This window comes from Mytilus galloprovincialis, chromosome 5, assembly GCF_965363235.1.
Source record: "Mytilus galloprovincialis chromosome 5, xbMytGall1.hap1.1, whole genome shotgun sequence".
NCBI lineage: Eukaryota > Metazoa > Mollusca > Bivalvia > Mytilida > Mytilidae > Mytilus > Mytilus galloprovincialis.
Window position 1 is genome coordinate 2229461 of NC_134842.1, and position 62288 is coordinate 2291748.

General features: G+C 31.6%; 2 protein-coding genes and 2 long non-coding RNA genes across 4 annotated transcripts; 3 read left to right on the top strand and 1 right to left on the bottom strand.

Moving 5' to 3' along the window:
- Positions 1 to 12756: 12756 nt before the first annotated feature.
- Positions 12757 to 14234, top strand: LOC143074251 (uncharacterized). The gene is made up of 3 exons (XR_012977754.1): positions 12757 to 13071; positions 13498 to 13590; positions 14143 to 14234. It is a non-coding gene; the product is annotated as an uncharacterized LOC143074251 (long non-coding RNA).
- A 1574-nt stretch (positions 14235 to 15808) lies between these two features.
- LOC143074252 (uncharacterized) lies at positions 15809 to 17331 on the top strand. Its single transcript, XR_012977755.1, has 2 exons — positions 15809 to 16476; positions 17000 to 17331. It is a non-coding gene; the product is annotated as an uncharacterized LOC143074252 (long non-coding RNA).
- An 8277-nt stretch (positions 17332 to 25608) lies between these two features.
- LOC143074946 (zinc finger CCHC domain-containing protein 8 homolog) lies at positions 25609 to 52042 on the bottom strand. Its single transcript, XM_076250147.1, has 15 exons — positions 51697 to 52042; positions 50599 to 50641; positions 49948 to 50010; positions 41389 to 41479; positions 39961 to 40041; positions 39266 to 39369; positions 37929 to 37997; positions 37091 to 37237; positions 36405 to 36464; positions 33206 to 33354; positions 31918 to 31980; positions 30563 to 30633; positions 29776 to 29853; positions 29049 to 29136; positions 25609 to 27924 (listed from the first exon to the last, which is right to left on the bottom strand). Exons 1-15 carry the CDS (start codon positions 52016 to 52018, stop codon positions 27074 to 27076), a joined length of 2280 nt encoding a protein of 759 aa, XP_076106262.1. The 5' UTR covers positions 52019 to 52042; the 3' UTR covers positions 25609 to 27073.
- A 1159-nt stretch (positions 52043 to 53201) lies between these two features.
- On the top strand, positions 53202 to 60454 carry LOC143074253 (uncharacterized). Its single transcript, XM_076249798.1, has 4 exons — positions 53202 to 53532; positions 57342 to 57468; positions 58359 to 58480; positions 58870 to 60454. The coding sequence occupies exons 1-4, from the start codon at positions 53380 to 53382 to the stop codon at positions 60148 to 60150; spliced, it is 1683 nt and encodes a 560-aa protein (XP_076105913.1). The 5' UTR covers positions 53202 to 53379; the 3' UTR covers positions 60151 to 60454.
- The last annotated feature ends 1834 nt before the right edge of the window (positions 60455 to 62288 follow it).

Consider the following 62288-nt stretch of genomic DNA (forward strand, 5'->3'; position numbering starts at 1 on the left):
GGTGTCTGAATGTCCCTTTCATATATTTCATATCTCTGTTAAGCAAAACGACGAGTGCCGCATGTGGAGCAGGATCTGCGTACCCTTCCGGAGCACCTGAGATCACCCCTAGTTTTTTGGTGGGGTTCGTGTTGTTTATTCTTTAGTTTTCTATGTTGTGTCGTGTGTGCTGTTGTTTGTTTGTCTTTTTCATTTTTAGGCATTGCGTTGTCAGTTTGTTTTAGATTTATGAGTTTGACTGTCCCTTTGGTATCTTTCGTCCCTCTTTTAAGTATGTAAGGATATTTTGTTCGTGTTGAATATATTCTATAAATACCTCAGTAGTTAAATTTTCATATTATGTTTATGTTACAGGTGTATAAAACGTTACGGATCGTTTGTGTCTGAATGGTTCTTTAATTGCATTCTTCTACATTCTTATTCGCTTAACGATAATGCACTCTCTTTGTTCGGGTACATTCTCAGTCCATATGATGGTATCAAATTAAAGGCTTTGATGAAAAGGTAATTTAAATTCTGGCTCTTCGTGACATTTGATATTTGTTAATATTAACTTAAGACATTGCCAAGATCATAAGATTTACATGACAACAGTATCAGGTGACAAAACAATAATTGTACTTGTAAATCTTGAGACAAAGTAATTAACTTGAATAAGAGGCAAAATGGAGAACTATCTTTACAATCATGGAACACCCATATTCTAGCACGTTTTCTTGCAACAAAAACACTTTCACTCCGCATGTGGCATACCACCATATAATATAAGTTTTCGTATCACCCCATTGTCTCTATTGTGGTATCGTTATCTATATCAACTGTTGATGTACATATTTAAAGCCTTACCCAAGAACGATTTGACAAAGCCTTCTGCAACTTTCTACAAGAGCATACAAACAATAGTACACATGACACAACATGTGCTCCGGAAGAAAAGCAGATCCTGCTCCACATGAGGCGCCCGTCGTGTTATTACAAAGCCGGAAATAGTCTAATTCGGTAGCTATGGGTCACATTCATGAAAAGATAAGGGGATAGTAGTTACGATGTAAAGAACATATTCGATACCATCTGTGAAAAAAAGTAGAATCACAAAAGTACTAAACTCTGAGGAAAATCAAATCGGAAAGTTCATTATCACATGACAAACTCAAATGACATGACACATTAAAAACGAATGGACAAGAACTGTCATATTCCTGACTTGGTACAGAACGGTTATTCCATAACGGTGCAACTCGTGATGGCGTCCGTAGAATTAAACTTCACCATTTGGAACTCTTGGTAAATTTGCTTCCTTAAATGAGCAACATGACAGGCGCCGATATAGAGCAGTATCTGGTTACCCTTCCGATGTACTTGTGACCATCAACCCCCCATCCCAATTTCTGGAGGGGTTCCATTTGCTCAGTCTTTACTTGTGTATTTTGTGTTTTGGATATTGTAGTTTGTATATTGCTCTTGTTACAGCTATTCCATGGCGTTGTCCGTTTTTTTGTGACTCAATTAAATAGACAATGAACATGTTTGAAAGTTTCGTTGGTATCTTAGCTTATGCATCTCTTTGAAATATGCAATAAAATCTTTGTTCGTGTCAAATATATTTTATAAATGAAATACGTCAGTAGTTAAATGTTAATGTTGGTTCCGTGTTACAGTTAAAAAAAAGGGTTACGGATCGTTTGTGTTTGAATGCAGCTTTCTATATGCTTATTAACTTTAAGATTATGCACTCTCTTTATTCGGATACATTTTCAGTTCATATGATAATATCAAATTTGTTTGGAGGAATATGTTGTCTAATTTTCTGCACTTCTTGACATTTGATATTTCTTAATAATAACTTAAGACATCGCCCACACAATAGATTTAACAAGACAACTTCATCAGGTGACAAACAATAATTGTACTTGTTAATCTTGTGGCAAAGTAATTAACCTGTATTTTGGTGCAAAGTGGAGAACGATCTTTACAATCATGGCATACATACTTTATCACGTTTTCCTTGCAACAAAAACAGTATCACTCGGCATGTGAGATACAACCATATAATACCAGTTTTCGCATCACTCCATTCGTTTAAACATATTTATTTAAAGTGGATTGGTAAACAAGATTTGCAACTTAAATTAATCCCTTTCCACTTTCGTATCACTCCATTGTCTCCATTATGGTATCGTTATCTAGTATCTGCTAACCCTTCCGAAGCACCTGTGATCCGTCTTTCTCAATCTTTAGTTTTGTATTTTGTGTTTAACATTTGCATTCTGTAATTGCGTTGTCAGTTTATTTGTGATGTTTGAATATCCCTTTTGTATCTTTCACATCTCTGATCAGTATGTTCAAAGATTGTGTTCGTGTTAAATATATTTTATAGATGAAATGCGTCAGTAGTTTAATGTTCATAATGATTCCGTGTTATAACTTACGTATCGTGTGGGTCTGAGTGGTTCGCTTTGGTACATCTTTCTACATTCTTATTCACTTGAAGATTATGCACTCTCTTTGTTCGGGTACATTTTCGTCCATATGATGATATCAAATTAAAGGTTACGATGAATAGGTTATTTATTTTTTTACTCTTTTTTGACATTTAATATTTGATAATATTAACTTAAGACTTTGCCCTTATAATAAGTATAACATGACAACAGCGGCAGATGACAAACAATAAGTGGACTTGTTAATCTTTTGGCAAAGTAATTAACTTGAATTAGGGGCAAAGTGGCGAACGATCTTAAGATTAATGATACACTCATACTCTAGCATGATTTCTTGCAACAAAAACAGTATCACTTGGCATGTGAAATATTGTAACGTTTTCCACGTTACGGCTGGAAATTATAATACGGTAAATTTATTAAGCCTGTTTTAGGCAACAAATGACAAGCTCTTTCTCACAACGTTAAATGCTCTGGGCAGGCAGCTATTGCAAATGATCAAGACAGAATAAATAAATGAAATATTTATTATCTCAGTATCAACATGATTAACACAATAACGATTCAATTCAATAATATATACACATAGTTTTTGGAAGTTTATTCTCCCGTCTATAAATAGTATAAATAGTAATTAAACGACTGAGTCATTTATTCTTTGTTTAAATAGCCGTGACTCTTTTAAAATGTAATAAGTCTTTCATTTATGCATTTATAGAGTCTTTTTATAGACCTAAAGTATGCTTGTATGATTTATTATAATCATCTTGAAACTTTGAGTGTAATATTTATTAAACACGCTGAGCGTCGAAAAGATTGTTGCAATATCACAAAGTGATAATATTGAGAGTACTTAGTACCTCAGGAGCCAATTCACGACTGAAGTTTACTTAACAAAATGTTCTCTATTTATACTAAATTCCAACGCACTTGATTATGACGTCACAATTATCGATTACGACAATTGATCTGTTTTACGGCAGTAAAACAACGTAAACAAAATGTCTAACGTCAAAAGTTGTGTTTGTGACTCAGTGAAAATATGGTGACAGCGATACATACATAGTATTTATGACAAGAACAATTAATACAGATAAAAATACCACATTGGAATATCATTTATACATGTACAATGGATAATTTAATCAACAGAATAATACAGAATGGTAAGTAATACACTGACTCAATTGAGGAAAATCCTCCAATATGTCCCTTTCTCTCTCATAATTTGAAGAAATCATGAAATAACGTTTTAACATGACTATAAATACAAAAGCAATAATTCACTCATAACATTTTGAGCCTACATTTATATGTTAACCCCATTTATAACCATATTTATGTAGTATAAACCTTGTGAAGAAAACACAGCTATAACATTTAAACACAAACATTAAACAATTGAGCACTTGACTATGTTGTCATGTATGTATCTTGAAATTCTCAGAATAGTGAAAAGATATTTAAAAAAATAAGTTAGTAATATTTGAGAGGTATGAAATTTATCTAATAAAGTCATAATTTGCCATGATGTACAAAAATAGTTTATTATTATTATTTCTGTCAAAAACGAAACGTACTCCACGGTAGGGACAGTCGGTGTTGATAAATCCGTTACATTGCCCCCTACCTGAAAGAACTGTTCGTCCCGGACAGGATTTAACTTCAAATCATAAGATATTAAATGTTATATATAAAACAACAGCACATAATTAATTTTATCTTAGTTTAAGTAAGCTTTTTGGAAAAGCTACTACTTTTCCTCAAGTCAGCTTTTTAGAAAAGCTAATTATTTGAATAAAATAAAATCACACACCTAATTTTGTCATACATTACATTCTGGCTACTTAGCACTCACACAAATTCAATTACTATAATAAACTAAGCATTTTCAACATCAAAAGAATTGTCTACCTCTATGTTAACATTTATTGTTTCAACAATGTCCGAGTTTGAAGAAGAACTGTCACTATCGCTATCACTGTTCTCGCTGCTAGATGATTCAGAGTCACTTATAACAATTAAAGATCCATCAATGACTGGTTTTATTTCGGTAATATCCTCCTCAGTATCTGAAATTACTTCATATGGTAATTCCACAGGCTTTTCATATGACTCCACAGTGCTTGTGGAAACATCAGTGGTGCATATATTTGTACTAGTGGCTGCATCAGCAATAGGCCATACTACAAACGGCATAGTATTTGTTGCACTTTCTTGACAAACACAGCTATCGGTCTGAATGTTGACGCTCTTCATTCCAGCTAACTTTGGGTCAGCTACCCAAGTAGCACTTAAGGCATAAATAGTCCCATCCGGGAAGACTACTTTTTCATCTTTTCTAACGCATCCATACCCATAGGGGATAACGGAACCAACATAGTTTTCATGATTTACAGCGGCTTTTCTGATTTGGAATACCTCAGTAGCCTTTTGTGATTTATTAAATTCGCTTGGGGGAGCCAAAAATCGCTGCCACTTCTTACCCTGCTCAGTAGCTGCCTTGTCCAGTAAGGCCAAGTGGCTACTGTCCTTCTTTTCGGAACGAGTTTCCACAGTTCTTTGCCTCTTCGGTGTTGGAGGGATTGGTGAAACAATTTTTTTAGGTAAGTCAAACAAGGATAGCAAGTTTTTCTTTATTGGTGTTACATTATGGTTTTCAATGCCCAGACTGATGGTGACCGGGGATGTTGTAGGGCTTGCAGCTTTCGTCAAATCTGCTGCTATCTCAATATTTTGTTGCTGTGTACTGAGTGGACTTCTAGTTTTGGTTTGAATGTCTAAAGATTTTACTTTTGATCTTGCTGATAAATCTGCATTGTATGGCCTTACTCGTTCTTTCCCAGCAAAGGGTATTGCAGGAATTGTAACTTCTGATACACTGAGTTTAGTTACTCCATGACAAACTCTTTGGTGGGTCCTCATTCTGTACTTTAAAGTTGAGGCCACTAGATGTGGGCACATGTTGCATCTTATCATCTTATTCGGATGACTTCTTCTGACATGTCTCATCAGAGTCTGTCTGTTCCTATATTGAGCCCCACACTTAAAACAATCAAACATCTGAAAATTAACAACAAAAAATAATTGTTTTGTTCTCCTAAGATATACATGCAAATAGTTATTCTTAGAAGTAATTTTGTTTGTCTTAAGTTAGACTTGAGATATACATACAGTGCTTTAGAACTTTGATATATATATATTTATTTTTTTTACATTTTAGTTGACAAACCCATTGTCGACTTTCCCGTAAAAACGTTTAAGTCTATTATGATGGACGATCTGAAATTTCGAATTAGGACTCTTCTGAATTCTATAAATAACATCAGAAATTACTTCTGTTATTATATAAGGACCATCCCATTGCTTTTGGAGCTTTGGGCTTATATGTTTTACCCTAGCTAGTATGTTTAACCACACAGAGTCACCGACTTTGTAAGAATTATGATTTGCCCTTAAATCATATTGACGTTTTTGTCTATTACTAGCCGTAATTATATTTTTACGCGCTTTCTGTTGTACATCCCACATTAGGGTTTGTACCTTTTGAACATAAGCATTTGCTGTTTCAGTTTCATTGGGAAATTCATCCCTTTGTGGATGAGGACCATAAATTAAGTCTATAGGGAGTTCGATTTCACGACCAAGCATGAGCATACATGGTGATAATTTAGTGGTTTCATGTTCAGATGAACGATATGCCATTAAGGCCCAATGCAGCTGTTCGTCCCAGTCTCTTTGATTTTTACAGACATATTTACTAATAATGTCTTCTAAAGAACGATTTAAACGTTCTACAAGTCCGTCACTTTGTGGACGAAAAGCAGTCGTCCTTGTTTTATGGATGCGTAGTTTTTCGCATAACTCCTTAAAAAGCTTTGATTCAAATTGCCCCCCTTGATCTGTATGTATTTGGCGTGGAATACCAAACCTACAGATAAAAATTTTAATAAAACTATCGGCTACTGTTTGAGCTTCCATATCAGGCAATGGGTACCCCTCAGCCCACTTAGTGAAATAATCGGAGACCACTAGAGCATATTTGTTCCCTCTATAAGAGAGTGGAAAAGGTCCAACTAAATCCATTGCAACCCTTTCTAATGGGGCGCCTACATTATATTGCTTCATTTTGCTTTTAGATCTTGAAGAAGATCGTTTGCGTGAATTGCAAACAATACAGTTTTGCAAGTGTTTTATCACATCTTGTTTGTATCCTAACCAATAAAACCGATTTTGAACCCTTCCAGTCGTTTTATGGATGCCAAGGTGTCCACTTTGTAAGTCATTATGTAACATCTTGAGGATGTCTTGTTTCCAGACATTTGGAACTATCAATTGCAAAATAGTTTGCTCAGTCGTGGCATGAATCCACTTTCTATATAAAACATCATTTATTATAACTATGCGTTCCCATTGAGACCAATATTTTTTTAGGTGGACATTCTCAACAGCTATATCAGACCAACTTGGTCTTGTTTTGAACCCCTTTTTTAATGAACGTAACTGAGAAAGAACCAAATCTTGGTCTTGGGACTCAGACATTTCTTTATCAGTTTTATGTTTAAACCAAATGTTCATGACTTCGTCTTCATTAGATAAGTCGTCTTGTCTAGACGTTTTCTTTGTTCTCCTGAAAAATTCACGAGGCTCATTTTGAGAGTTTTCAAGTTCTTTTTGATCTTGCTTAGAGCAATAATTGCAGTCGACACACGGACGACGTGACAAACCGTCAGCATTGCCATGCTGTTTGCCTGGGCGATGTTGCACCTTAAACCGATAAGTGTTTAAAATTTCCAGCCATCTGGCCATTTGACCTTCAGGATTTTTAAATCTAAGAAGCCAGGTAAGAGCACCATGATCTGTTCGTACCAAAAACTTGGTCCCATACAGATAATGGTGAAACTGCTTTACACTTAAAATGATAGCGAAAAGCTCTCTCCTAGTGACACAATATTGCCGTTGAGCTTGGCTTAGTGATTTGCTAAAATAAGCAACTACCATCTCTTTACCATCATGAATTTGGGATAACACTGCCCCTATGCCAAAACCACTGGCATCTGTGTCTAAAATAAACGTTTTTGACATGTCTGGATAACCTAATATAGGGGATGATATAAGAGCATTTTTCAGTTTCTGAAAAGCCATATTGCATTCATCAGTCCATTCAAATAAACAATTTTTCTCAGTCAGTTTATGTAAAGGTCGTGCTATATTAGCAAAATTTTGAATAAATTTACGATAATAAGAACAAGTGCCAAGAAAGCTACGAACATCTGTAATTGTTTTGGGTATAGGCCACATTTTAACACTTTCAATTTTCTCAGGATCAGCTGCAATTCCTTCATGCGAGACAATATGTCCAAGGAAAGAAACTTTATTTTGAAAAAAAGAACATTTTTTAGGGGCAACCTTGAGACCTTGGGCTGCAATACGATCTAGAACATCTCAAAGTCTAGTCAAATGAGATTCAAAGGAATCAGAAAATACAATGATATCATCAATGTATATTAAACAGGTCTCCCAATTTAGTCCTGCTAAAGTATATTCCATGAGTCTCTGAAAAGTAGCAACACCGTTACATAAACCCATCGGCATAACATTGAAATGAAACAACCCTTTGTTACTTGTAAATGCCGTTTTTTTCCTTATCTTTTTCGTCCATTTCTACCTGCCAATAGCCACTAGAGAGGTCCATGACACTCAGCCATTTGCAGCCTCTTAGAGCATCTAACGCATCATCAATGCGAATCAAAGGGTAGGAATCATGAATTGTTATATTATTCAAAGGACGAAAATCAATGCATATTCTTGTACTACCGTCACTTTTCTTTGTAACTGGTACAATGCATGATGCCCAAGGACTTTTCGAAGGCTCAATGACCCCACAGTCGAGAAGTCTTTGGATTTCATCATTTACCTCATCTCGCTTAGAGAGTGGTAGACGACGAGGTGCTTGTTTTATAGGCTTTGCATTTCCCGTGCTAATTGTGTGCTTGATAGCGCTAGCCCTCCCCAAATCACTTTTATTTTTAGAAAACGTTGTGTCGTACTTTATTAAAAGTTTATCTAATTGACTTATTTGGTCCTCATTCAAGAGTTCACTACTTCTTTCTCGTAAGTCTGTCAAATGACTGGGAATTTCTTTTGCTTTGTCAAAAGAAGTTACGTTCATCAATTTATTTATATCAGAATGAGCTGAGTCAAAATTAACCTCAACTGCTTCACATATAGCAACATGTGTGTCCGGTTGAATTATTTGCTCAAAGTCAGTAATGTTGGCCAATCTTATTGGTATTTGTCCGCAACTCGGATCTACCACTGCTTTGGCAATTAATAAATTATCAGTGTGCTTTGAAGGTAAAGATTGTGTCATGGCATTCATTATACTACTAGCATCTCCTTTTATAGCACACGAAGTAATTACTTCCGTATTTGGAGGAATAGTCAATTTTTCCGTTATAGAAACCTTGAACACAGACTCTATTTGACTCTCTTTAATACAATGTATATAATTTTGGCCGATAATGAGTACACCTTTTCCTAGTTCAAGAGTGCATTCGTATTGATGCAAAAAATCATATCCAATGACAGCTGGTACATCGATATTAGCTATTGTAAATTTATGGGTAACTTTGAAATTACCTATCTGAAGAGGTAAGTATACATAACCTAATGTATTTATAAAACTCCCGTCGGGTAAACAAAGTTTTGTATTATTTCTCTTTATTTCAGGTCTTAATTCATAAGGTATCATATTATATTTTCTAGGATGCAAGATACAAATAGTTGACCCAGTGTCAACTAAACAATTTATATTAATTTCCAAAAATAAACATTAAATGAACAAACTTTCTTGTTTATTTGTTTTAGTAATATGTATAGACCTTGACTCATTTAAATTAGTCGCTGGTGACCGGTCCCCATCTCCAGCACTTAAATGTTTCCCGAATTCATAGAATTAGTATCAGTTTGTGTCCCTTGAGTATATCTAGTACTTATGAAAGTCGGGTTTTGTTGTATTTCCCCAGATTTTACACAGTTGTGTTTCTTGTCCCATTCAAGTTTTCTACACTCCCTTTTCGTGTGACCCTTTTTTCCACAATAGAAACAAGTAATAACTTTGTCTGAATTCTGGGTGTTAAAACTGAGGGTTCCTATCTGATCACTTATTTTAGAAAGTCGAGTAACCAACTCATCATCAGATTCATCCGTTTCCTCTATCTTACGTAACCCTTGTTTTGGGTTATTGATTCGTTTTTGATCCAGAGTAAATGCTTCATATTCAACCCCGAAGCGTATGCAATCATCAATGGTCTTTGGTTCCCTTTGAAAATTGGAAAGCTGAATTTTGGAGTCATTTAATGCCCTTACAAAACAGTCTTTTCCCAATTGATTTCTTATGTCTACAGGTGCAGTGGGATAAGCCAAACGTGTTATTCTTCTAATATCTTGTGCCATTTCTGGCAAAGTTTGACCAGATTTTCTATAATATGAGTTCATTTGAACTTTATACATATTTTCTTGGTTCACTGGTTCGAACCGAGACGTCAAGGCAGAAACCAAGTAAGTATAGTCAAACCTTTTTAAAGGCTCTATTTCAGTAACGATCCCCTGAGCAACCCCCCTTAAATTAGTGGCAAGCTCATATGCTTTAGTATGATCATCCCAATTGTTAACAGCGGCAACCATTTCAAACTGTACAAGATAATCTTGCCAGCCAGTATTTCCGTCAAATGTTGGCGGTTTCTTTGCCTTAGATATATTATTCGAATGTGGAACTGGATGGCTAGACGTGTTACTATTAATTGGAAACATTGGGTAGGAGCTAACATTATTAGTGCCATTCCCCACTATTGTGTTCCTTCTATCTGGAGTAGTCATGGTGTCTACACACCTGTTTCTGTCCACCTGGACAGTTCCGCACCCCCCAACACGCTTGTTAGGATGCGCCTTCCATGGAGAGTTAATGCTAGGCCCATTGCATTGATCACTCTGACCGCGGAGATTATTTTGTCTATTTTCATTCATAAGACTATCTCCCCCTCCACAGGATAACCCAAAAGACAATTGACGATGACTTTCATCCGATTGACTCTCCAATAAACCCATTATCCTCCTCTCTGCCTCCCTATGTTTAACCAATTCCTGTTGCAATTTTTGCCTATTTAAACTTTCATCAGTGTGTGCCAATGAAGTGTCAGATGAAATACCTTGCTGACTTTCTGAATTAATTACCCGCATTTGGACCTCACCCGATGGCGTCATATCTATAATATGTGTGTTATTTATGTTAGAGTCTATGTCCCTTCTTAATGCGGGGAGTCGTGAAGACGCTCCCGATGTTGTAGCCATATCATCACTATGTGTACTTGATTGATCAAACATTACAAAGCTGGGCTGCCGAGAGCTATTTGTATTGAACATAACAAATTATCAACAAAAATATCAATTTTATTCCAGCCGATTTTTTGACCTTTTTTAATTTAAAAGGTTCCCCACATTGGCCACCAATGTAACGTTTTCCACGTTACGGCTGGAAATTATAATACGGTAAATTTATTAAGCCTGTTTTAGGCAACAAATGACAAGCTCTTTCTCACAACGTTAAATGCTCTGGGCAGGCAGCTATTGCAAATGATCAAGACAGAATAAATAAATGAAATATTTATTATCTCAGTATCAACATGATTAACACAATAACGATTCAATTCAATAATATATACACATAGTTTTTGGAAGTTTATTCTCCCGTCTATAAATATATCAGTATAAATTAAATGGCTTAACAATTTACGTGAGTCCAAAAAGACGTCATGTGACGGTGTGTGGCTTTAGTATAAATAGTAATTAAACGACTGAGTCATTTATTCTTTGTTTAAATAGCCGTGACTCTTTTAAAATGTAATAAGTCTTTCATTTATGCATTTATAGAGTCTTTTTATAGACCTAAAGTATGCTTGTATGATTTATTATAATCATCTTGAAACTTTGAGTGTAATATTTATTAAACACGCTGAGCGTCGAAAAGATTGTTGCAATATCACAAAGTGATAATATTTAGAGTACTTAGTACCTCAGGAGCCAATTCACGACTGAAGTTTACTTAACAAAATGTTCTCTATTTATACTAAATTCCAACGCACTTGATTATGACGTCACAATTATCGATTACGACAATTGATCTGTTTTAGTTACGGCAGTAAAACAACGTAAACAAAATGTCTAACGTCAAAAGTTGTGTTTGTGACTCAGTGAAAATATGGTGACAGCGATACATAAATATTATTTATGACAAGAACAATTAATACAGATAAAAATACCACATTGGAATATCATTTATACATGTACAATGGATAATTTAATCAACAGAATAATACAGAATGGTAAGTAATACACTGACTCAATTGAGGAAAATCCTCCAATATGTCCCTTTCTCTCTCATAATTTGAAGAAATCATGAAATAACGTTTTAACATGACTATAAATACAAAAGCAATAATTCACTCATAACATTTTGAGCCTACATTTATATGTTTACCCCATTTATAACCATATTTATGTAGTATAAACCTTGTGAAGAAAACACAGCTATAACATTTAAACACAAACATTAAACAATTGAGGACTTGACTATGTTGTCATGTATGTATCTTGAAATTCTCAGAATAGTGAAAAGATATTTAAAAAAATAAGTTAGTAATATTTGAGAGGTATGAAATTTATCTAATAAAGTCATAATTTGCCATGATGTACAAAAATAGTTTATTATTATTATTTCTGTCAAAAACGAAACGTACTCCACGGTAGGGACAGTCGGTGTTGATAAATCCGTTACAATATCACTATATAATACCAGTTTTCATATCACCCCATTGTCTCTATTATGGTATCGTTATCTATATCAACTGTTGATGTACATATCTAAAGCCATACCAAAAACACTATTTGACAAAGCTTTTTGCAACTTTCTAGAACAGCATACCTGTAATCTACAAAATGAACAAAGCTTTTAACTTTTTAGAAAAATGTGAAAACGTATCTGTTCAGACTTGTCTAGCATGATTAATGAGGATTCACTGGTTGGAGTCTGAAGCAAGAAAAGGAAGATTTAAAGGCTTAGAGATTGAATTGTCAAGAACCATACTCGACATCATGCGAACTGGTTAATGGCTTGCCGAGGACGTCAACCTTCAGTGAAGGGGGAAACAGACCGGAATGACGTGGAAGTCATTTTCCTACAGCGGGGAGAATGTAGTAGAGTGATTTTTATGATCATTTTATATATTGTAAAAATTATTTATTTAATTACTATATTTATTATAAAGCTTAATTACATATTTTGAATATTGTATATTCAGTTTAAATTATTACTTGCAAACCTTATTTTTATGTATAGTAATATTCACGTTATTTTCTATGAATATTCATTAGGGATTTACTTGCCAATGAATCATTGTATTTGATTGGCTGTTAATATTTTCGCGGTCAAGTTTAATTTCCTTTGTTTTGTACCTGTACATTTCCACGGGACGATAGCCATGACAGTCCATTGAATTTATGTCTGTTTATCTTGACCACATAGTTTACTTGTAAACCTTATATATTTTGGACAACATTATTATAGAATACTGTAAGTTACTTCTTTATTAACATTATTTATATTTTTCACGTAAATGATATTTTAGTAAAGTTTCTATTTTGCTTTGTAACGTTCTCCTCATATCGCATGTATGTAACACAAGAACACGAGATGTACATGATAGTATTTTATTAAGCTAGAAGTATATGATTTTATAATCTACGGTTTATTTGCCACGGTAGAATTGTATTGTTAATTTGCGTACATTACTATTTGATTATTGTCATGAATAGTCTATATTTTATAAAGGACGGCTTATTAAGTGAAAGACGGAAAAGTGTTTCCATTTATATAAAGTTATAGTTTTGTAGTAAATAGTTTTTATCAAGTACAAATATGAATGCGTAAAGAATATTTGTTACGTTGTATATTTTTATAATTAGAGTCCGAGTATTTATGTTCGTATTTTGATTTCAGGACTCCATGTAATGTAATTATGTAAAACACATGATTGTGTGATGTTTATATGATGTGCCGTTAACCGTATCAGTACAACTCACTCCACAAGTGGTAAGAGTATATTTATTTATAGTTTAACTTTGTTTATATTGTATTGTTAACATGAATTACCTCCCGTTAATTTGGAGCTTTTAATGAATCGATAATATTGACATCATAAGTCTTTATGATTATTATATTTGCAACTTTATGATTGTTGTATGATATTATGTAGTTAATTATTATACGTATTATATATTTTAATGAAGTCATTATTAATAAATGTAGATGTAACATTTATTATATACCGTTTGTAAGGTAAACCAGTATTTAATACAAATACACAGATACACGTAAATTACGTATCACAATCCGATTTAGTGTATATTCAAAGGTCAAGCATTTGTAAAAGTACACGTGACACCCGATGTCAATTTCATAGAATGTAAACATTGAACATTTTCTACTTGCAATACATTTTACTTGCTACTTAGTTAATAACTTTCAACTATACTATTTATTATATTTCTGTATTATATAACCTGTGATATTCGTAAACGTATATATATTTATGTTATATGAAATAGCTTGTTATTTATATATGTTGTATAATTGCTATTTCAGACTTGTTATTTACATACTGGTACAATAAAGCATCAGAACCCTTAGCTCTTGTTGGTGTTATTCATTAACGCATAGAAAACCACCTACTACAATAGTAATGCAACTTTAAAGGAAATGGCCATTGTTATATTATTGTTCGTTTCTATGTGTGTTACATTTTAATGTTGTGTTTCTGTTGTGTCGTAGTTCTCCTCTTATATTTGATGTGTTTCTCTAAGTTTTAGTTTATAACCCAGATTTGGTTTTTTTTTCTGAATCGATATATGAATTTCGAACAGCGGTACATATTACTGTTGCCTTTATTTATATCAAATATCAATAATCTATCACGAGTATTTCCTATATAACTAGCTTAGGCAGAAAACGTTTCAATTGTTGACGCTATCGCTGTCGCCATCGCTGGAAAAAAACAATTTCTATGCTTCGCTTTCCGCGTATATATTTTTGCATATTGTATTTTTAATTGTGTCGTATCCACTTTGCTCGAATACTAATAGAATGCCTATAATATCTTTTCTGTCTTAAATGAAATAGCATCATAAATGTGGTGCACACTGAATAAGCTGCATAATTTAAAAGTACGCACGACATTTTTTAGGCTACGAATAGACAGAAAAACTACCATTCCTTCTAATCTAATTTTTTTTTTAAACGTGAAAAACGTCACGGTCACATGACATGAATATGTGTATGGACTGAAAGACAAAAACTTTCAGCCTATCAGAAGATGTGGTCCAAATTAAATTAATAGCAATTTTTTTTTTAATAAAACAAACAAACTTCGGAATAAAAACAATCGGAACTACATTAATATAGTGTTTAGTGCAATACAAACGTGTTTATGCAATATCAATAATGTATGTTGTCAGTTTTCCATACCGGAACATCGGAGTTCACCCCAGATTTTAAGAAGGTCCGATACTGTCATTTTAAACTGTTGCAGTGCTAATATTGATTTTCATCCTGTTTTGATACATTTAAGCTGAATTTCAATTGTATTGTTGCTGATGAATACATTTCATACTTCACACAGCTAGTTGTACTGATTTAAAAAGGTGTACCTGTTCCAGTTCCATTTGTTTAGTGGTAACGTGTAAGTCACACTACATTGTATATTGTCGGTGTCCATGTGGGATTTTTATCTAAACTGTTTTCGGATCTGTAATTCAGCTAGCGTTTGTTAGTCTTGTATTATTTTTAATTCTAGTTTCTTGTGTACAATTTGGAGTTTAGTATGGCGTTCATTATCACTGAACAAGTATATATATATTTGTTTAGGGGCCAGCTGAAGGACGCCTCCGGGTGCGGGAATTTCTCGCTGCATTGAAGACCTGTTGGTGACCTTCTGCTGTTGTCTGTTCTCTGGTCGGGTAGTTGTAACTTTGACACATTCCCCATTTCCATTCTCAATTTTAAACTTTAGAACGGTCAATATAGCATATTAAACTTTAGTCGTTTGCAGTTTGTAATAAGTAATTATCATGATTGCGGTTCTTAAACCGCGTTACACATTTCATCCTCATAATAAAGTTCAATGTGGACAGAAAAAGTGCCAATGATCCGACTCTTTTGTATTTATCGGTGGTGTCAAAATGATAATGATATGCGTCTTAAAACATTATCATTTATATTTATGACAAAGCAATTATCACTTAATAATCTTGTAAACAGCTTGTAATTATATTAACGTATTACAAACTTGGCAGCATTACAATAACGATACCCGTTATAATCTTACAACTAATTACTCATTTCGGATAATAGAAATACATAAGGTCTATTAAATCTTATATTTAAAATAGAAACTATATCGTCATGGTTCATTTGAATTCAATAGATATGATCGGGTATCCAGAATATTAAATAGATTATGACAAAGGAAATTGGCAGGTTTAAATTTAGTTTATTATGACGGCGATTATAAGTAGCATGACCTTGTCAAGGTCATGTAACTTTTCAGATAAGTGTTCTATTTAATAACTTGATAATTTGGCTTTGTATATCAGTATACATTACGGAAGTCAATCTGAGAGGATCATAACTGCACTTTACTAAAAGAAAACAAACAAAATGGCGTCCAAAACAAAGTTAACCCAGTTCAGACGTCGGTATCTTTCTGAATCTGAAATATCTGTGATCCAGTCCCCAATACCATGTCGACTTGGAGAAGTGTACAGAAACATTGCAGACACATATTTCAATGAACCAACCAAGGAGCACTCACAGCACCATAAATCTTTGGAACTTGTGTTTAGTGGCAACGGACGAAACATACTGAAGATGTTATACATGTTCTATGTACTCAAGGAATACACGTGAAATCACACTGACATTGTAAGTATTGTAAGAATATATATATATATATATCAAATGTCCTTAAAGCAATGTACGAAACTGTGTAAAACTGGCAACGTATGATACTATTATAGCTAGTTCTGCTTACCTCTCAAATGTCTGAAAACAACATCACCCTGAAGTTTGAGAAGCCATAATACATTAAATTATTTATGACAGTACAACAACTCATTGCCCTTTACTTGTAATTATTTGAAAAACGCAATGTCGACGGTTATATTGGTATCTTTTGGGAATAAAAGTGATGTTGGTACACTTTATTTCGTTTGTTTCTTTCTTTAATCTTAAGCATAAAGTTTGGTCACAATATAACACTAAAAAGACACCATGCCTAATATATATCGTACAATGAGTCGGCTAGAATCAGCCCTTCTAGTAATTCTTTCATACTGAGGTCAAAGATCCTGTTCAAACTTTTCCTTTTTCATATATATATTACATGTTTTAAAAAGGTACACTTAACTACTACAACATGTACAACGCTATTTTCTTTTCTATTCAGAATTGTGCAATACTAAGCCTAAAAGAATATCTAGGACAGCCCTGAAAACGTTCCGAGAAAATGGATATATCGTGATAGAAACAAGATTTATTCAGCAGTGATCATGAAGAGCAATTATTTCAATTGAGAGAGATGTGTTAATTTACCTTGAAGTTCGGTATTGGTGATTATACGCTTCGTTCAAGTTTTCAAACTATGACGGAAACTGACTAAAATGATATGACATTGTTGAGACTCAGTTGGAATACTGTGTGAAGCAATTGACGAACTGATTATTCTTAATTAAGGAAAAACAAAATTGTGTAATCACAAATAAATTAGAATTAATATTGCATTGTGTATTTCCTTCGTTAATCCATATCTTTGATATAGCATTCAGATATGGCTGAGTGTTTTATATATTCATCTATTGGGTAAATACATGAAACTTATGCGTCAAACACAGCTGATATAATGTCCAGATGATGATGAAACTAGTTTTATTCCGAGCTTTATTTTAAACTCTGTTGGCAGGTAAGTATCCATTAATGGGTTCTGTTATTCTATTTTGTTTATTAAATTTCCCTCTTCGATTAAACTGTGAAAGGATTTTTTTTATACACAAACATAAGGTCCTTTACCAAGTCAGGAGTATGGCAGTTGTTATCTTACAATCCGTATATGTGTATGTTGGATTTGTGTTTGAGTGCTGTTGTTCCGTTCTTTCCTCTTATAGTTGATTTGTTTCCCTCATTTTTAGTTTGTAACCCGGATTTGTTTTCTCAGTATCGATTAAGACTTTTGAACAGCGGTATACTACTGTTGCTTTATTTGCTATCGCCCGCTTGTTAGTTGTACTAGACAATGATCTGACCTCACTGGCGTTAAATAGTTTAAGTAAAATTGATTCCCTGCTACTAGTTTTCCGTGGATTGAGAGTTAGTTTGTCATACATATGATAAGAATCTCAAAACACATATCAATGTCAGATTATTGGTCAGAAATATAATATTTGAATTAAATATCTCTGGCATTGATTGAACAGTCAAAACTGTCAACGGTGATCTCTACCCGAGTCATTTGCATCTTATTTGTACAAACATAATATAAGTGAGTCTACCAGGAACTGCACCTATTTTGGCATATGTATAATATCAATGTCATTGTGTTTGGCATGCAGTAAATAACTTTATCAGCAATGCACTATACACATGGATACAGTATTCAAAATATATAAAATGTTAAAGAATTCCAAAACAGATCTAACAACAGTACTATATACTGCTGTTCAAAAGTTATAAATTGATTGAACAAGAATAAATCCGGGTAGCAAACTAAACCCGAGGAAAACACATCAACTTTAAGAGAAAAACAACGGAACATCAGAAACTCTAAACTATAACAAAATCAAACACCAAGGTCTATAGAAACGAAGAGCCTGATAACAGCTGCCTTATTCCTGACATTGTACATGATATCTAAGTACAAATGAAGGATTGGTTTTATTGCTAGCCAAATCTCCAGCTTATATAGCAATGCTACAAATACCGCTAATATGACAACACCACGTGACTGGAACATAGTACAAACAAACCCAAGAACGCTATAGTTTTAATCAGACCTAATCTGTTGCACTTTTAAATGAGTGGATGGGTAAAATTGTCGTTTTAATTAAACCTAACCTGAGGCACTTTCTAAATGGTGGATTTGTAAAAATATTGTTTTTATTAACCTAATCCTAAAGCACTGTCTAGTGGTTGGATGGTTAAAATAATCGTTATGATTGAACCTTACCTGATGCACTTTCTAATACTTATTTCACAAAGACTGGGTGTTTGGTTACACATACATTTGTACTATGATCCGATTAAACTTATTGAAGTGCAAGTATTATTATATAAATGTGTGTTCTTTATCTAAATCTTATAATTATATTTCATGCACATTAGTTATGAAGTGATGCATGCTGCAGATATTATTACTATGCTATAATAGCTGGTAGTTTTTGCACCCTTATGAAGCGAATGAACCCACATTTGGTGCATTAAATACAAACAAACATTGGCACTTATTCAAACCCCATTTAACGGGAAGGATCAAGGCTTCGTATATTATATTTATAGGTAGCATTAGATTATTACTTCATCATATTAAAAGGACGGAACAACCAAACAAAATAAGAAAGACATTATAATATCAAGCGACTAAAAAGTAAAAAAGTAAAAACATGAGAGAAAATTATGAAAATGTTAATTCTACGTTTAACGATGTGTAATGCCACTGCTGGTGGACGTTTCGTCCCCGAGGGTATCACCAGCCCAGTAGTCAGTACTTCGGTGTTGACATGAATATCAATTATATGGTCATTTTTAGAAATTTTCTGTTTACAAAACATTGAATTTTTGCGAAAAACTCAGGATTTTCTTACCCTAGGAGTAGATTATCTTAGCCGTATTTGGCACAACTTTTGGGAATTTTGGGTCCTCAATGCTCTTCAACTTTGTATTTGTTTGGCTTTTTAACTTTTTTGATTTGAGCGTCACTGATGAGTCTTATGTAGACGAAACGAGCGTCTGGCGTATAAAATTATAATCCTGGTACTTTTGATAATTATTTAAAGGTTATCCCAGCACCTTTAACACGTTCAATGAATATTATTGTAATACTTCTCATGTCCTATAGTGGTGTCAAGCAGCTAGATTTTTTGCACTTTTGCCCTTAAAACCAAAAATATAAACATGGAGTGAATTTCAATAAGAAAGCAAAGAAAATCGACAAAAGACATCTAGATATTATGTCGAGCTCTAATTCGACACGAAACCAGAAACAAAGTGAATAAACTTAACAGAGACTAACAAAGATGTGTTATCACTTAACCTAAAAGTAAAGATTTAACTTCACTATCATGGAACACGAGCTTTGAAATTGGTTTTTTTTTCATTTAAAGGGGCACTAGCTTCGAAATATATAAACAATCTAAATTATAATTTGTTTTGACTGATCATTCATTAAAGTGAAATGGTGAAACAATAAATATTCCGCTTTTAACAGGCAGTAATGGTTCAATTTTGTCAAAATAAGCTAAGAAACATTAATGATGAATTATTAACTTACTCGACCCACACAATATCAGGCTTATACAGGTAAAAAAAGATGATTAACATGAAATAAACATAGAAAAATCCTATTGCACGAGTTCGCTATCTATCTATTTATATCTATATTTATTTATATATCGTTCATACGACCATCGGAGGTCTTCGAAGATCAACGCTATAGTAAATTAGATGAAGTATAGGCAAACCACACACGAAAAAAAGCTACATGATATCGAGAACATGCCCAGTAAATTGTTTATTTTAGACTTATTATAATTTAGATAAAGGTTTAACATATTGTTATAGATCAAATATGATAATTGGAGTCAAATCGGTGAACATGAATTTGACAGCTAGCGCCCCTTTAATAGCCGTATTCAAATATTAAAGTAGAACACTATATACTATTACTGATTTGCAGGTAGAAAACGGAGTCGAAATAATCGGAATTGCAATAACCCCTAACCGAAGAGAGAACCAAGACATATAAACCAATATAACTTGTACAATGTGCATAATGTATCCACAGACTATTCTAACGGATATGTTAATTGTATGGCTACTTAATAAAACGCTTAGAATCCCGATTTGCTATAATTTATTTTTGAAAATTCAAATAACAAGTTACATTACATTGAAAAAAAATAAGACGTATAGGAAAGTGGGCAGTAATCGTGGTTGACATAATATAAGTCAAATGAACGAAAGGTGCGTGTGTACAAAATTTCCGCTTGGTACCTATGATGATTTTATGACATAATTACGAGTAATGCATCCCTTTTCTAAGCTAGTTTGATTATTTCATGTAGTCATAAACTAAAAAAAAAGGTTTTTAATATATGAACCAAAATTTAAATGAAAAAAAACTTTCATCATATTTATATAAACATTACCTTAATTTATCTATAAATTTAAAGTTTATAAAGTGTCATTGAACTGTTCCACATACAGGCAATAATGGCATGATAAACTTGATAAGAAGTACATGTGTATTTAGGTCATGTTAATAAACAAACTCCATGTGACTATCTACTAACCTGGTGATATAGTGAACTACGCATTTGTTTACATGTTATGTTATTAAATATCACGTGATTACCAAGATGAACAGTTTTTTGTTATAAATTTAAATGTTGATTGACAAGAATGTTTTTAAGAGTTTAAGTAAATTTAGGTAGCTGAATTTAATAAACCTTTTAATGATAGAACATCCAAGGATAATTAAAATAATATATCAAATAAGTCATAATGATGTGGTGAAATCACAAAGGACCAAACAACTCAAAGACAAAAAGGCATCATTTGGTATATGTGTATGAATCAATTTTGATATTGTTATCAAAGAAATACTAATTAATCAATCAGGATGCCTAATATGATCACTAATAACTATACAACCGTTCGGTTTTGAAGTCAGGTTATCAAGTCACGTAATTTGTTGAAGGGGGCATCAACTACGATTTACAATAAAAAGAACTTAGTTTGGCACCAAATTGCCAAAAAAGATGCATGGAAAACGTCAATTGTCCAACAATACAAATGAAGACAAATAAATAAAGGCAACAGTAGTATACCGCTGTTCAAAATTCATTAATCGATAGAGAAAAAACAAATCCGGGTTACAAACTAAAACTGAGCGAAACATATCAAATACATAAGAGAACTACGACACAACAGAGACACAAAACCGAAATGTAACACACACAGAAACGAACTATAATGGAACAATGGTAATTTTCCTGACTGGTGGGTTGAACCTAGTTTTGTGGCATGCCAAACATCCCGCTTTAATGGCAGTGTTAACTATAACATCAAAATGACAACATTACACGACAGGGTTACAATAAAATAAATAAACAGATAAATGGGAGAAATAAAGGCAACAGTAGTATACCGCTGTCCAAAACTCATAAATCCATGGACAAAAAACATAATCGGGGTAACAAACTAAAACCGAGGGAAACGCATTAAATATAAGAGGAGAACAACGACACAACATCGAAACGCAACACACACAGAAACGGACCAAGCAACAGACAAAACACCACGAGAAAAACAAATATAACATCAAAACCAAATATGTGAATTTGGGATAGACAAGTACCGTGCCACGTCTTATCTCAATATCTCAATAATAAGAGAAAACACAAACGACTCAACGTTAAAATGCAACACACACAGAAACGAACAATATTATAACAATGGCCATCTTCCTGACTTGGTACAGGACACTTTTAAAGGGGAATAAAAGTGGTGGGTTGAACCTGGTTTTATGGCATGCCAAACCTCGCACTTTAATGGCAAAGTTAAATATAACATTGAAATGACAACATAATATTACAAGACTACAATACAATTAAATAGGAGAACACATTAGACAAAGAAAAACATGATCAATAGATAACAAAAGGCATCAGGTTTAAAATTCAATACGCCAAAAACGCGTCTTGTCCACACAACCCTCACCAGTGACGCCCAGATATAAAAGTTTGAAAGTGAAAAAAGTACAAAGTTGTACAGCACTGAAGATCAAAAGTTGAAAAGGTTTTGCCAAATACGGCATTGTTTGTATGCCCGGGATAAGAACATTCTTATTATATATGGTATGATTGTAGACAAAGACAAAAGGAATTCATATCCTGTAAATTCAGAATTATTGTGAGATTTGTTTTATTGCGAATAATACGACCGGTTGAGTACCGCAAAAAGGGAATTCGTATTCTATAATTATTTACATATGTCGGTATGCATATTTTCTAACAACCGCAATAATCAATCTAACATTTATTTCCATTCTTCAAAATTGAAAAACTAAAAGCATGCAATAATTTCTGATATATTACAATAGACTACAACGAGGCCTTCTATTGTTCACTCACAATTTTAAACCTGTTCGGGTTAGAAGACATGGAATTCAAGTGCAACTAAATTAGATAACGAATACGGAAATATATCTTATGATCAAGTACAACACCTACAAAACAACATCTCCATGATATAAAGGTGGTTGACTTTATTTCATCATGCCTGATATTTAAAATTAGATCTAGAGGCCTTTAAGAATATCTTTAGTTTCCGTTATGTGACAAAAAGATGATATAATGATAGTTTATTTACCAAGGTGAACTCACAGAAGACAAATACTAGTAATGAAAGAAAACAGTTTGGCACACAAAGTGCATTGGGATAACAGATCAGTGGCGGATCCAGAAATTTTCATAAGTGAGGGCCTACTGACTGCCTAAAAGGGGGCCCGCTCTGGTTATGCTTCATCGATTCCCTTTTATATGATGTATCACCTGTCAAACCAGTCTTACTTAAGCACAACGCAATAGGCAAGTCCAAGAACATGTAAATTTCAATAATTCGGTCATTCATGTAGATAATTGGATCGTCTTTTTTAAATAATTCTAAAAAGTAAGGACACTTGACAAAATATATTATTCGATCAACCAATTCATATTGGTGACCTATGATCATTGTTTAAAGTTTTTAAATGAAACGGCTTTAGGAATATTCAATTGGATACGATATCAATATGTTTGTCAATAAAACATGTTGAATGTTACCACAGCGTATAAATAAGATTGGCAATGAGACAAATTCCATCCAAGACCTAACTGCGTTAAATTAGGAGTAATATGTGCATGATGCCCAATCATTTAGTAACTGTGTAATGTTTTTTCTGTGTTGCCTTTTGTGCAATTGGATGTCGTTTGGGTTCATATGGTTGAAACACTATTTCATTCCCATATTGAGTGAACTATAGATTAAGTGCCAAAACTATAGTTAGGATGATGATTAATTCTACATAGCTATGGCAAAAAGTAATATCACAAAAATACTGAACTAAGAGGAAAACCTAACGAATAGAGTACAACTGTCATATTCCTGACTTGGTACAGACATTTTTTTATGTAGAAAATGGTGAATTGAACCTGGTTTAATAGCGCTAAACCTCTCACTTGTATGACAGCCGCATCAAGTTCCATTTGTTGACAACTATGCGTGAAAAAACCAAACATAGTGGTCAAAATTGTCAAAATAGTGGTAAAGTAGTCATCATCGTGTCACAATCTCAATCAGAACAAAAACCTCAAATATCTAACAAAGAAGCCCTAAAAAAACATGATTATAATTAAACAGCCACGTACATTGCTTACTTATTTTTTTGTATTTTATTAATGTATGCTAAATCAACCAATAAAGGATTGAAATATTTTAAGTCCTGTGATGCAACAGATCCATACATAAAATTGTTTTGCTTTTATCTAGATGTTACTTCACCATGTAAAATTTACTATAGACAAAAGTAATTCTATTAAGTTCATTTCATGCTACCAAATTTGTGTTAAAGCTTCTAAAACATTTGACCTTGAGCATACTTGAAGGTCAGTCATGACATGTGTGTCATATGTTGGAAATTGACAATATCCTTTCTTATGGTATTTACTCAAAACTCATTTCATAAACTTTTACCACACTACCGTAACATGAATAAGAGGTCCAATTCATGAATTTATCAGACTAACACATACAATGGCCATAATAATTTCCCCTGTAATAAAATTCTAGAATTGACCTCAATAAGGGACCAGATCAGATAGCGTATAACAATGTTCATGTTATGATCATGTACATTCCCACAAAACACACTTCCAAAATAGGCATGTGCTCTTGAAACAAAAACTGTTCCAATACCAGGAAAAATTAGTATCACAAAAATACTGAAACTCCGAGGAAAATTCAAAACAGAAAGTACCTAATCGGATGGCAAAATCAAAAGCTCAAACGGATGGATAACAATTGAAAAAGAAGTTTAATGGTAACCATTACCAAATGGTTGATTCATATGATGATGATTTGTCTCAGCTCACTGTCTTTCGCTGTCTTAGAACTTTAGATACAAGAAAAGATGTCTGATCTGTAGATTTAGTTATGAAGTCATATTCTGTGACTTTGACCGTGTTGATTCACATAGCTGATAGTGCATGCATTGTAGAAAATACTTAGCTGGTCAAGGCACAAAGTCAGTAAACTTTTGGAGTTTGTTATTTCCAGATTTCTTTTTTTTTTTTTGCCTTCACTTGTAGCTTTTAACAAATTTATGATATTTGAACATTGTTAAAATGCTCTAATTTATCATCACCAGAATATTAAATTCGTCTGTGTGTGTTACATTGTTGTTTGGTTTTTTGTTGCACTTTAGTCTCTGTTGTTTCCTTGTTTTCCCCTTATATGTGATGTTTTTCCCTCGGTTTTAGTTTGTTACTGGGATTTGTTTTCTCTCAATCGAGTTTAAATGACTTTCAAACAGTTGTATACTATTGTTGCCTTTATTTCTGCTTTTTTTAAATGTATGATTTTTTTTATTATAAATCTTGTTGGTGCATTTTTTTTATAGGTTCTGACTGCAAGTAAATTCTAAGTGGTTCATTTGAAGAACAACAATCAAGAGATTGTCAAATATATGAATTTATCCATCAGCCATTTCAGATATCTATATATATGAAAATACACAACTAACACATGTAACAGTTAAAAATACTTTTATTTTTCTTTTATTTCTGTCCCTGTCAAACAGAATGAATTCAACCGCTTCTTCTACAGCAGCGTTTTCAAGATGGATTCAGAGCATTAAATCCTAAAATTATGATATTTATTTAAAAACAGAGAGAAAAAGTTCTGTATATTTGTACAACTTCATGAATAATACATATTTGAAGCACAACATATAGCTGCCATTAAATGTGCCATAGTGTCTTATTGAAATATTTCTGTAACATTATAAAATATAATATAGAATGAATGATTGTAGATCTGTCTATCCAATAGTGTAAGTAAGAAAGCATACAATATAAGTTTTTCTGATAGTAATAAAATCAAAGTGCAAAATAATTAACAGCCATCTTGCTGTGACAATTATCAAATAAAAATGAGAAAATTTCATGTCAAGAAAATTTCAGTGTAATATACATTTACTTTTCAATATGATGAATTTAAAATGAGCTATGAATGTTAAACAATGATGCGTTGTACATATAAACATAAAGTTGTACAGTACTGTGTAGTTTGGTTGCTGACACATGAATGTATACCTAACATCTCATTGATTTTATATTTCATCTCATATTTCATTTCTATTTTAATCATTTAATCTTATAAAAAAAAGTTGAATTTATAAGACTTTTTACTAAAAAAAAATATATTAAATGTAAGGATTTTCATCTGGGTCCTTTTTAAGTTATTGTAGATCATATTTAAAAGACCTTTCACAAACAAAATAAAAGTTTAAAAAATGCTTTTAAGGTATTTACATTTTTTCAGCATGAATATTAAAATTCATGAAGATGTAAATTCATCAAACTTACATATCATCAAAAGCTTATGTTTACCACCTTGTGTCTTATTCTGTACACAAATGTCAGTTCTTGTAATTGTATTTAGAGCTGTTCCAGAAAAGCATAGTACACAGGGAAGGCACTTTGACCCCTACACATAAGCTGGAGTCAGTGAAATTGTAATAGAAATTCTAAATTTTCCTTAATAGAATATTACCTCACTCTGAAGCTTGGTTCAAAGTATGCTTAAATGGAACAGCACCTATCTGTTTTAAGAAAAGATCAAAAACATTCTTCTTTATTTACCTATCTTGGTTTTTTTTCTGCACACAAAAATACTCTCAATTTGTTCTTTCTATCAAATACTATCTACTTTCTTGTTTTCCAATTATTCACTAGAACTGTGTTATGTATGAAAACTGCAAAGGCAATAACAAATTCTTAAAAAAAAAGTGAAAATAAGAGAAATTCTGTGACCTGAAATAAGACAACTATCATTTAAATCCAAAGGATATCTTCTCTTTTTTTTTACCTTCACATTTGTTTCTGAAGATTTTTCACTCATCTATGCATCCAGTTTTACAAGTTTTTCTGAATATGTCAAATCTTGTAAAATGAGTAGAGACAACTTTGATACCCCTATAACTGTGTATCCATCATCTTTTCTTCCGTTTGATATTACTCCTAATTTTGTCTATCAATTTGGACATTTTACTATAACTTCCTGTTGAATCAGGCAAATTTTCAAACGGCATATGATCCTCTATACCTTGCCCAAAACTTGAAGCCGTGGGCAGCTTTTCTTTACTGACTGTTCTCATATAAATGGGAGTACCATAGTCTTTCGAGATAGAATTACTCTTTGATAACTCTGATGAGCTGAGATTAATAAATGAGTCATCCATGTTAACCCCTGGCGTACCAGGAAGAGAATTAGATGGACTTCCTGTCCCTAATTCACCAAACGTCTGTATAGATGTCGTTGATCCTTGACGTGTTAACTGAGCACCTGATAAATCTTGAAGACTTCCCTCCTCTTCCTCCTCTTCAATACTGTCGACCACCTGTAATTCTATGTCATCCACATTCTCATCTTGACAAAGTTTCTCCTGTATTAACTGGTATTGTTTTTCTAAATCGTCTAATGTAGGTGAAGTTGATCTTCCTGATTTAGCACTGAGTGCTGACAGCTGACGATGAATTGGACTGGGCATATCTGGAGTTGGAGGAGGTGTTCCTAATGGTAAAGGAGGCTTACCAGGAGGTGTAGCCATAGGTAAAGGAGGTTGACCTGATAATGGGGTATGTCCTCTCCTACGTAGGATTTCCTCAGGTGTGGGTGGAGGTGTTCCCATTGGTAGAGGAGGTTTTCCTGGAGGTGTGTCACATGGTAAAGGAGGATTACCAGGTAGAGGAACACGTCTTTTATGTCTTCCTTCTGTTGCAACCGGGGAGCTACTGTACGGAGATAAAAATTCACCATTTCTGTCAGCATGAGTCTCATCATCTGTAAAGGAAACAGAAATCATAGTATATGAAGAAATATCAGAAAATATGTTTTCGATTTTTTTCTACAAATTCAAGTGTTTTAAACAAAGCATATACATACTTTTTTACAAATAAAAAAGTTCAACAAGATTACTACAGATAAGCAAAAACCCTGACATACTGGAAGTTTACATATGACTTATATTTAACAGGGGAGAACCTCTGTGTAACAAATTGATCAGTGCTGAATATCAAATTTTTCTGAGATATTTTTGGACATAAATTCTCCAATTAGAAATTAAGATGTAAGAGTGCTTACAGTGTTCTTTTCCCTTTGATTTACATTTCAAAGAGGCATAACTCTCAAAAAATATTTGAATAATGCTGCCTTTCAAGCTTATCTCATATTTTGCTGATGTTAACCTTGAAAATAAATCTCATCAATCTCCAAAGAGAAAATGAAGGAGTGATAGCACTTTAAAAATGAAAAACAAATATTAGATCTGTGCTTATTTTCGAACTTAATCAAAATATGACTGGTGTTCTTTAACCGCTGCCATAACTTCAGTCAGAAATATTGTCAAGGCATTAAAAATGTTTATTTTTAGTACCACTTACACTTCCTAGGAGCACGATGCCACAATCAAATTGAAATTGAGACTGATAAAGATATTACTCATGTAAAGCATTAATTTGAATAAAAAATTGTATCATGTAGTTAATACAAGAGAAATTCCTGCAACAACAATAAAGAATTTTTGACACCACATCAAGTACATAAAAGTTTTAACCGCATTTACATATATTCCCCACATCATCATAAGATTTTATCTCCTCTCATCAAGGTAAATTAATCCACTTCAGATTTAAAGGTTTTTAAAGCTTTACGAATGTTATACTGGAATATTCATTTTTATTTGTGGGTTATATATTTTTTAGGTATAAATAAACAAATTTACTTGTTGAAGAAAATGAAGTTTTCCTACAGAGCAGTATACAGAATTTGTAAAAATCGTAAAAATATTGTTTCCACTTTTAAAGGAGCCAAAAGAGTACCAACCCAATACCAAGCAACATGGCTACAGTATAAAAAATAATATATATTCTAATGGTTTAAGTATCCATTTACTTAATCACTCTCACCTTCTATTTCCATTTCAGCTTCTTCAACTTTCATCTTCTTTTTTGTAACTTGTTCGTCCTGTTCCAATTTTCTTTTTTTCATTGCATCCTGAAAGTATGAAACAGAAGGTTAGAGTACCAGTGATGATGCCAGGAACACACAAATATAAAAATTTGAAGATGTGGTATGATTAAAATTGAGAATGGAAATGTGTCAAAGAGACAACAACCCGACCACAGAACAGACAACAGCAGAAGGTTCCCAATAGGTCTTCAATTCCGCGAGAAACACCCGACCCTATGATACAACTATCAACCAGAGATCAAATGGAGTTGGTGTTATGATAAGAAATTAGGACCTACAGAAACAATTGTTCTACCAACTGCATGTTTAACACACAGTTGATTGTTTCAATATTATAATACTGCTTATCAAATATGTAGCAAAAATTGTTTTTAAAGGTATTTTTCCTCCTGGGAAATATTGCCCACACCTTTGTATCTAACCTACAGCAAATATAAGTAAAATCTTTAAGTCAATCTTCAATGTGAGTCACTATGATGGCATAAGATGGGATGCATTCAAGCTTCTTTTTCATACCTTTTCAAGTTGATTTCAAACATTTTTCTTTAAACTGATAGTTACTGTATTTTTGTGTTTTGGGACCGAAGGTCATTATTAATCTCCTTCACATACTACTTTTCAAACATAATAATAGATTTTTCCAATAATTAAAATAAATACTACCATCATTTCTTGTCTTTGGAATAAAGCTGATTTAAGTTGATGAGGCTGTAATGGAGGGAAGCCTAACTCTGCATGCTCCTAAAGAAAGAAAAAAAGTATATAACTGTGTTCATCATAAAAATAATGATAATGATTATTGCTACATTACAAAATTAGAACTATGCAAGACTGTATGGAATTTATAAATTTAAAGTACTTTGAGAATGGTGTTATGATGAACAAATTTTCAAATAATTATGAATAGAAGGAAATATTCCGGTATAAAAAAACGAAACTAAGTTAGAAAAATAATAGTTTAACCTACTGCTTATAAATATATATCACCCCTAATGAATGATCAAGATAATTCCATCACACCAAACAAGAACTAATGTATGGTAAACAGGAAGAAGAAAAGCAACAAATCTTCAAACATGTCATCAAACATAGAGACAATTTCAGAAAACTAAATGTAGATCAGAAACAAAACTGCAAACATGTCATACAGTATATCAAGTTGAACCTTGGTACTAAACATCATAGAGCTACAATTAATGTTGCTGAGAAAATGTGATAGAAATTTAATGTAACTGCATTTCAAATTCAGGATTTATCTCTTCTTCACAAAGAAAGTAAAAGAGTAACAATAATGAAGGAATGTGACAATACCTTCCATACTATATTTCAAATATGTTGCTTATCTCCCCTATTTAGTTAATATGTATAAGTTTTTGATATAAGAACCCTGAAGTAAAATCTAAAACACCTGGGAACTCTAGTCACAGATAGCTGAATAAACAATACTTACATCAACCAAGTCTTCAGATAACTCTACAGTAAATCCTGGGTAGTCCATTATTTTGTTGGGATCTATTTGGGCTGTAACATAAATCAAATTTAATCCACAATTCAACCTGGGTAGTCTTTTAATTCTGTTTGATATAACTGGGCTGTTATAAATAAAAACTTTCATAATCTTTGATTAAAGCCTTTTCTTTTCTTTCTGGATTTTTGCATTTTTAGTATGTCATTTTAATATTTTTCTAACTTATAAAACAGCTGCTAAACAAAAATTGTTTAGGCAAAAGTAGTTATATATATATATGTTAAGTCTGATGTGAGAAGGTAATGTTTTAAAGTGTTAGTAGTACATAATAATTCTGTAAAATTAGAACGAGTACTGATGCATGATTAAGGTAGTAAGTCTCTTAATACTTCCTGTGCAACACATTTGACAATGTTGACCACTGTACAATATACATGCTCACCAAAAAATATTAACTTCAAGTGTAATTTATTTTTCAATATAAACAAGTGTTTATATTGGAATAATTAGTAATCAAGGGGACATAAATCTTCTTTTTTTTAACTGAAAAAAATCTGGAATGAACAACATTTCTCTATAATACAACTAAATCTAATGGTAACACTGAATTATTTTATCATGCCAAAAGAATCCCATTATATCATGGTTCTATTGACAAATGTGTTCTTCAGTTAAATTTCTCAGATGACATAGTAAATAACATACATTTATGTTAGTTAAACCTAAAATTCCTTTTAAAAAACAGAACAAATTTAAATTGTCAATTTTAAGTATGACGTTTTAATTGTCTGAACCTTACTTCTATAAATTATTTCAGAAATGAGGTTTAAAATAACAAAACCAAGAAACCATACAAATCTAATGCAGGATTGGTTTTGAAAGAGGCAATGCCTACAAAATGAGAACACAATATTTCAATATGATATATGCAGCATTTGAGAAGGGGTAATTGAGACTCATTTTTGGCCCAGTTATGCATTGAGTACATAAAGACAATTTTTTCTTGCTTCTTGAATTTGAAATTAAAACACATCAAAAATCTACAAGATAACAACTATATTAAAACTTGCTATGTATCAACAAAAAAATAAGAAACAAGAAAAATTATTATTGATCAAGGGGACACAACCCTGAAATAATTTGAGATGGAAATTTCAATCTATTAATATGGATGACTGCAGTAAGATAACACATATAAAAATCTCCCCACAACAAACAAAAGTTCTCTAGGCAGTTTTGCAGATTTGAAATGAACATAAATGACCTACAAGCCATGTCCAGATACAAAACTTCTCTTTCTATGGTCCCCACATTAATTTTATTAAAATAGTCCTTACGTTCTTGAACTCTTTCTTCATTGACTTCTCCGTCTTCCATACTTTGTCCTGTTATGTCCACTTCTACAATGTATAAGTTAGGTATGTCATGTGACTATTCATACCTTAACAAACTACACAAAAACAATGTTGTAAGTACATTTGCCTGTTTAACTTTTAGCTATTGTGTTTATCTAGACCAAATAAATAATTGATAAAAGTTGTTAAAAATTTAAATGGAGAAAGTTCTGACCAACAAACATTTGTGTGATCAGTTTTTCACAAATTTAGGATCATAAGATACAATGAGAAATTGATTGATGATTGCTTCATGTCTAATTATATTCTAGACAATCACATATTTAAAGCAAGATAAGAACGTACCCTATTTTGTACTAGACCAACAGGTTGTCAGAATTTTATCATGGTAGGTCAAAAGTAAGAGTTTGAAGGAGAACATATGATCCTACAAGCACATTTTGTCTTGCAGACGAGCAGTCCCTTCTCCTTCTCCTATATATTGTATTTTTGGCAGTGAACCATCAAAGACCAGTTTTAATGTTGTGTAACTGGAGAGCATGAATTTCATTACAAAATTGCTTGTCTCCACCGGGACTTGAACCCCGGACCTCTGTGTTACAAGGCAGCGTGTTAACCGACTGAGCTAAAGAAGTACTTCCTTAGCTCAACCGCTTATGGCTGACTAAGTAACTATTAAGTTTTTCTAAGGGAAGCAATCCCGTCACACTTCCTCCACCTCAAGAGTCATTACACTCTATAATGATGATATCTTTATCTTTTTATATTTATATTATAACCTGGCTAGGTATTTTCTTCTAACCGTGGGTTTTTATTGTTGGGCACCAATGTAACTGGAGAGCATGAATTTCATTACAAAATTGCTTGTCTCCACCAGGACTCGAACCGATAGTCTGCCCATTAAATTATAGAAGTGAGCCTCATTTATTTGAATGTTTAAAAAGTACATACAATAGTTGGGTAAGAAGTATCTGCCACTAGTTGTACACATGCAAAATATGCAGTCAACAATTTTTGTTCGTAAGTTTAGTAACTATAAATTAAATATGGGTGTCCTATGTCTAACAGAGTTTGTATAAATGTTAAAAGAATTTCAGAAGTTAGTGCTTGGTTTTATTAATGCAAAAGTGTGACTGGTTGAGTGTTGCAACAATTGCAATGTGACATCTGATGCATAAACCTAAATGCAGATAATTTATCTTGCATTTTTAACTAATTCTTCAAACGTCCCAATAATAAATGCATGCAATAATTTCAGAATTAACAATACCTTTTCCATGTTTATCAAACAACATGAGACCAGAGCCTTGTTTCTTTGCTTCCTCTAACCACCCTGGGGGGTAACCCAACAGCCTCATTCTGTACACATACTGAGGTATCTGTTGAGGGGATAGACCTAATGCCTCTCTCAGTTTATCACTGTAAAATAACATATAAACATGTATAGGAACAATAGTTTTTATTCAGAGTTAATACTTGCAATCTATTGAGTTATTTCTGTTATTGAATCAAAACTTATCCAAGATGCACCTAACACAAGATTCTTAGTCAACAATTGGTTGGTGAAAAGTACATGAAGTATAATTTGTTCAGCAATTGGCTAACACAGATTACTTATTCACTCTGTCAGACACTGAAAAAAGCAAATAATCATAAAAACAAGAAAATTGACAAACCAGCATTTCTGTATTTTTGAAGGACGACCATTGTTGAACTTTAGATGGCAGCTTGTTAAAATGAAATTGATGTATTCTAATATGCAATACTTTCAGGCTTGTTTGACCTGCCAATTTCTATTGACAAGCTGTCAAGGATCATAAGATTTCTATTTTTAAAATTAGTTTAATTCAAACAATGAATTCATATTGGTTATAAGTCTATTTTTTTTAAGAAAATGGTCTGAATGTAGCAAATCTTGAATCAGGCTACTATTGATACATTTATTTTCATGAGTACCAATTTTCATTGACTGGTGAAAACTTGCATATATGTGGATATTTGATTTTGTTGTTTTGTTTAAGTCCAAGCACATTTTTTTTGAAACATTTTTAATTTGTTTGACTCTAAAATTTGTAGTTTCCTTGTACAAGAAAATTGGTATCCGACAAAAAATAATAAATCTACATTATCTGGAGCTGTGTTGTCAGTAATTCTTAATTGGAGTCAGCATGGTCAGATGTGGTAGTTATTTTTTGTACTGTCCACTTTTTTTGTTATTTTTTGTACTGTTCACTTTTTTTGTTATCTTTTGTACTGTCCACTTATTTTGGTATCTTTTGTACTGTCCACTTTTTTTGTTATCTTTTGTACTGTTCACTTTTTTTGTTATCTTTTGTACTGTCCACTTTTTTTGTTATCTTTTGTACTGTGCACTTATTTTGGTATCTTTTGTACTGTCCACTTTTTTTGTTATTTTTTGTACTGTGCACTTATTTTGTTATCTTTTGTACTGTCCACTTTTTTTGTTATTTTTTGTACTGTGCACATTGTGTTATCTTTTGTACTGTCCACTTTTTTTGTTATCTTTTGTACTGTCAACTTATTTTGTTATCTTTTGTACTGTCCACTTATTTTGTTATCTTTTGTACTGTCCACTTTTTTTGGTATCTTTTGTACTGTCCACTTTTTTTGTTATCTTTTGTACTGTCCACTTTTTTGTTATTTTTTGTACTGTCCACTTTTTTTGTTATCTTTTGTACTGTCCACTTATTTTGTTATCTTTTGTACTGTCCACTTTTATTGTTATTTTTAGTACTGTCCACTTTTTTTGTTATCTTTAGTACTGTCCACTTTTTTTGTTATTTTTTGTACTGTCCACTTTTTTTGTTATCTTTTGTACTGTCCACTTTTTTTGTTATCTTTAGTACTGTCCACTTTTTTTGTTATGCTGTCCACTTTTTTTGTTATCTTTTGTACTGTCCACTTTTTTTGTTATCTTTAGTACTGTCCACTTTTTTTGTTATCTTTTGTACTGTCCACTGTTTTTGTTATCTTTTGTACTGTCCATTGTTTTTGTTATCTTTTGTGCTTTACACTTTTTTTGTTATCTTTTGTGCTGTCCACTGTTTTTGTTATCTTTTGTACTGTCCACTGTTTTTGTTATCTTTTGTGCTTTACACTTTTTTTGTTATCTTTTGTGCTGTCCACTTTTATTGTTATTTTTTGTACTGTCCACTTTTTTTGTTATCTTTTGTACTGTCCACTGTTTTTGTTATCTTTTGTACTGTCCACTGTTTTTGTTATCTTTTGTGCTTTACACTTTTTTTGTTATCTTTTGTGCTGTCCACTGTTTTTGTTATCTTTTGTACTGTCCACTGTTTTTGTTATCTTTTGTACTGTCCACTGTTTTTGTTATCTTTTGTGCTTTACACTTTTTTTGTTATCTTTTGTGCTGTCCACTGTTTTTGTTATCTTTAGTACTGTCCACTTTTATTGTTATTTTTTGTACTGTCCACTTTTTTTGTTATCTTTTGTACTGTCCACTGTTTTTGTTATCTTTTGTACTGTCCACTGTTTTTGTTATCTTTTGTGCTTTACACTTTTTTTGTTATCTTTTGTGCTGTCCACTGTTTTTGTTATCTTTTGTACTGTCCACTGTTTTTGTTATCTTTTGTACTGTCCACTGTTTTTGTTATCTTTTGTGCTTTACACTTTTTTTGTTATCTTTTGTGCTGTCCACTGTTTTTGTTATCTTTAGTACTGTCCACTTTTATTGTTATTTTTTGTGCTGTCCACTCATTTTGTTATCTTTTGTACTGTCCACTTTTTTTGTTATCTTTTGTACTGTCCACTGTTTTTGTTATCTTTTGTACTGTCCACTTTTTTTGTTATCTTTTGTGCTTTACACTTTTTTTGTTATCTTTTGTACTGTCCACTGTTTTTGTTATCTTTTGTAGCCAATCTCTCAAGGTTCATATGAATTCTAGATAAGCAATTCAATACAATTATACTGTAATAGTTCCTATAATGGTTTACTATTATAAATTGTAACTTGGATGGAGAGTTGTCTTATTGTCACTCATACCACATCTTCTTATATCTATGTACATATTGATTATAAGTCTATTTCTTCAAAGCAAAAGGTTTGAATGTGTTGCATGTTAGATGAGAAGGCTATTTGGACCATGTGTTGTATCTTTTTTATACATGGAGTAGAATGTTGTTAGTTGAGTCTGTTATACTTTCCATTATTTGCAATATGATCCCTATTATCCTTTGTATTTCTTTATAAATACTGTGGATTCATTTATTTTTCGTGGGTTCTAATCTTCTTGGACAAAGGAAAACTTGTATGTTCGTGGATATCTAATTTCATAGTTTTGCCGAGGTCTGCATACCAGCCTACAGAAAATTTGTCATTCGTTTAACATTTAATTTCGTGGTTTACCTGTACGCACGAAATCCATGAAAAATTGGTATCCATAAAAAATAATGAATCCACAGTATTCCTTGTATTACTTTATAAATACCTGATTTGTCCTGGTTTGAATGTAGCAAATCTTGGATCATCATCTCTGTGATACCTGGATCTGAAAATCAAAAACAACAAAATATAAAGCATGTTTAACACTACTGTAAATTCAGAAATTATTTTATGCATTTATTATTGCGAGATTAAAATGCGATTTTATTTATGCAATATTCAGAAAAATCCTGTTTTATTCATATATATTTTTTTTATTGTAATTATAACCGTACATTTTTTGCAATAATAAAAACATCACAATAATTTCTAAATTAACAGTAATCATGCTGAAGAACTACAATTCAAATTGGTGTGGCCCCTCAAAATTTTAAGATAAGAGTTTAAAAGTCCAATCCTTTTCCTCCTGAAAATACATCCTTCCAACACAATGTTTACATTTTACAAGCTAAGGACAATAAAAATGCAAAATATTTAACCTCACAAATAGCTTGCTGTTCCTTGTAAACCAAGGTTCCGTGTTGAAGGCCATACTTTGACCTATAATGCTTTACTTTAACAAATTGTGACTAGAATGGGAAGTTGTCTCATTCGCACTCATACCATATCTTCTTATATCTATTGACTCTGGAAATTAAAAAAAATAATCTCTGCAAAAATAAACCATCTTACAGAAATCTAAGGAACAAATCATACAGAAGATGAAATTGTAAAATCTGATTTTTAGCTTACCCTGTGAGCTTTTGACTTGGACCATGTGGACCACCACTCTTGTCTAAAAACTCAGATTTATTTTTCTTTATTCTTTGGAAATCTTTGGGAACTGGACATTCTGAGATCATGTGATCTGCACCACAATTAAAGCAGGTGGCTTTGGGTCTGAAAAATAATATATACTTGTACTGTTACAGTCAAGATCACCTCCCATAATCAGGATAAGTAAAACAGTTTAAAATTTAACTAAAATGCTAGAATTGTGAAGATTTTAGTAATTTAGCATGACTTAATGGTGCTAGTACCCGATATATGTATATTGTATTGTCAAAAAGAGCCCATATTTATGTAGCAGAAGCATTCTACTGTCCAATAAACCACTAAAAGTTTACATTTTAAAAATTTTGTAAAACTGCTATATTTTGGGGCCGAAAAGGGGTCTTACTGGACCTTCTCCTTTAAATTATCAACAAAGTAAAAAAAATACAAGCTTAAATGTACAATTTGACAAAAACCACCATCAAATATCAATGAAAATACAATTTTCTATTTCTTAACAAAAATGTGCACCCACCTAAATAAATCTACAGTAATACAGCAACCAATGCAATGACAATTATGTAAATAGAAATAGCTTGTTCACATTTTGGATTAAATTGTCTTTTTGGTTTATTTTATGGTCTCTATTATTTACTTTGTGTTATGTCTTAGACTGATAGATAATATAGATTAATATTGAATGATAAGAATTTGGCTTATTGACCATTAAGTGCTTATTAGTTCCATATTTTTTATTTTTGTTTTTGTGTCATTGGTAACCATACTTCATTTTATTTATAAATAGTTACAATCTTACCTTCCTGGCTTGACTCTGACAGATTCATCTTCATCAAATGGTATTGGATCTAAGAAACATTGTTCAAATCTGATGGTTCAGGAAAACTTACTAATAATACAGAAATACTGTTAATTAAGAATTCATTGCAATGTTTTTAAAATTGCGAAAAATGCAACAGGGTTATAATCATGATAATTGCAATAATTCAAACTCCCATTTTGATTCTTTTAAAGAAATAAATAGGATTTTTTTTCAACTTCGCAAAATCTAAAATCCAATTTTATTCTAAAATGATAGATAAAATAGCATTAATTTTTGAATTTACAGTACCACATTTAAAATAAAAATAAACAAAAAATATTATTTGTTTTAATTATTTTTCAACTGGATATATATCATATAAACATGCTAAATGTTAGATTTGTTATTTAAATATTTAGCTAGAAATTATTTATGAGTAACCGAAAAAAAAACTGAAATGGAAAGAAAAGACTGACCAGACCATACTTTGTCTATGTTTAGTCAAATGGTTTTCAAATATTATCTGGGTAACAGTCAAACTTTCGGTTCATCTGACTAAAGATTTTGACCACTTTTTAAACACTTAAGTGTCTATTTCTTTTGAATCAATTAGTTTCTTTATTTACTTTTCTACATTGGCTAGAGGTATAGGGGGAGGGTTGAGATCTCATAAACATGTTTAACCCCGCCGCATTTTGCGCCTGTCCCAAGTCAGGAGCCTCTGGCCTTTGTTAGTCTTGTACTTTTTTAATTTTAGTTTCTTGTGTACAATTTGGAAACTAGTATGGCATTCATTATCACTGAACTAGTATATATTTGTCAAGGGGCCAGCTGAAGAACGACTCCGGTTGCGAGAATTTCTCGCTACATTGAAGACCTGTTGGTGACCTTCTGCTGGTCGGTTGTTGTCTCTTTGACACATTCCCCATTTCCATTCTCAATTTTATTTCAAATTTTCAAATCATGAAAGACTTTCAAAACTAAAAAAGTAAAAAAAGAGAAGGAGCAGTATAAGGAGATACTTGTATTGTGTTTTATGCTTGGCCTATGTAAACGGTAGATTTACTGTTGCTTTCAATTTTAACTGCAACTATTTTTTTTTTTTTTGATATTGGTAGGCAGCTGACTTATGTAGTAATTGCGCCTAAAATTCATATAAAAATTATGTATATATACTTTCAGTCCTTAATTTATTTTTAGTATTACGTTTTGGCGAGTAATTAAATGAAACTATTATCTTCCGTTGTTAATATAAACAACTACATTTTATTCTTTACCTTTGAAGTTACCAATAACTACCGCTACATACAATGTATGATTAAAAAGAAGGATACTTTGGTATTTCCCAGCTGTCTGTTAATGATGGATTGAGGTTAACAAGAGGCCACCCTAGGGTATCTATCAAGAAATACTGATAAATATGTGAACAACCAATTAACTGAAATACAAAATTACATTAAACATTACAATATGGCTTGAATTGTATCTGAAATAAATATAATAATCATTGCAATCTGATTGGACCAAAGATCCTGTGTTCACCTTTAGTTCCAAAGAAATGACACAGTTCTGTTTGATAGGAAGAATCTTCTAGTAAAATCATTAAAGTAGATATAGGAAGATGTGGTGTGAGTATCAATGAGACAACTCTCCATACAAATAACAATTTAAAAAAAGTAAACCATTATAGGTCAATATACGGCCTTCAACAGGGAAAGTGTCATTACTATCTATATATTTATTCTACAAGGGCCATATCAAATGGTAAAGATATTTAAATAGCAAAAGAGAAACAATTAATGACTGATTTAAGTTAATAATATGAAACAAACTCAGGAGATTGTACATAATTTGGGGTTCTACATTTGTTGTGAACTTGTTTTTCATTCATTTTCATTGTTTCATACATAAATTTAGTTTTCGAGTAGGAATTGTTTTACATTTTGTTCAGTTTGACATGTATAGCATTCTTTTTAGTATGTTTTTGTTTAACGTTTTTTTTTTCATTTTTAAAAAGTCTATTACTTACTGCATGCGATGACCACATGGACTTATTTCTTTGAGGAGCTGTTAGTTTTTCATTGATATCTACACAGGTCAAGGTTGAAGGCTGCAAAATAAAAATAAAGTTGCATTATACAAAAAGTTTCAGCAGTATAATTCTAAGGTCAAAGGGGCATAACTCTAAGAAAAATTTAATTATTTTCTATGGGTTTACAATAAGATGTGGTATTATTGCCAATAAAACAGCTCTCCACAAGAGACCAAATGACCAAAAATTTAACAACAATTGTAAATTCTCTATGGCCTTCAACAATTAGCTAATTCCATACCACATAGTCAGCTATGAAAGCCACCAAAATGACAAATGTAACACAATTAATAAGAGAAAATTCATATCCTTATATTCTTCAAAGTTTCATTAAGTTCTGTTGTGTGGTTTCAGAGCTGTGATGACAAGAAATGGACTGACAGACCGGTCAAAAATAAACTCTACTTAACTTTGTTCTGGGCATAATAGAAAAAAAGGCAGCGAAGTCAAATGAAAAGATCAAAATGAAATAAGGTTTCCACATGAATAATTTAGTTTAAAATAAACCAACATTTCTTTGCTCAAAAGAAAAAGATGTTGGGATGCCATTTTCAGGTCATTTCTATATTTTATAATTATAAGCTGGCTCTCAATAATATACACCCCTCTTTTATTTCTCTTGATACTATACCTTTTAATTGATCTTTTTCCTGACATGTCATAGATGCCAACCAACTTTTGACACAATCAGTAACAAACTAACAAATTTTCAGTATTTTTGAAAAGTTTTCAGTAATCATTCATACACGTGCATTTACCAATAAAAATTACTGACGAGTGGTTGCAAAGTAATGTGCAATAAAATTTGTCGTTTAACATGTTGTGTGTAGTATGTATTCCATTCATTACTTGTTCAGATGATCTGGACTCTTACATTTTCGTTTTGTCAAGGAGAAGTAGAGAAAGGGGGAAAGCTATTTCATATAATGCAAGTTTGCCTCTTCGGAAGTCAGTTAGTTACCCAACAATAGGTTGATAACTCCTGAGAAACCGGAAGCATTACATTGGCGTTTTCTAAATACCGGACCAGGACGGAAAGTAATGATGAAAATCCGCGTTTTATAAAATTGAATGGCCATGATTGGGAGTTCGTAACTATTCAACTTTGACCGTAAAAGCTTAGTTTTTATCGCAAAATCGGAAAAACTACGGAAAAATCATAATGGTTGGCATCTATGACATGTTAAAAATTTTATGTCATTTTATTTGTATTGATGTATATAAGTCCTTGATTGATGGTTTTAATATTAAACACCTCTTTTAACTGCATTGATTGTTTTATGTTAAGCACTTAAAGTAGTTCTAATTAGATAATGTACAGTATAAATATTGTATAAAAAAATAAAATATTGTAAATAATAATACCTCAAGATCAAGTTCTGGAAGGACAGAACTATCAAACATTTCTTTATACAACAAACCAGCGATGAAGTTCTCTATATTCGTCCTGTATTTCCTGGAGAAGAAAGCAAAACTTGAATATGTTGTTACTTTTATATTTATACTACAGAACTAGAAATGTATTTTGTTATATTATAGAATCAATATACTTTTATATGTACCAGTTATTGAAATGATTGACATTCTTTTAACTGGACTCAGGGTTCTCACTAAGGCGAGTCCGTGAGTCCTGGACTCATCAAAATCTGTCTGGACTCACCATTTTCAAAACTTGTGAGTCCACAGATGCATCAAGATTGATTTTTTTTTTTTTTTCATTTCAATTAATCATACTTTATTGATATTTTTACATTTGTTAGTGGATACATCAAATACCCGTACCTTATCCTGGCCTCGTTAACCATTAGTAGCATAGAATTAATTTGATTAGTATTTGTTAGTTTCTTTAACTGTAATATATACATTCATAAATCATTGTAAATTATAATATATCCAACTAAAAACATTATCAATATAGAATGATCAATAAATCTGAAAAGATAAAAAAAATTAATAAATTATAAAGAATAAATAAATAAAAAACACAGAAATTTTGAATTTTGGAAAAAAAAATAATAAATATATTTTACTTGCAGGATATATTTATTCAAATATTTGCATACAGGCAATAACTTAGAGGAACCTACATGTAGTTATAAACATAGACAAAACATCAAGCATATATATAAAACCAGCATATAATCAGCCCAGTCTTTATAGAACACAGATCTGCTACCTATTTTAACTCCTTCCGGAGCACCTGAGATCACCCCTGGTTTTTGGTGGGCTTCGTGTTGTTTAATCTTTAGTTTTTTATGTTGTGTCATGTGTGCTATTGTTTTTCTGTTTGTCTTTTTCATTTTTAGCCATGGCGTTGTCAGTTTGTTTTAGATTTACGAGTTTGACTGTCCCTTTGGTATCTTTCGTCCCTCTTTTAATATTTTCATAATTCCAAAGTGAAACTGTTAAAAATTCTTCTTCATTTTTTGGTTTAAGTTTATTTTGCATTTCTGTCCATGCTTTAAAAACATCTTTCCAAAAGGGTTTTTTACATTTGTTTGGTGGGCCTAGAAATACTAGATCTTCAATATTAATATTTTCTGTGCTTTCTATAAGTTTTTTGAGTTTTGTATTGTTTTTTAGCAACCGTCAAACCCACGTTAATTTTAACCCTTTTATATATTCTTCAATATCTAACATTTTCAGCCCCCCAAATTTATGTTCCAGACATAATATTTTTCTTTTAATCTTGTCAGGCTTGTTTTCCCAAATAAATGAATATAGTGTACAATAAGTTGTTTAACAGTAGCAATGAGTAGTATTGCATGGTGTTGGTAATGTTAGAAATAGATGATTTAATTTTGAAATAATTAGTGTCTTGATAATCGTTATCTTTCCCACTGGAGTAAGTGTTTGTCTAGACCAAATATTGATTATATTTTCAATTTCTTTTATTTTAGGATAATAGTTCAAAGATTCCATTTCTTGCAAATTGACAGAAAAGTTTATTCCTAATAGTGTAAACCTACTGGAACCCCATTCCAATCCCCACTTTACACACATGGTATCTTGACTATATTTTTTCTTTCCTATCCATACCACCTCAGTTTTGTCTAAGTTCATACGGAGACCAGACATTTCAGCATATTTATGTAATAAGCGGAGAGATGCGTCAAGGGACTTTGGTGTACCGTCAAGAATAATTGACGTGTCATCAGCATATTGAGAGATCAAATATTCAGTGTCATCTATTTTAATTCCCTTTATTTCTTTATTTTTTCTAATTAATATTCCAAGTATTTCTGCACATAAAAGAAATATATAAGGAGATAAAGGATCCCCTTGTCAACAACCCCTTTGAATTTCAAAGAATTCAGATAAAATACAATTTTGAGAAACTGCAGAACTTATATTTTTGTAAAAGGTTCTCACCCATTATTTTATAGAGGGGCCGAAATTGAAAAAATCTAAAACTTCTTCAATAAAACTCCATGATACAGAATCAAAAGCTTTTTCAAAATCTATGAGAAGGAGCAGTCCTGGTAAATCATTTAGTTCTGTATGAAATAATATATCGTAAATAAGACGAGTATTCTCCCCTATAAATCTACCCGGAATAAAACCAGTCTGATCACTGTTAATAATTTGGGGTTGAACTAATTTTATACGCTCAGCTATGCAGCTTGATGCTAGTTTATATGTGGTATTTAGTAAACTTATTGGTCGCCAATTTTTCATGAACTGTCTAGGTTTATCATCCTTTGGTATACAGGTTATAATACCTTGTCTTTGAGTAATTGATAATTCCCCCTTTTCGTAACCATTATTTATAGACCGAAATACAAATTTTCCTATATCTATCCAAAAAAACTTAAAAATTCATTTGTGAAACCATCTGACCCAGGGCTTTTTTCATTTTTCATTTTTCGCAAAGCTGTTGTTAATTCATCATAAGTAATTTCACCCTCCAAAGATTCTCTGATGGTATTATTATTTTTTTAATATCAGTATCAGGGATTTCATTTTTTAGGTTGACCTTATTCAAACTTTCTGTTTTAGTATAAAGCCTTTTGTATTAATTGTTTGCTTCTTTTAATATTTTATCTTGCTCACTGATAGTGTCACCTTTTTCATTGGCTAATTTTGGAATAGTTTTATTTATAAAATGTTTTGTTTCTAAATTTAGAAAAAAGTTTGAAGGTTTTTCTCCTTCTTCTATTCATTGCATTTTGGATCTGATGTAAGAACCCCTCATCTTTTCTTGTCTTAATACTTTAAGCTCAGTTTTCTTTTTTTTCAATTTCAAAAAATATTTCTTCTGACAATATTTGTTCTTCTAGTTTTTTAATATCTTCTAATAGTATTCTTTCTTTTTCAACTTTTTGTTTCTTCCTAAAAGAAGCATATGCAATTGATTTTCCTCTAATTTCTGTTAATAAAGTTTCTAAAAAGAGTTGATCGGTTATAGTAAATTGAATTTCTAAGTAATTTATCTTTTCTAATGTTTCTCTGTTGTATACTAGTGATGCATATTGTTCTTTTACTTTATTTATAGTCTCTTTAACAGCAGCTGAATATTCAATGTCATGTAAAGGTGAATTGTTAAATTTCCATAGACCTTTACCAATTATAAAGTTATTCATCTTTAAATGTAACATTATTGGGGAGTGATCAGATCTATAACTGTTAAGAATGTGTATATCATGTACATGTTGATTAAGGCTTTGCGATAATAAAAAGAAATCCAATCTTGCTTGTTTAATGGGATTATTTTTTCTCCATGTAAATTTTTTTTGTTCAGGGTACAATTCCCTATAGGGATCTGTTAAATCATAATTTTCTATTATATTTAAAACTTCCTCTTTGGCTTTCGGGTTATTTACATTTTGGTAATTATAAGTATCAAGATTTTGGTTTTGGACTAAATTATAATCTCAAGTTATTATAACTGATTGGTTGTTCAAGTCTTCTATTGTATCACTTACTCTAGAATAAAATTCAGGTGAATCTTTATTTGGACCATATAAGCATATCAAAGTTATTCTTTTTCCTTCAATTTCAATATCAATTCCTAACAGATTTCCTTGATCATCTTTTTTTATCCTATGTATCTTGTCTTCAAAGTTTTTGGTAAAAAATATTGCTACCTCTCTTTTATTTGTTGCAAAAGAATTGAAAATACAGTCTCCTCCCCATAGATTTTTTATTGATATTTCTTCTTTATCTGAAAAATGTGTATCTTGTAAACAATATATGCGGCAATTTTTTGCTTTTAGATAATCCAAAACATCTCTCCTCTTCTCCTTTGAATTTAAACCTTGACAGTTGTATGAAACAATTTTTATACCATTATCACTCATTTATTCATTTATTTTTATAGCTGAATAATAAATACTGGAGATTTGATAAGTGGACCATAATTTGGTATTCGGCCTTTGGTTTCTTTTTGTATCCTTTTTTACAAGTTCTAAAATTTTAACTTTTATTTTGTGGGTTGTGTTGGTGTTAAAAAAGTATGAATGGAACAATTGAGTTTTTCAAGAAAAAATTAATACATTTTGATTCACTGTTTACGTGACAGGAAACCAAACAGGAAACCAATCTTTATTTTCTTTATTTTGCACAATATAATTCAAAAGCCATAAATAAACACCATTACTAGTGTTACTTGCTTCATGTTAATATTTAAAATCTATTTTCAATGTTATATTAAAGTTTTTTTTAAACGTGACAGGAAACCATAAGAAACCGAAAGCATTTTTTTAGTTTTATTTTGTTGCAAAATCTGCTTAAAATAATCTGAACAGTATACTTTTTATTAAAATCCATCTTAAATGTAACAGTATTATAAAACTCCTAAATATGTGCTTGTTTTGAAAACAATTAGTACAATTTATTCAGAATTTTCCATATTTTCTTCATTAATACAGGATACCATAATCGTTGTATCTTGATGTTTTGGCCAAAAAAATATATTTATATTTGGTTTTGAAATTCCAGTTGTATAAAATTTATTCCAAATCATTGGCAACGTAAAATTCTTTAAATCCAGTAAAGAAAAAAAGGTTTAACTTGGAATTAAAATCTTTGAAATAGGCAACATGTGATATTTGTGACCTGTACACCATCTACATGGTTTCCACATTTTAACCTACTTTAGTGGGCTAAAATCAATAAAGTACTTCCTTTCAAGTCATGCCTGGTAAATGTTTACTTTTCCTTTGACAAGTTTATTGCGTTTCTGAAAAGTGTTTGCAGAACATCACATGAATAAAAAAAATTAATTAAAAACTGTGACAAAGTTACCAACTTTGTACATTCCAAGTGTAACGGTATATTAACATGCATTTTTCATTTAATTATCTTCATTCACCTAAAATATCCAGTAATATTTACTGCTGAAGCAAAATCAATCCAACGAACATCAGCACCATGATAAGAGACGTAATTTCAATTGAGTTTTCCAAGGACCCTTTACATTGTTATTGGGAAACGTAGTGTGTTTAAATGTCGGTCAAATCTGAAATCGATTTTGTCAAGTCATTGGGCATTTATTTTCACACAAGATCGTATGTAACATTATGCACATAGGAAAAATAATAGACCCCCGGCGCAATCTCTTTGAAAATTGTATTTTCCTTTTTTAAACAAGTCGAAACAAGTCTACAGATTATGTTTGCTAACATCCCGTTGGAAACAAAAACAATGTTTAGAACTAGTATATCGTATGTCCGGCTGTAAGGGCGTGATCACATGTTAGTCACATGTTTCACGTATGACTGGAAATAATTAGAACTTAAGGACAAAAACAATTTTAATAAATAACTGGACTTCTGTTTCGTGTGAAATGTAACGCATAACGATAACGTCATTTTCTTACTTAATTATTACGAAGATCAAAACAAGAATGTAAATCATCTCTGATTAACCTGTTTGAACATCTCGCGAGAGTTCATATTTGCATATTGTTTTTAAGAATTCTATTTCAACAAAGCAGATTACATCATCTAAAATTAGCGTTACGAAATCGGACACAAAAGTCACGCCACTGTTCTTACATCTGCTACATAAATACTTATAGTTCTCGGCATTTTCTTCTGACTATTCTTATTGGTCGATGTTCTTTGTTATTTGAAAGCAAAAGTTATGAATTTGCCGGTGACGATTATCTATAAATCAGTCAGCGTTATGCTCTTCGGAAGCAAAAAATAACGCGAAAAACGACACAAAAATACGGTTGTAGAATCATTGAAATTTGTATATTTCAATTTTTTTTCTAGGTAAGAGTAGCATACACTTGTATATTGATAAAAATAATGGCATCTTTAGATGTAGTTACAACTTTTCTTACAGTAATTCACAATTTTATCACTTTTCTATAGTTATAGGAAACGAGCCCAATAGCAAATTATGGTCCATGTGTAATGCGATCGATTCTCCCATAGTATTTTATATAAATAAGTGATAGTGTAACTCTGAAATGTCTGACCTCCTCTACGTTGTCTGCATTAATTTCCTGCTGTATCCTAAATACATCATAGTTTTCATATAATAAGTAATACTGTGTCAAAATGAAAAACAAGCATAAAAAATAAAAGAAACAAAAAGAAAGAAAATTTGAGATCATAGTGTAAATATCAAAGATATAATAAAAATTAAAAAACAAATTACTATTGTAGTGAAGAGCAACCTATCCACTTGTGTTCAAATATTTTTTAATACAGAAATACTGTGTACAAAGGGAGATAAATCTATCTAATTTAAATTATAATAAAAATTATCTCCAACATATTATGTGTTTTCATATCAAAATCTAAATGCATTTAATATACACTGTTTTGGTTGATTAAAGTAGGTTTTTATTTCCTTTCAGTTCAAATGACCCAGACCGAAAGAAATTAAGGGTTAATGAAGACAATAAAAATGTGTATATTTAGTTTTGTACAAACAGACAAACAAATGTTTGGTTTTTAATAAAATCAGTAGATATTGTTCATGTAGTGTTAACATTTTCAGGATTTTGCAAGTGTATATTTAGTACACTTCATGATATTTACACCATGAGCACAGGAAAACATGTATATGTAATAGCAGCTAATATAAAAGCTCTTGACATGTACAAATTAAGCTTCAGTCATGCACTTTTTAATTAAGTGTCAGGCAAATCAACACAAATAAAAATCATATTAATATAAGCTAAGCAGTAAGCACTAGTGGAAAACATATTTGATAAGGATAAGCGATTGATTCTCTTTTAAAAGAGATAAAAAAAAAAAATTCTCAATAAATTTTAAATTAATGGTACTCTTTGTTAAGCCAGCTTCACTTATTCATTCATTTGTAATAATCTCACCTTCTATCATGGTATTATTTGAGACAAGATAATAGTATAAAAAAAAAAAATCTGTTGCACAAGGTTTCATTAGAACAAGGCTTCTAATGATGAATTTTGTGTAAATCTAACTGTTTTACAGTTTCTATTATTGGGTGAGTACTGACCTGACGACCAGTCATTTAAGCTAGAACTAGAAATGTATTTTGCATTTGTTATATTATAGAATCAATATACTTTTATATGTAACACTTATTGAAATGATTGAAATTCTTTGAACTGGAGTGAGTGAGTGAGTAATAATAATAATAATAATAAATTCTTTATTTAAAGAGGGTAAACACAGTTAGTTACAATCACTAATCTTCCCTGAGGCCCTCATATACATGTATGTAATACAAGTAAAAACAAAATGATAATAATAAGAGAAAAAAGCAAACATACAACATATAAACACAATTGTATAGACATAATAGTTCAATGTACATGTACCATGATTAAAAGATATGAAACAGTTACATATTGCATGTAGTAAATAGACCTAGTATATATATACAAATCATTAAAATCATACATTCTAAGAGTAATAGTTGCAATCATTTCAGACTGAATATTGGGACTGTCTCAAGTATTGTTTTATAATTTGTTTAAAAGAATAAGTGTTTTGCACTTTACGCATTTCATAAGGTAGTCCGTTCCATAAAACTGATCCAGAATAAGCAAAAGATTTTTTAAACAGTTCAGTTTTTGGCTTTGGAACTATCAAATTACCTTGAGTAACACCCCTTAAAGCATAAGGATTATTTACAGATATAAGTTGAAACTTTTGAATTAGGTACTGTGGTGCTTCTTTCCGCATACATTTAAATAGCAATAAATATTTGTGGTATTTGATTCTGTTTTCTACTGTCATCCAACCAAGTTTTTTAAATAAGGGGGCTGAAGGGGATAATGGGTCTGCATCAAGAATTAATCTTGCTGCTCTTTTTTGAAGTTTTAATATTCTTACTATCCCTTCATTTTTACATTCTCCCCAAATAATACAGCAGTAATCGATGAGAGGCAGAATATACCCGTTATAATATGCTTTCCTGGCATTTATATCTAAAAATTTCTTTAATTTAGAAAGAAGGTATATTCTTGATGAAATGCTAGCACAAATTTGATCAATTTGGTTTTTCCAGCTAAGGGTGCTGTCAATTTTAACACCTAATAATTTCTCACATGATGAATTTTGTAGTGTTTCTGAATTTATTACTAAATTTGGTTGAAAAGATTGGGTTGATAACTTCTGACTTGTTCCAGTAACCAAACATTTAGTTTTTTTGGTATTGATGAACATATTATTCATTTTGCACCATTCTTCAACTTTGCAATGGTATCAATAACTGAGACTCTAAGATAAATCAAAGCTTGGAAGTGATGAAAAGGCAGAGTTTTTTAGATGAAGAAGGATTTCTTGTCTGCAACTGATGCTGCCAGTGTACATGTGAAATGCAATGTTTACTACCAAAAGAAAGTTTACCCACAGACTGAACATTATTGAAGACAATAACGACAATGGCCTGTATCATGGCTATTTCTTCCCTTGGATGCCTTCATTGCACACGAACAAAAAAGGAATTAACTGTACTGGAATCAATATAACTTACCTTGAAAATTTATTATTATGAAAGAGGATTTGACATGCAGGGCTATCAGTGTCTGCAACTTTCCTGTAAATATAAAATTCACTACATTATAGAAAGGATGTATATAATGTTATGAAGGGACATAACTCAAAACCAGTAAATGTGAGGCTACCCGAATGTGTACTTATCAGAGTTTCATGGTAATATGCATTGTGTATAAGTTTCATTACATTTGGTCATGTTGGTAGAGGAAAACTAAAGTTAGACAACGGAAACAAAAAATTAAGCAAATTTTACATTTGTAAAGGGGCATAACTCTAGAACTGTAAAAATAACAACAACAAAGTGCAACTTGATCCTATGTTTTGTGGTAATAAGCATTGTGTACAAGTTTCATTACATTTGGTAGAGAAAACTAAAGTTAGACAAAGGAAACAAAAATTCAGCAAATTTTACATTTGTAAAGGGGCATAACTCTAGAAAGGTAAAAGAAACACCACCAAAAACCAAACTTTTGATCTGTGTTTTGTGGTAATAAGCATAAGCATCGTGTTTTAATTTCATAACATTAGGTTGAAGCCCCACCAATACCATGGGGGCATTAAAAATAAACTAGTTCATTGTAGTTCAAAATAATCTGATCAAAGTTACAGAAATTTGTCAAACACTTACCTTGTAGAATCTATTAAATCAGCAAATCTCTTGTACTTGTTGCCTGTTCAGTGTTAAGGTCAAAACATTCCTCATTCTTTTTATCAAGTAAACTGAACAAAAAGGCATGAAGGCTGCATAACAGAACTTTATCTTTCGATACAAACTTAAATTAACAGGTATCAAAAATGTGTATCAGATTGGAAATAATATTTGTGAAGAAACTTTACCACTTCATCATGTTATCATGATATGTCATAATGAAAGGTTAACTTTAAGTAGCCCACACAAAATTTCAAAGGCCATTGACCTGTGGCCCCCTCCTAATTTCATACCCTGACCCTACACCTTGGCCTCCTGAGTCTGTTCACACCCTATCTTTATTCAAATACCAGTACTGGTTGAATTGTTAGATTGTTTTTTATTTTTTAAATTTTCATGTCAAAATGTTAATTTAATACTTTTATGTGTGATTGATTTTTAAAAAGACTTTTAGAATATTTTGTCTCTCTCTTTTTTTTTTGATCATCATGCAATGTTCATTTTGCCATACTTCTTCTTCTTCATCCAGTAACAAGCCACCGTCAACTGCCACATTGTTTAGTGAGTGCATGCAATTTTTTTTACATTTAATAAACAAAAAGAACAGGTGCAACTTAATATATAATATACAGGTACAATTTAAAAAACATGTCATTTAAATCTAATGATGAAGCTGATCCTTGAAAGATTCACGACTCTTAAAATAATCATTGATAATTGACAAAAAAAACGGTACCAGTTTACGTTTTTAAATAAGGGGGGAATTGAGAACGAAAGTAAAAGTGATTTAGGGTCAACAGAACCAAATTCTTTAGGTTCAGTAAATTATATGCGAAAACAGATTTCCCGCCTTTATCATATTCAAATACAACTGTATGACTGTATACATGACATCCTTTGAAGATCCTACGACTTGGTTTTTGATTCAATTATTGCTGTACTGAATATGCACTAAATGAAAATAAATTGAACAAACAATCAATTTCATAAACAAAGAAGGTTATCATATATCAAATATATTTGAGTAATTCCCTATTTGGTGCAACTTCTTTATGCAACATTTTTATAAAAGGATACGCTCATGTTGTAGTTTAAATGAGGTAGTGTTTTTAGATTCCACTTTTTCATTTGTTGTGTTTATTTGATCGACATTCTCAGAGTCAGTTTTATTTACATTGTCGACATCTCTATTTTCGGTTTCAGTTTCACTTTCTGATTCAGATTCACTGTTGGATTCTGATGAAGATTCATCATCAGACGTTCCAATTTTAAACAATATTTTACTCTTGTCTTCTTGTCCTTCATTTGTGACATCATATTTTATAAATGACGCGCTAGAATTTCTGTCCTTTTCAAATTCGTCAAAAAGAGATAGGTCACCGAACACGTCGGTAGCCATTTTAGCAAATTATTAATCAGGAGTGAATAAAACCAATGTCATAGATTAGTCGATAAACATTATGTTCATTGTTTCCAGTTTTAGGAGAATTTGTTGGTTGTTTAAATATTCTTTTCATCTATTTTCATCGTTTGTTTGTAGATTTAACATGTTAAAAACATTTTTATTATTTTTTTTAATAAAAAGCAATTACCTATAACCTATTGTACTGTTCCGATCTAATACCGAAATCGGTGAACTTTATAGAATCAATTTTTCAAGTGCATACATGTATATCTTTGTTCCAGACAACATTGCAACAAGAAACTGAAAGAAATTTAACCTTAAAGAGATCAAATGAACAAGTGAATAACCAGGTTTATGGAGGAAACCAAATATAAATACAACATAAAAAAAAAACGTTTTAAATGCAACGAACTGACAAAAAACTACCACCCTTGTTTCATTGAATTGAATTTGTTAAAATCGTATGGAAAATATTTGAACAAGCAACATAAAGAAAGAAAAAACATACTATACTGTTTCTCGTTTAACATGGATCCAGGAGAAACTTTTCCTGAACTTGTGGTAGCATATATATGAGATGGCAGAGAACTGAACATATAATACACTGACATGACTTTAACATGTCATTAGCAAGAGATAACATAACATAGCATAACATAACATATCATGACATGACATAACACAACATAACACATCATAACAAAACCAAAACACAGCATAACACATCATAACAAAACATAACACAACATAACATGATATGACACATCATAACATGACATGACACAACATACCACATCAAAACACAACATAACACAGCATAAAATAACACAACATCACACATCTTCACAAAACATGACAAAACATAACATAGCATAACATGCCATAACACAACACACCATAACAAAACATAACATCACACATCATAAGATAACAGAACACATCATAATATAACATAACACATCATAACATAACATAACATAACATAACATAACATAACATAACATAACATAACATAACATAACATAACATAACATAACATTACATAACATAACATAACATAACATAACATAACATAACATAACATAACATAACATAACATAACATAACATAACATTACATAACATAACATAACATAACATAACATAACATAACAATTCTTTCAATATTCTCCCTTCCAAAGATTCGTATAGTGATACTTTGAAAAATGCTTGCTTCAACATTTTAAGGATTATGAAGTTTGTTTTTGTCACATGTGTGTGTTTGTCTTTTGGTTTTGGATACCAAGTTTTCAAAACGAAGTCGGGATCATAAACTGGGTTTTAGTTAAAATCTTGAGGCGCTAAATATAAACAATAATGGAGACCGGTGAAACGCCGAAAGTGTTTGACCGCAATTTATGCCCAATATCCTGCTGTTTAAAGAATATTTCACTCTCAGGCAATAGGATAAGATACTTAAATGTGTCCAAATTGATGTGTGCAGATCTTTCCTCCAGTTTAGATATGAAGGTATAACAATAAAACAAAAGTCAGAAAAAATAAAATATAAAAAGAAATATTTCAGCTCCCGTCATTACAATCAAGACGCCAACAACAACGACTGATCTTCTTTTTCAAAGTGGTTGAGGGGAAGATACCAGCGCTTCCTCCCGACGATTTAATCCAATTTCATAGACCAAAGAGACAAATCAAAGCAACATCATATAATAACTTTGTAACAAAAAACATTATAGACCACCAAGTCCGTAACAACAAACGTGCGGTCATAGTTCCACCTGGAGACTACCTATTTGTGATAACAGACGAATATTCTAGATATCCTGTAGTTGAGATAATAAGATCCACATCAGGTCACACTGTCATACCAGTGTTGGACAAAGTCCTAGCGGCATATGGGATTCCAAAAATACTAAAGACCGACAATGGAAGTCCGTTTAATTCATATGAATTTAGAGAATATGCTGCCAGCATAGGATTTTCACACAGGAGAATCACGCCAAGATGGCCACGGGCTAATGCTCAAGCAGAATCGTTTAACAAACCCATGATGAAAAACATAAAAGCAGCAGAGGTAGAGAGGAAAAGTTGGAAACAATCAATGTATAGATTTTTACGGCAATACCGCAATACTCCACATAGTTCAACAGGAGTAAATCCTTTCAAATTGCTGTTCGGAAGGGAAACAAACACAAAATTACCGAGCATACCAAAAGAAAAACGACCAGAACTAGATGAATATGCACGCCAAAACGATGAAAACGCAAAGACACGAATGAAACATTTAGCTGATCTGAAAAATAAAGCTAAGTCAAATGACATTGAAGAAGGAGACACTGTGTTAATTAGAAATGAAGTTAAGAAGAACAAATTAACACCGATATTTGATCCAAGACCTCAAACCGTCATCAAGAAAAAAGGAACCATGATAACTGTTTCGGACAGCGAAAAGCAAACAACACGCAATGCTTCATTCTTCAAAAGTACAAAACACAGTGCCAAATTCTCCGATCAATTGGATGAAGAAGAAGGACTTGATATTGAAATTCATCCAAAGGAGGAAAACAAAATAAAATCTCCAATTCAAAGTCGTCCAACACGTATCCGAAAACCACCATCATATCTTGAAGATTATGTAAAGTGAGGGGCATAATAATCCCCTAAATATGCATTCAAACAGGATACTGTGATGGGGCATAATAATCCCCTTTTTAAAAGTGCATAATAGTTATTGTTCATTATAGAAATTTAGTATTAGTTATTCAGAAATAGATTTGCAATGTGTGATGACCAAAACCTGATGAACATTTCAGATGAGATCTACAGAAAAACTTTCAGATAAACAATACAAACTTGAACATTTGATTGCTTAACTTTTATATTGACATTTAATTATTTCAGTAATTACAAATACAACATTAATAGACAATCAATAATATAAATCCGTCCGATATTTATATTTGTTTATATGATCATAATACTCATTGTTTCATTTGCATAATATAGAAGTTCTCATCCATACATTTTATTTAATCATTCTTTTTTGTGAAAAAGGTATATGTCAATCATTTTTCTATTTTTATTTTGTTAAATGATAATCTAGTCATAGAAAAGATTTTCTAGTCATTTTAGAATCTAATCTTTATTTTTAAATTTTATAATTCTCTTTTGAAATTTATCTTATTATAGATTCATAAATTCAACAAAGGGAGGAATGTAATATCCTACTTTATCATTGTAAGAATTGAGTTATCTCTCTTGGGACACAGACCTATGTAGTTGTACTACATATCTGTTCCGTATCTGTTTTGTATAATACTATGATTATGCTACTTCCTTATTAAATCCATGTGCAAGTCCATTGTCTTTGTCTGAACGCCTAAACCTATAAACTACCAGAATATCACAACTAGTAAGACAGAACAGTACAAGAACTCTATTTTTGTGCGCACTGCAATAAACTGGAACCATCTGGAGGACTCAGTAGTGTGCGCCACTACTACCGAGGAGTTTAAATCAGCACTCCTCAGCAAGCGCGACTAATTGTGCGCAGACCAACCCGTCACATAATAGCCGAAAGGAATCTGTGACGTACCCATCCTAATTACAGAAGTGGGAAATACAGATACAGATACAGATTTCAGTCCATTAGTGAGCTCCATTAGTTGAGGGTAGTAATGGAGATGCCTACATAACGAAAAATAGTAAAAATTCTTCTCAAATGACGTGAATGGGAATTTTTGGTTCACATGTATGTATGAGTGTGAACATAGATCTCTCTGTTTATGGAGCACCCCTCGAGAGCTGCGTGGGTACAGTAGAATCTGTGTACACTCCCTATCATGATTAATGGAGATGTGTCACAGCTCGTCCCACATCTAGTCCAAACAATTATTTAATTTAATTATTTATTTATTTAAAGAGGATTGCCAACAGCCAGAGGTCTCCTCACAATTATGATGTGCTGTTTCAATATATATGTCCAATATATGGGCATAATGTCTGTGCATCCATTCGTCTGTCCTTCCGTCTGTCTTGCTTCAGGTTAAAGTTTTTGGTGGAGGTAGTTTTTGATGAAGTTCAATGAAGTTAACGTCCTATCAACTTGAGTTTTTACCCCATTTTCATGGTCTCATAACATACAAAATTATACTGCGGATTGGGCATCTGTATATTATCAGTCAGGGATATACCTCTATAAGCATGATAGGGTTATTACAGGAAGATAACATACATTTGTTATTGAGGACTGAAAAATTAAAGAACTATGATAATTATATACATATGTTACATGTTTCAAAGGGACAATATACATCATAAGTTTAGTTAAAATGTATACAAGTTGTATTGATATTACTATTGTCTTTATGTATACTTAACTATTGAAAGATGTAACAGTTCATAGTATTCCAATTTTGAATAGTACACCTATATGGTATTACAGAAAAAATATGCCTGTAATAGCTAAAGGGTGTTATCACAGCTTCTCTATATCACTTCAAAGCAATTGCTCAGACATAAATCATGCTTAATTCTCAGTAATTCCCAAGTGTCTTATATAATGAGTTACATTCCTTTAATAACTAAGCCTTGTTATCACAGCTAAGTTTATTCCTTAATAGCCTTGTCTCATTGATTTACCATGGTTAATCAAAAATGTATTAATTCAATTTAAAAATTAATTATCAAGCCTATGCATTTAGTTTCTGGCGAAGTCTCAAGAGTTCCCTAGAGTCCACTATAGATTAAATAATTTTACAAATAACAAACATATGTTATTACAGATTTAGAAAATTTAAGAAACAGTTTCTGTAATAACACACACAAGTTATTTTCTGTAATAACCCTATAGAGTTATATCTCTGACTGATTATAGACACTTTCTTGTTTTGCTTAGGCATCAAAGAAAAAAAGTATAATAGGTATAGGAAGATGTGGTATGAGTGCCAATGAGACAACTCTCCATCCAAATAACAATTAATAAAAGTAAACCATTATAGGTCAAGGAACAGCCTTGGCTCACACTGAACAGCAAGCTATAAAGGGCCACAAAATAAAACCATTCAAACAGGAAAACCAATGGTCTAATCTATATACAAAAGAAAAGAAAAAAAAAGCCAGTTCAAAAAGATTTTCTTGGATGCTATTGGTCTATCTCATTCCGTGAAATATATTGTGACAGATTTCCTTTATTTATTCTGTGATAATTATAGTATTTTGAATTCATGTTTTTCTGTGTTGTAGTCTGGTGGATTTCCATTATTCCTTGAAAAAAGACGTGTTTGCCAGATGTAACTTGACATGTTTTTTCTGTTTTGTAGTCTGGTGGGTTTCCATTATTCCTTGGTAAAGACGTGTTTGCCAGTTGTAACTTAACACAGAATAATGTACAAAGAATCCATGCCCGATACAGTAAAGAAGGACTAGCTACCAAAATTACTTTTGATGGTAAACAATCATTTAGTTTTGTTTTTTTTATTATTCAAAAGAACCAAACTATTTTAATGATTTTAGTGTGCACTTGATGCATGAAAACTTTGTTTGTTCATTGAACCATGAATACTTTGTTTGTTCATTGAACCATGAATACTTTGTTTGTTCATTGAACCATGAATCAGCTAGATCTTAATTAACATGATTAAAAAGAAAAATATTGGTCAAATCTATTTTTTAGTGATCCTTTTATTTTCCATCCTTTGACTTGGTTATTTTATATTATTATTATTACATTGGTTGCAATGAATAACATTGATTTCTCTAATTTTTGTGCTATTTTCACATTGCCGGACTGGTGTGAGAAACTAAGACTAGTGAAAAATCTGTTCTCTGCAAGGCCTAAAATAAAATATTGTTTGTTTCCCCAATCCCAACCGACCCTGCTAAAATGGTCCAACTCATTATCATAAAATTTTATTGTTAAAACTTAAGTCAAATATTATTTTATTCATTTCTGATTTTCAGGCTTACCGGATCATCCTGTAATATTCAGTCTATTTGGAAAAAAATAAAATGATTTACCTACCTACCTACCCACACCTAGCTTGGCAGGGTCGGGATTGGGGAAACAAAACAAAATATGAATTTAGGCCCAAATGATTGTTTGAAATTTAATTGTTAAGTTAAATTTTCTTGTTTTTTTCTGAATTTTCTTACAGTGACGTCATGAAAAACGGTGACCATCAAAAGTACACAACTTTCCTCAAATCTTTAAAAAGGAAGGATAAAAATCATTAGAGAAACAGATTCCACCACTGTTTCTTGTGTATTAAGATATTTCTTTTATCATATAAATAAACATTAAAAAGTACTTTGATTGTAAAATATTCATTATTCTATAGATTTCAGAATCAATGGAATGACACAAAACAAGGTTTGGTTTTACAGCATCCAAGGTCTGTTCCACGTCATTTTCTATTACTTCAAGAAAGATGTCCAGAAAGATTGCCTGAAGATTCTATCAGTAAGTACTAGACATAGAAAATTTTCCCATTGATGAAATCCTTCAAATTAATATGCTGCTTAGAAATTCTACTTTGCTTCAAAATGATACATTGAAAAGGACCATTTAGAAAGTTTAATTTAGTTTTGAATTGTCAATAACAAAATAAATAATAGAACTAGAAATTTAAGCTTGGCAACATAATTATAAAATTTCTGTGATGAAGAAGAACAGGTATTGCTCCCTTCTCAAGATTGTTTTTAAATATGAACCAGATGGTCATTATTTCTGTAAATAGAAATAATTTCAAAGAAAGTAACAAATTTAAGATTATATGCCTAAAAAAAGATCTTTGTTTTATTTCCTAGTACATTTGAATACCGAGGTGTACAAAATATTTTATTTTGTAGGACATTTGGTTACAACACAGTGATGATTCTATATTGTCAGAGGCAATAACATTGAGGTTGGACGAGGAATCAGCCAGAATTAACTTATCATCTCTAGGACCAGCATGGAGAGATATAGAGTTAGTAAATAAACAGTCCTCAGATCGGAATAAACATTGTTCATCAAATACACATTTAAATCATAAATCCTTAAGTCAGCATAGCAGTGGAAATAAAGTTGTATCACAAATACATCTGAATTCCAAGAGTGTCCAAGTCCTACCAGAGCGTGAATATTTAAATGAAAGAAAACATCCCTCAATCAAAAAGAAAGAGATTTATTTAAATATGTCAACACAAACTGACAACCTGAATTCAAACATGTCAACACAGACCGAAGAGTTTTATACAGGCACTGTAGATAGAAAAGAAGACAATGTGAGGCAAACTAACAATACAGCAGTACAAACAGATGAAATATTTGTAATTTTAGAAAATGATAGCAACTATAACATAAACGAAGAAAATATCTCAAAGCATCCTCATGTTATCACAAATAATAGAGAACAAAAAATTAGAATGGAAATGAAAAAAACTAAAAATCACTGTGAGCAGACTCATGAATTAGTAAATGGCCACAAACAATCAGAAAATAAACCTCCTGCTGTGAAATGTCCGTATTGTGTTTATTTAAATCAGGAAAATAGAAGACTGCATCCTGATTTAACAAATTGTTTAATTAAATTAAATCAGTTTCTTATGTTTATGTATTCCGAGACAGATGAAGACTTTTTAACATTATTCTGTGATGTAATCTGTGTGTTTCTTGATCATTATCCAAACATTATTTTACCCTTTACTTTCTCGACAGAATTATTAGAGGAGTTCAGAGGTTGTCACTCAGATATAAGTAAAAATGAAATTCATGATAAATTTTTAAATTTTATTTGTAAATATGTTGGAAAAGAATTAAATAAGTTTGATGCTCAGATTTCTGATAAGGTTGTAATGTTTAAAGAGAATCATATTAAGTGTATTGATAACTTGCCTCCACCCGAAGAAATCATTGATGATATATTCCCATTGTGTATGAAAGAACTTATTTATCACTGGATGAATTCACAGAAAGAATTTGACAATCTTGATATGTATACACCACAGCAAAAACGTTTAAGAGCTTCTTCCTCAGGGAATACACCAGATTTTCAAATAATACAATTAATTTTGGAGTTTGTTAATAATGCCTTAATATCTGGTGTTGCACATGTTGTTTATTCCAGAATAAGAGCAGTTACATACTAATGAATTGCACGATCAACTTAGACAATCATAGATATTAAATAAATATTGCATAATCTGACATGGATGAAGTTTTGTGATATATTTTTTGTTGAAAGATCAAGAAAGAGAGAAAGATTTTACATTGTCTATGTATATGGGTTATGCTAACTTTTACGTTGTTTGGTCTAAGGTGGAAAGTTGTCTCATTGGCAATCATACCACCAGAGACATATCATACAAGTCTCTGATACCACATCCTATAATTTTTACGTCTGAAAACCTTTATTACCACTACCTTGAAGAGTTAACAATTATTTAAATCAATGAACTTGAAACATGCATAGATTTAAGCTTTAAGCTAACAAAAATGACTCCTTGTCTAAAAAAAACAGAGTTCAAAGTAAAGTGTTTATATATATTTGGAAAACTATATCAATTAGAGAAAATTGACAAAGTAAATAATTGTTAACACATCAACTATGGGTAAAAACTTAAAAGTGTAAATTGCAAAAATTATCAGCATCATCCTACCTGTAACTAACTTTCCACCCTGAATATATGAGAACAATCTAATTACTTGTTTTAGAGATATTGCCCCGGAATATCAGTATTGATTTGTATTTTAAGCAGTTGTTGGATGTTATTTGTGAAAATTATATAAGCTAGATTGTAAGTACATGTAAAAAATATCATCCTGACCATCTATTCACCCTTAAAAGTGAAGCAGAAATTCAGTCAATATGTTTTAAAAGTAGTTATTGACACTAAAATATCAATTTTTGTTGTGTAATTTCTAGAAGCTACATAGTTAAAAGTATAAACTCAAAATTACCAGCATGATAAAATCTATCTGCTGAGAAGTTTAACAGCCATTTTTGGGTTATTGCCCCTGAAATGATGATTTATATATTTTATATTAAGTTTTGATTGTTATATAATATATATATAGATATATTGGAGCTTAGTATTACAAATATGTAAAATGCAAAAAATTATTATAAACACAAAAGCAACTATTTATTCGTTCATTGTGTATTAATTTGTGTTACTACGTTTTTGGATTGAGTTTAGCCATTTCAATTGATATTTTATAGTGTGTCTTTCTATGTTGTGATGTTATACTATTGTTTCAGGAAAGGGAGAAGGTTTGGCACCTTTAAAATGTTTAATCCCGCTGTCCTAAGTCAGGAATCTGGTTAAGTTTTTGAAATTTTAATAACTTTCTTAAACTATACTGGATTTCTACCAAACTTGGACAGAAGCTTGTTTATGATCTTAAGATAGTTTCTAAAATGAAATTTTGTAAGATTTTGAACCTGTTTATCGGTATTTTACTTATAAATTGACTTAGTTTTTCTTCTAGTTAACATTACATACAGTCTGCAGTTAAATTTTATAATTATTTTTATACTACGGCAAAAATTGAAAAGTTTTCGTTGTCTATTGATATCACGTTTGTGTAGTCGTTGTCTGTAGCGTCCGAATACTTTTTGTTTTCGCACTCTAACTTTAGTTTAAGTCAATAGAAAACTATGAAATTTGAACACAAGGTTTATGACCTCAAAAGGAAGGTTGGGATTGATTGTGGGAGTTTTAATCCCAACAGTTCAGGAATTAGGGGCCAAAAAGGGCCCAATTTGGCATTTTCTTGGTTTTCGCACTATAACTTAAGTTTAAATAAATAGAAATCTTTGAAAATTTGACACAAGGTTTATTGTTTGATTTCATTAAAAATTAAATAATTGGGTTCTTTGATATGCCAAATCTAACAGTGTATGTTGATTCTTAATTTTTGGTCCCGTTTTCGAATTGGTCTACATTAAGGTCCAAAGGGTCTAAAATAAAATTAGTTTGATTATAACAAAAATTGAATCGTTGGGGTTCTTTGATATGCTGAATCTAAAAATGTACTTTGATTTTTGGATATTGGCCCAGTTTTCAAGTTGGTCCAAAAGCGGGGTCCAAAATTAAACTTTGTTTGATTTCATCAAAAATTGAATAATTGGGGTTCTTTGATATGCTGAATCTAACTGTGTATGTAGATTCTTAATTTTTGGTCCCTTTTCAAATTGGTCTACATTAAGGTCCAAAGGGTCCAAAATTAAACTAAGTTTGATTTTAACAAAAATTGAATCCTTGGGGTTCTTTGATATGCTGAA

Bases quoted from the DNA above. Each gene is read 5' to 3' on its own strand.
- LOC143074946 (XM_076250147.1), bottom strand. From the start codon at position 52,018: ATGGCTACCGACGTGTTCGGTGACCTATCTCTTTTTGACGAATTTGAA. The intron at 41,480-49,947 runs GTAAGTTATATT...TTTCTTCTCCAG, and splicing joins CATAATAATAAATTTTCAAG to GAAATACAGGACGAATATAG. The intron at 27,925-29,048 runs GTGAGAGTGATT...TTTCCTTTACAG, and splicing joins AGCTGAAATGGAAATAGAAG to ATGATGAGACTCATGCTGAC.
- LOC143074253 (XM_076249798.1), top strand. From the start codon at position 53,380: ATGGAGACCGGTGAAACGCCGAAAGTGTTTGACCGCAATTTATGCCCA. The intron at 53,533-57,341 runs GTATAACAATAA...TCTGTTTTGTAG, and splicing joins CCTCCAGTTTAGATATGAAG to TCTGGTGGGTTTCCATTATT. The intron at 58,481-58,869 runs GTAAGTACTAGA...TTTATTTTGTAG, and splicing joins ATTGCCTGAAGATTCTATCA to GACATTTGGTTACAACACAG.